General features: G+C 41.2%; 1 protein-coding gene and 2 long non-coding RNA genes across 3 annotated transcripts; all 3 read left to right on the forward strand.

Annotated features, from left to right (window-relative positions):
- Nucleotides 1–23,089: 23,089 nt before the first annotated feature.
- Nucleotides 23,090–31,003, forward strand: dtx3l1 (deltex E3 ubiquitin ligase 3L1). The gene is made up of 5 exons (XM_037756282.1): nt 23,090–23,245; nt 25,025–25,107; nt 25,218–25,369; nt 30,000–30,202; nt 30,685–31,003. The coding sequence occupies exons 2-5, from the start codon at nt 25,026–25,028 to the stop codon at nt 30,752–30,754; spliced, it is 507 nt and encodes a 168-aa protein (XP_037612210.1). The 5' UTR covers nt 23,090–23,245; nt 25,025; the 3' UTR covers nt 30,755–31,003.
- Nucleotides 31,004–32,042: 1,039 nt separating this feature from the next.
- On the forward strand, nt 32,043–33,022 carry LOC119480216. Its single transcript, XR_005204856.1, has 2 exons — nt 32,043–32,345; nt 32,467–33,022. It is a non-coding gene; the product is annotated as an uncharacterized LOC119480216 (long non-coding RNA).
- Nucleotides 33,023–38,211: 5,189 nt separating this feature from the next.
- LOC119480279 lies at nt 38,212–38,719 on the forward strand. Its single transcript, XR_005204866.1, has 2 exons — nt 38,212–38,514; nt 38,636–38,719. It is a non-coding gene; the product is annotated as an uncharacterized LOC119480279 (long non-coding RNA).
- The last annotated feature ends 33,370 nt before the right edge of the window (nt 38,720–72,089 follow it).

The raw sequence follows: 72,089 nt of genomic DNA on the forward strand, positions 1-72,089 counted from the left end.
CCACTGTGGCTAAGCTGTTCAGACTCAGATTCCAACACAAACTACACGGAAGCACCAAAACCGCAAAGTTATATCTGGTGAAGCCCGTCTGTTAAACAGTGTTGGCCGCGGGGAGACCGTAGCGTTGGTCTCCAGGGCCGGAGTCTCTTCTGTACTCTGCTCCTCTGCCTGTTTGCCTTCACTCACACACCGCATTCGTTCTAGCTCTTTCGCTCCACTCTCACGTGCATGCACGCACGATAAACACTGCAGAAGAGTTAGTAGCTCTGAGAATATCTAGTGAGTATAGTGGAAATTGTGCAGAAATAAATGCTGCAGCTCCTCCAGACCAACAGAGGTTTTCCGTGTCTTGCGAAGTTACGGGGCTCCGCAGAGAGAAACGTTATCGTTTCCGACCAAAGCTCAGGTGCTCGTTCATGTCTATGTAGAGCGAGCACAAGCGCGAGCGCGAGCACGAGCACGAGCAACAGGACGCTGACTTTCGTTGACTTAACGGCCACAGGAGTCGCTTTTAACAAGCAATTTCTGATTCTTACAAACAGTCCCTTCAAACTTGTTATTATACCATGTAACCAGGGCACCTACTGTGCGCTTTGCTCGTTGTACTACGTCTGCGGACCATTAACATATTTGTGATACGTCAAAGACAAATGTAATCCGTGAAAAATATATTTTTCCCTCCAAATGTGATTGAGAATGCAGTTTAGAACGTCATTTTTAGGAGACAGAGACCGAATACCACCTGTAGCCTAACTAAAGGTATTCTTGACCTTTGAAATAGTGTTTCATCACACTGACTTTGACGGATTAATTGCGTTCAAATTGTGACCACAACAAGAACATGAATATGTTACGTCCCAGTCTCCTGGTTAAAGGTCATGTTTTTCATTATTTTGAGTTGTGTTAGTACTTCCTGTTTAATTTTGATAAACTCACCTTGTCTCTCGGTTCAGATCCTTCACTTCCTGCCCCTGTGTGTTTCCAGCATTTGTGACTACCTGCTGCGCCCCAGTTAGTTCCACCTGGTCCTGATTACCCCTCCTTCCTTGTGTATTTAATCCCGGTGCTGCCCGTTGTCTGTTACCAGTTCAGCGTTCCATCATTTGTTCCTCGCGTGCCTCTCTTGTGTTTTTGACCCTTGCCTGTCTGTACCACGATTCCGCCCAGCGTTTTTTGATACCACTTGCTCGTCTTGGACTGATTACCTGTGTACCGAACCATTCTGCAAGTAAAGACATTTTATTATACCTACCTGTGTCTGGAGTCCTGCTATTGAGTCCTTGTCTGTTGGCTCAGTGTGAGAGAATAGAGAACAGACTTGTCTTTCCAGAAGACACGCATCACCTAACACTCTTTCTCTCTCTCACTCACAGGCTCACCTCTCTCTCCCTGTTTCGACCCCTCTGTCTGTCTCTGTCACTATCACGTCAGAAAGATCTCTCTCTTTCTTCCTTTCTTTCTCTCTCTCTCCTTTCCTCACTTACCTGCAAGTTTTTCTCCACGTTGCAGTAACAAGCTGCAATATTTACAGAATGCATAAAGTCAAAAATGACTGATTGTACTGAAATTAGAAGTTATAATTAATAAGTTGTGTTTTCAGGGGCAGAGTCACTCAGATCGCCCCCACCACCCCCAGACACCACTCTCTGTGATGAACCACATTTTGGTGCTAATAATAATAATAATGAGTTGTGGTTGTGACTCCTGCCTGCTGTCATTCATCACCCAGAATCCTGTGTTGAAGCCACCTGTTCCAGCTGTACGTCCTTCACACACACACACACTCTCTCTCTATCCATAAGGGGACACAAGTGCATATACACATGTTCCTGAGGACTGTGTGATGCCATTACCACAGTGCACATAGAGTATGCACGGTTGAATAAAGGTTTCAGCTGAGTGGACTGTTTGCCATTATCTGATAGACTGTATGGAGCCAATTACCTTGACTGTGGTCCTCCAGTTATAAAAGACTTGGTTGGTGGTGAAGTCTTTTAACACAAATTTAAATGCAATTAAAAAGTAGAGAAATCATCGGAGATGTTTGACGAACAATCTTATTATTATTACCTCCACCAAGGCCGAAGGCCTAGGAAGGAGGTTATGTTTTCACCGGCGTTGGTTTGTTTGTTTGTTTGTTTGTTTGTTTATTGGTGGGTTGGTTGGTTGGTTGGTTGGTTTGACTATGAAGTACCTTTACTGTAAATACCACTTCAATACAGTAAATCAGCGATTAATAAATTCATAAAATAAATAAAAAAAGAATACAAATGTATAAATATAAAGGGGGGTGGGGGGGGCTCAAAGTAGGACAGAAATGGTTGCCACACCTTATAATACTTCTGGGTAGGGCCTCGTAACCTGACCCTGTCAGATGGTTCCATCAGATGGAGCCGTCATTGGAAACTGTTTGGAAAAGGGCGGTTGATTGGCTGAACCATCTGTCATACAAACTAACTGAAGGTGATATACACTATACTTTACACCTTCAGTGCCGTTCTTTGCTCCTCTTTAAACGTAGAAATCCTCTCCAGTTCTGATAGAACTGACGCTATTGCAGCATACGCTAACCTTTTAGGAGCCGCCATTGTTGTTTAGAACCAACAGTCGCCTCTCCGTGTCGTCTCACACTATGGTCTCACCGGGTCTCACACACAGCTGCAGCTGCAGTAGCTCCTCACAGAACGCTGACTAGTCCGTCATCTGGCGAGCCAGACACAAACACATTACTTGGAGCTTGACGTGATGGATTTTGGTGTGACATTTGATCCCGTTATTCTCGTGACATCGCCGTGCTCGGCAGCTAGGTTAAGAGGCTCGGCAGTGTGTTTAAGCTGTTCAAGATTCAGATGGGACATTACCTCATCCACCCAGCACAAGATGGTGGTATAACTTTCTTCCAACTAAGGGAGTATGAGATGTCTCTTCAATCACTGCCACTTAGAGATTTACAATGCAATGTGATGCTATTCAATTTAATTTAATTTAATTTAATTCATTTTAGTTTTACATAGCGCCAAATCATAACGGAATCTCAAGACAAGTTTCATATAGAGAAGGTCTAGACCAGGGGTCAGCAACCTTTACTATCAAAAGAGTCATTTTAGGCCAAAAAAAGAAAAGAAAATATCTGTCTGGAGCTTCAAAACATTTGATCATTGTGATGAAGGTAGCACAGTTTATAGTCTAAGTATATAGTATAGCCCCTCTCCAGTGGCTCCCTGTGGATTTAAAAATTAATTTGGAAATGAATAACTGTTTTTTTGTTTACATTTTCATTATTATTTATCATTCTTGTAGGTCTGTGGTACGACGGTAGAAGTATATAGTATATAAGTCTAATGCAGTGAGGGCCCAAGTGCAAATGGACGACAGAGTATTAGGGCCACATTGAGGAAAAAAAATAAATCTGAGATTTTGACAATAAAGTCATAATATTATAAAGTAGTAATTTTACGTGTTATTTTCTGTATTTATTTATTTGCTTTATTCTCGTCAAATTACGACTTTTTTCTTGTAGAGTTCTGATTTTATTCTCTTTATATTACGACTTTTTTTTCTCTTAAAGTTATGACTTTATTCTCGTTATATTATGACTTTTTTTCTCGTAGTTATGACTTTATTCTCGTAATAATATGACTTTTTTCTCATAAAGTTATGACTTTATTCTCATAATATTACGACTTTTTTTTCCGTTAAGTTATGACTTTATTCTCGTAATATTACGACTTTTTTTCTCGTTAAGTTATGACTTTATTCTTTAAATCTCCGATTTTTTTCCCTCAATGTGGCTCTAATACTCACGACATTTGCACTTGGTCCCTCACTGTATTAGATTTATATACTATATACTAAGACTATAGGCTGTGTTACCTTCATCACAATGCTTTAATGTTTTGCGGCTCCAGGCCGATTTTTCTTTTTGCCTAAAATGGCTCTTTTGATAGTAAAGGTTGCTGACCCCTGTCCTAGAACCATCAGGATCCATTCCATTCCATTCCTTCCAACTTGTTTAATGAATACACCCTGAGCAGAAGAGTGGTGGTCATGTGAGGAAGTTTTGTGTTTGAAGAAAAGTAAGTGTTGGGAGACCAAATGACAGTGTGTGAAGTGGACAAAGAGCTCAGTATTGACAGCGAACCTGTGACTTGTTCTATTTTAGTGTCTCTGTATATGATGCATGAACTGAATATCTTCAGCAGACTCCACTAGCCTGGATTCCAGCGTCTATGTCCCAGAAAGCAGGCTGCTGGCTCTGGCTTGTCAGATGTATAAATAAGGATAGATGTGTCAAACAAACACAGACTTTCGCCCAGGAGACCGTTATTCCTGTCCCGTGTGAAACAACTTGACTTATTTTACTTTTTAGTTTTGTTACGCCAGTTATGTAACAAACATAATCTTCTCCTAAACCAGGGTTCAGCAACCTTTACTATCAAAAGAGCCATTTTAGGCAAAAAAAACAACAAAATAAATCTGTCTGGAGCCGCAAAACATTTGAGCATTGTGATGAAGGTAACACAGACTATAGTCTAAGTATATAGTATATAAGTCTAATGCAGTGAAGGCCAAAGTGCAAATATCGGAGGAGTATTAGGGCCACATTGAGGGAAAAAACATCTGAGATTTCCAGAATAAAGTCATAACTTAACGAGAAAAAAATTTTAATATTACGAGAATAAAGTCATAACTTAACGAGAAAAAAAAAAATAACGTAAAATTACTACTTTATAATATTATGACTTTATTCTCTTAAACTTATGACTTTATTCTCGAAATCTCAGATCTATTTTTTTGCCTCAATGTGGCCCTAATACTCTGTCGTACCATAGACCTACAACAATGATAAATAAAATTGAAAATGTAAACAAAAAACAGTCATTCATTTCCACTATTTTTTTTACAATTCCACAGGGAGCCACTGGAGAGGGGCTAAAGAGCCGCATGTGGCTCTGGAGCCGCAGGTGGCTGACCCCTGGACTAGTGATATCACGATAGTCATTTTAATCTAACTTTACAAAACTCAAAGTACATTAAATACTAATGTTTTTACAAGTTGGGTCGTACTAATCATGATTAAACTGTCCATGTGTTTAAATCGATGGAGTGCGAAGAGCTGAAACCTACAGGGAATATTTATTTTCTTATAACGTGGGTCTTTGTTCCAAAAAAATCTTCTCTTCACGTTATCATTAATTAAATTAAATTAAATTAAATTAAATGAATTCTTATATAGCATCAAATCATAACAGAGGTTTTCTCAAGATGCTTCTTGTTTAGACCGTACTAGACCCAACAAGAGATCCCCCATGAACATGCACTAAGTGCGACAGTGGCAAGAAAAAGCGTCACTTTATCATGTAGAAACCTTGGGCAGAACCAGAAGAGAGACAGAGAGAGAGGGAAGGAGGGAGAGATGCACAGAAACCACAATAATAGCACAACAACAGCTATAAGTAGTAATACAAATAGGACTTATAACAATAATCAATAACAGTGGATGTAATAGAATGATAATATAATAAAAAAAAAAGACTTAACATGTTGGAGGCTTTGGACCCATTTGGCCTCTATCTTCGAGGCTCTGTTTCTTATTTCACTTCACTTTTGAACTTTATGAAATTGACATATTGATGATAAAAAAAACATGACATAGTTATCAGGAGAAGAGACCCCTAGGTCTCATTACTCAGGAGCAGAAGGATGTAGGGCCATCTAAAATCAAACCCTTTCTTTTCTGTAAGTGCTATTATATTTCTGAGGGGCATCCGTTATGTTGACACTTTGTTTAGTGCACACAGCCCAAGAAGCAACCAGGAGTCCGACAGGAACTCGCGCTCCCAGTGCAGTTACAGAAGAAAGAGATGTGATGCAGTAAAGAGTTGGTCAGGGACCACTAAAGGCTAGGAGGGCAGACAACTTAACAACCTGGCTCTTACTGACTACGGCCGGGTTCAGACTACAAACATATTTGTATGTTGAGATGGTCACTGTGTCGGTTTATAGAGTCGTGATATCTTGCCGTAACTCGGCTGAGAGACGTAACAGACGTTGAACGTTGGTCCCCGACCGATCATAGCTTGCAGTCTTTCACGACCTGTGTGATGTCATCTGGAAGGAGGTTCTAGGGACTGACATTAATAAAGTCATTAGTCACAATTAATAAACTCCTGCTGAAATATGTTTTAATAATAGAGGTACAAACTTAAACTTTACCATACACTCTAAGAAAAATATCTGCAGAAAAACAGACAATGTCCTGGCAGAAAATTACCAGGACATTTTCCGTTAAGTTTATGGACATTTTCGTCAACCCTAAAACCTTAATTTCTGTTGATTTACAGGACGTCCTCTGTACCATTCACGGACACTTCTGTTAGTCCTAAAACGGAAAATTCTGTAAATTTACAGTATATCCTCCGTACCTAGCCAAATAGCAGGCCCAACCTCTAAATTCTGGAGGGAAAACAGACGCTAACGCTAGCATTTGTACGTTAACTATCAATCTCTGCGGACCGCTTTGGGCTAACTCTACCTGACGTCCACTTAAGTCTAAAATATAAGCATTGGTAAAACGTAAATTACAATATCAAACTTGTGTTAGTCTCAAAATGAGTCAAAATATTCCTGGCGTATCTAGTAACGTTAACGGTCGACAACAGCTGAACTAAACAATAAAACAGCTTTCCAATTAAAACGATACTGAGCTAACGTTAAGTCCTGAACATAAATTATTTTGGTTAGACATTAATTGTTGATTTTTTACAACAGAAGTGTGAGAAAGGTTTCTCCAAATCTCCAAATCCGAAATTTGAACTAAACTTTGCACTGGCGGAGGTTCCCACAATGCAATGTGTATTTAAAAAATAGGGGTAAAACTCCTGTGAAAAATCAATACAGAAAATTCCCTAATATTAACACGGTACATTGGCCCGTATTTTTACGTAATTCTTTTAGAGTGTAGGTAAACCGTACGGTTTCATTATCACAGTCAACTTTGATTCTATTGAAATATTTAAGTTGACCAATAAAATATATTTTTCTAGTTCATACAAAGGGCATTTACTGTATACTACTGTATAGTTTATATGGTAGTAGAAAGTAAGCGCTCATGCACAATGAGTTGTTCATATTAAGAAAATGTGAATTGTGTATTGATTCAAATACTACAATGATGCGCAAACAAAAACCAATATGTCAAACTAGTCATGCAGTTTCTTTAAGTACATCAGGCAAACAACACGACCCACACAAAACACACAATGCAACTATTCCTAAAATTGTTAAGGCTGCAAAACAAGTGCTGGCTCACTCTCAGAGGGAGTTAAAAGGTATCCGCTTCTTCATTTGAAATCCTTTGTTGTTGTGACACAAAAGCCCGACTTGTTTTTAGTGACCTCGGAGACTCCGGAGCAGAGAAAGACAATCCTACTTAAGCTGAGAGGGGCTGGGGAGGGTTTAGAAAACAGGCTGGGGACAGGAGGGGTCGCAGATGGGATCTCAGATGGGATAATTACCATGTGTCCCAAATCCTGCCTGACTCCCTGCTCTAATCCAGACAGGAGGAGAAAACACAGAGGAAAGTCCAATTATGTTCTGAACTTCCCTTTCTTTTTAACCTTTCCCTCTCTCTTTCGCTCTCTCCTTATAACTCTCACCATCCCACCTCCCATTCAAGGTTTAGTCAGTCAGAATCAGTCTGAATGGTGATGTACTCACTCACTGTTGTACGTACTGAAGTCTATTTGAATAGCTTTGGACAAGTGAAGGATCATAGTCAGTGACTACTAATGTGATTTCCACCTCTATTAGAGAGGGAAACGTCGCCCTCTCATCTGCATGCGGAATTCTGCCATTGGCAATTGTGCTGCTTGTCTTATTTAATATGATAGATGCCACTGCCCACCACTGAGCCATTACTGCAGGGCGCTTCACTCATTTCTCACATGCACTGAAGTCAGACAATGGCGATCCCACTATGAGGTTGGTATGATTTTGTTTTTCAGAAGGACCATTTCATGTGGCAGAAATATAGCTGATCAAAATACAATACTTTTAAGATTCAGGGCTCATTTATTGTCATCGTACAACACAGTGACTATGTTAACATGTACACTAATATTCCACTATTAGGGATGCACAAAACCAATAGGATAACTACCTGCTTCTCCAATGACCAATATGATAACCGATAAATTCACATTTTTGTATTTTAAAAAGAAGTTCATAACCTGTAGTTTAGTTATGCACACCTGAGGTGGATGATTTAAAGGTCCCAAAAAACCTCATACTGTCAGCCTGAATATGCCTGTATTTACCCTCTGGCTGAAACGCTCTGTTTTAACGCATTTTGACGGAATTGCGATGAAATTGAAACAGGATTGCGTTGCTATGCAACATCTTGGGTCCATGTGTACTTCCTGTCAGTTGATGACATTCACATACACTGCAACCAGGAATAAACTTGGACACATTTAGAAAGTTTATGTTTAAAACTGCGTAAAGGGTCTAAATATTGTATATTTGTGACATCACAAATGGACAGAAATCCTGACAGCTTGTTTCAAATGCAGAGCAGGACCGTTGATGACAGCCTATACAGTACCAGTATTTTGCTGCATATGCATGTGTTTGAAGGGAAGATTAGAGGTGTTTGTCTATGTTCTGACACCGGGGTTGGCAAAATACACCGATTTGCTGATCTCCAGCCTGCTAGCAGCTTCTTATCTTTAGTCGGCGCTGACCATCGATTTCACTGGTTAAAATGACACAATGTCGCAGGTGGCAGATCATATCACCCTTCACAAATTATTGTTGATTCAGTGAGTAATTTGATAACAGACCAACATGAAACGTGACTGCTGACAGGCTCTCTGTAGCAGATGTCTTTTTCTGACCCAATGATTGTTAATAAGGCATCACTCTGTAATGCCACAAAACCGCAGTGGACTGAGTCGCAGTCTCCCAGTTAACCTTCATTCATAACATATCTATAATTTAAATCAACTTTATAGTTTTCAACCACGACCTTCAGTATTTGGATGAAGTAGCTTGTGAAAAATAAGGGGGCAGAATTTAGAAAGCTACTATTTCAATGTGTCGGATACATTTAATCAACATTTAGGTAAATGGAAGTATCGGTCTGGATTTGGTATCGGCAGATCGCCAATATTAAAAGTAGGGATGCACCGATACCGATACTAGTATCAGGTATCGCGTCCGATACTGTGCTCATGTACTCGTACTTGCAAAACGGCTCCAATACAACGGCACCAATACCACTTTACGGCAGTATGACGTTAACCTCTCGTCACCATCTTTTGGGTCCTATCGCATGCGCTCACGCTCCACTTTCCCGACGGTGCGGGCGAGACGGACCGGTGGTGTGCCCGACCCCGCGAGGCCGGGACCCTACCTCAGCCGGCGCGCGCTGGGTCTCACTTTCATTACGCCACGGGGTTTTGCTTGCTACCTCTGACTCACTCCTTGATCCGTGTTTCAAGACGGGTCGGGTGGGTTGCCGACATCGCCGCAGACCCGTGGCGCCTTCTACGTGGGCTGAGCCCCGCCCTGGGGGCACAACGCGGTTGGGGCGCACTAAAGACAGTCCGCCCCGGTGACACTTTGTCCACGGCCCCGGGAAGCACCTTCGCCCGAGCCTTTCCAAGCCGACCTAGAGCCGGTCACGGCGCACCGCCTCGTATTCGGGACTCCCCAGCCTGCCGTGTGTCTCTCACACCCTCCAGCTGGCTGTAAACGAGGGTCTTTTGGCACAGATAAGTACTCGTATCGGTACTCGGTATCGGCGAGTACCCAAATGTAAGTACTTGAACTTGTACTCGGCCTGAAAAAAAGTGGTATCGGTTCATCCATAATTAAAAGACTTAGGTCCAGATAGGGGCCAAAGGAAGCTGACCGGGACATCCCTACTTGGTGCCGTGTTTAGTGCAAGTTTTGTTTTTATGTTTTAAATCAAACTCAAGCAGATCAGATGAGACAGAAAATAGACCAGTGGAAATTTAGGCCTTCCTAAACGTAACCCAAAAGGCATGGCCCGTGTTTTTTCCTCACAGATTACTCACTATTATTATTGGACCAGCTCACCTAAAGGGTGTTTGTGGTGTGGCACAGGCTCACTTAGATGGCGACTATGTAGCATGAGTCTTTTATGGTTGTTGCAGACCAAAAAGTCAACTATTTTTAACCACAGAATAAACAAAACACATAATTCGATAATGAGACAAAAGCCAAATTGTAACGTTGCAGGTATGAAGGTGGAGATGATCCCGTATATACAGAGCGATACACAACAGATGGGCCTTTCTGACCCTCTGAGACACACTTCTAAAATGCAACATAAATCTGGTCTAAGGGTTCCAGGTGGTGGTCCACATAGTGATTTTTTTTTACGTGATGGATGATGTGCTGCTAACAATAGGCCTGCCTCTGTGTGTACCTGGGATTCCATGAGAAAGAAACAAAAAGAAAGCTCCTTAGTGTGGCATCCGGTATTTGCCTGCAAAGGCAGCTCAAGAGTCTGTAATGAGGCCACTGAGCACCTCACTGGGTCACTGTGTACAAAATATGTGTGCATTCACATCTTATCTGAGAGGTAGTAGTTTCTAACTCATATGAAATTAATGTTTTCACATGTGATGTTACACGTGAAGTCCAAAAAAACCCAGCCATATGAGAAATATCATGTGATGACGTAAACGTGATGTATTTAATTTCACATTTAATCTGAAAACCACAATTTCCACATGTGAAAATGTGATAAACATGTGAAATGTGTTTAATAATCAAAGGTTTTAGAACAGTCATGATCATGATCCATTCATCCACCCCGAACTCCTCCGTATGCAGGATTGCCGCTGTATAATAACGACAACTGACTTCCGTCTTTGTTTCCATCAGAATTACTGCGACTGCAGGAATACCTTCTTCTTGGGAGGACACTCATTTATTCTAAAATAACTTTATCTGTGTTCATGAAACCGATGCATTTTCTGAACTGCTCCTTTCAGGAAATAATGAGCACATTTACAATGAGCCTTAACCATTTTAGCAGCAACACTAATTCTGAGGGAATATCTAGTTGAAAATGATAGCATTGAACGATTTGCAGTTGTGTTTTTTTGTAATTCTAAAATAGCTGCACATGCCTGTAGTGTGCAGGAGATAAGGTGGAGCTGAGATGTGTTCAGGCCCTGCAGGAAGCTGACAGAAATGTCACAGTTCATCCCCGTCAAACACACAGAATGAACTTCTGATGCCAATCTTGTATGTTAAGTAAATGGCATCACTTCATTTTAAACTACCGTCAGGCTGTGCTCAACACCAAGCCTAGACCTTCAGCTATCCATCATGGACTCGAAGACTGTCTAGTACTGTGTCTGGTAAGAGCTCTGCTATGAGCTGTTAACCCCCAGAGTCAGAGACAACTTAGAGCCCTCCTCTGGGTGAATATAAATACTGAGCCCCTCTACACTATGTCCATGTAGAAGAATGGAGGCCTAGTTGCAATCAATTAACTTGGTAGAGTTATATAAAATACATTACTAGCTATTTATCAACTGCTTCTTAGGAAATAGAAAACAATTCTACAATTATTTGGATGTAATTTCCAAGAAGTTACTTTATGCTAATTATCATCTAAATAATGTTGGGGTAAATTTTCAGGTAGTAATTTCAAAGAGATTTCAAACGAGTTACTTGCTAATTATCACCTACTTACCATGAAATTTGCGGACCACACACACATATATATATACACACACTGTTCCACTCCCCTCCTTTAGCAGCAGTTTTTCCTCGTAGCCTAGCAGCGGCGCTGATGTGATGAGAAGCGACAGCTACTGTGGACTGTTTGGACTGGATGGGATCCACTCGGCACACTGCTGATCAAATCTCCAACAACACAGACTATTAACTCCAAGCAAATTGTGCCAAGTAGGTTAAAGGGGGCCTTGTCTGTTTTAATATCACTGATATCTCCATTTGTTGTCAGGGTGTAAAAACACTCGCCTTGCTTAGCAGGCGCTTGATCGTGAAAAACACATTTGTCACAGTCTCTCTCACTCCCTCTCTCTCTCTATATATAAATGTATATATATATACACACACACTGTATATATTTCTTCCATCGGGGTAAATCAGCTTTGTGTCTTTCTACATCACATTTTATGGACCAGCAGGTTTGTTCTCTTTCCTTCTGAGGAAGTAACTCATCTCATTCTCTGCTTGAGACAACAGATTTTCACATGAAAATTAAAACAGGTTTCACTGGACCGAACTATAGTATGTACTATGATACAATACATTATTACTCGGATTTGTTGAGTATTTGATTCTGATTGGTAAATTGCGGCATTCTGCGGTCTGTTATTTCTTTATAATGGATGCAGCCCTGATGTCAGCTCGTTTTTAAGTAGCCGTGTAATAAGCGGGATAATGTACAGCTATAGCGGGTCATTGTTGTGAAATAAACCCTGACAGGGTGATGCAGGGTTCATTTCACAACAATTACCAGCTGGACATTAACCCTTTACATAGACTACAATATAATGCATTGTAGGCAGGCGGCAACCTCTCTGAACAGTGAAGCCAACGCTGAAGAGCCTTACAGCCCGGACACACCAGGAACATCAGGAGCGCATGGCGGCTGCGTTACCTGTTGTTTTTTATTTTTGGCGTCCGTGTTAACAGGTCAGAGCAGCCACACTGCCCGCATGCAGGCATCGAAAGTGACAGTTTCGATGTCTAGACATCTGTAGAATACGTCACGGACAGTGAAGGTGATCTATTGACAGTATATTGACATCATACCAGCAAGATTACTACAGTTTTGATGTCTACCTGTAGAATCTGTTACGGAGATGAAATAAAAGTAAAAACTTATTTTTAAATCAACACTTCCTGCTTTCATTTCAAAATAAATGCCCTCAAGCCTTTTTTCTGTGGACAGAATTCCTTCATTTGTTAACACAAGGCTTTTATTCTGAAATATGTGCCAGACAGTGTTCTAGAACATGCAGTGACTTGGAGAGCTTCATGAATGAATATAGTACGGAGTTCTAATTGTGGATTATTACTATTATTATTTACAAATTACCACACGTTTCTTAACCTTTCTCGGTCTAAAATAAATATAAATGATATTTATAATGAAATGAAATGGCCATTAAAAGGCAAACTCTATGTAGAAAGAAAAAGCTGACAGCAGCAGCAGAAACGCAGCAGACACACAGCTGAAATGCAGCTGGTGTGAACGCCCGACGCAGCCGCCACGCGCTCCTGACGTTCCTGGTTTATCCGAGGCTTTAAACCTGCATTCTGTCTAGCAGCCAGCAGGGGGCAACTCCTCTGATTGTATAGAAGTCTATGAGAAAAGTAGCCTACTTCTCACTTGATTTATTACCTCAGTAAACATTGTAAACATGAGTTTATGATCTCAATCGCTAGTTTCAAGTCTTCTTCAATACTACATGATGTTCATTTAGTAAATTATGGTCGCATTTAGAGTCACATAGACTATAAAGCAGGGGATGCTTTAGGGGCGGGGCTTCCTTGTGATTGACCGGTCACTACCACGGTGTTGTCCGGTCTGGGAGTCTTCCGTGTTTTCGTCGTTGAACTTTAACCCTTTCACAGCGTGTTTTCACTTCATCAAAGTTAATTAGAACCTTTTGGTAGCCTAAAAATGTCTCATTGATCATTTCATTAATAATAATTTTATTTATATGAATTATGATCATTAATTATACCTAATAACTAGACCAGCTCCTACCTGAGTCCCCTCATTTGCATAAAGCAGCATATTTGTCCACTCCCACGTTGATAAGAGTATTAAACACTTGACAAATCTCCCTTTAAGGTACATTTTCATAGATAGATAGGGCAGATAAAAAAATGTGCGATTAATTTGTGATTAAGCCCTAGCTTATTTTATTATGTCAAGCATGCCACACTGTGACAATATGTCACGATGTCAGCAGGTAGAACATGCAGGTAGAAAGTTGTGATTTGTTAATCCAGAGTAAATCTGTAAGGGATCGTATAGGAACAAAGTACAAGGATGTGTGTGTGTGTGTGTGTGTGTGTGTGTGTGTGTGTTGGGGAGGAGGACGGGTGGGTTTCTCTAAATTAAATGGCTCCCTACTTCCTTGTAGAGAGAAAAATCAATTGTGACATTCTCCAGACAGTGTACACCACATTTAATTAGCACAGAGACACGTGGGAGAAAGCCAAATTATCCAATAACTGAGAAGTAGACGCAGGTTAGTTAGGCCTGGGAGGGGGAGGGTAATGGGGGGAGGCAAAGGGAGAGCAAATGGGAGATAATAGGGAGGCAGCAGGGAAGTAAAGGGGAGGCAAGTGAGAGGCGAAGGGAAGTATGGGAGAGGAGAAGACGAGGTGAGAGAGGGAGACAACAAGGAAGGAAGAGAAACAGGGAGGAGAGGGGAGGTGAGGGGGGGGGTTCTGTGTGGGAGCACACGGCTGCTGTCCATTTATTTAGTAGTTTAGCCTAATTTGTCACTGCAGATGCCAGTAATACCTGACAGCAGCTCCGCGGCTAATTGTGCCATTCACCATGATAGAGTATCAAGCTTCTGCTATCAGTGAAAGAAGCCCCCACAACACTAATCTTATTTAGTGAAAGTAAACTAATCTTCAAGCCTGAAAGGACATGTTTAAAAAGGTTTTCTTCTTTCGCGTTCCAATGAAGTCACCTTTAACAGATACGGGGGAATTATTGTAACAGAAAGAGTTAGAGCTGGGAGTTTGCTCTCCTGAGAAAACTCACACCAATTTACCCTTTTTCTCCTTTTTTTCTGTCCTTCCCATTTTATTTATTTATTTACCTTTTTCTTATAATCATGCAAAAAGAGCAGTGCACACAGTCAAAGCTGCAGTTGGTAAGTTTGAGCAAATACGATAAAAAAGTTATTTCTATAAAACTGTCACTACTGTATATCCCGTGGCTCGGCCGCCATGTTGAAAAGCTGAAACCAAGCACCGCCCACTTTCTCATTGTACAGCTGAACAGCACACTAATGTACTAAAATATGGTTCTGAAAACAACTGAGGAGAGAAATAGGAATTACATGAACAAAATCTTCACCCATATTTGATCGGCGCTGCCTAGTCTCACTTCATGAAGTGGGATTTTTGTCAGTAAGCAGCCCCGTAAATTGCTGTGTAAAGCCTCAGACACACCAGGAACATCAGGAGCGCGTGGCGGTGTGTCCGGGCTGTAAAGAGTGAAGAAGTCCACTTAGGGAGGAGGAGTCCGCTGTTCGTGTCCAGTTCGAAGTCAACATTGACTTATTTCATCCTCTTTTGGCCGATGGGGGCATGAGACAACAAGACGGTCAATTTGTACATACAAAGCCCCTCCCTCATCCTCCTGAAATGCTCTGCTGGAGAGAGTCGAGCTATGCCCAGCTGTGAAAGGGGCGGAGTGTTCCGGAGGTGGGCTGGGACTTAGGAATGAACCTGAACCTCGCGGGAGGCGGAGCAGGGCGAGGTTAAAGATGGCGGCTGGCTAGCTCTCTTCCTACGGCGCTCCCTGAGGCGATTATCTAGGCTAATGGCGAGAGAGACTAAACCGTCTGAGTCAGCTGACTCATCTCTAACCGGTAGCTCAAAAGGTTTTATTGTAAAAAAAAACAGGAATAATGTAATGTGGTGGAGGAATGAGGAGGCTGGAGCTGAGCAGGGCAGGCAGGCAGGGAGGGAGACAGCAGAGTAGCAGGTAGGCAATGATCCTCGGCACAGGAGTTAACAAAGTTAACAAACGAGAAAATGTCACTTGGAAAAAGGTACTCGGGTAAATATGAAACTGAGCGGCCAAGATGAACACTACCACTGGGGGTTGAGACAACAATCTGGCCAGGAATGACCGGAGAACCGGAGTTATACTGTTGATCAGGTGTGTTGATGTAATCAAGAGGAGAATGTCTGCAGGAAAGGAATGCCTCACACACACACAACACACACACGCCCACACAGAGACAAACGACCCACAAAGAAAAGACCCACGAGGAACGCTGGCAGCACGGTTGGAACCGGGACAGATCTGCCAGTCGTGTCTGTATTTCTGGCTCCGTCAGCTCTCTCTCCGCACCACAGAAATGTGTTCCCCGATCAGAGAGAAAATTTGAAGAAATTCACATTAGGAAGTAAAGAAATTGAACATATAAACATTATACATATTTAGGCTTGAACATGGACAGACACCAAGCACATCATCTCAAAACAAAAAGAAAATTATATCAAATATTGGAACTAGGGATGCACCGATAGCGATACCAGTATCGGGTATCGGGTCCGATACTGTGCTCATGTACTCGTACTCGCAAAACGGCTCCGATACAACGGCACCGATGACACTTTACTGCAGCGCAATGTTAAGCTCTCGTCAGCATCTTTCGGGTCCTCACGCTCACCTCCCTGACGGTGCGGGCGAGACGGCCCTGACTTTCATTGCTACACGGGGTTTTGCCCGCACCCTCTGACTCGCGCGTCTCCTTGGTCCTTGTTTCAAGACAGGTCAGGTGGGTTGCCGACAACGTGCCTTTTACCTGGGCCGCGGCACAACGCGGTTGGGGCGTACTGAGGACAGTCCGCCCCGGTCGACAGTCGCACCGGGAGCACAGAGCCCCGTCACGGTGCGGCGAGGTCCGGGCGGGGAGCGCTGTATAGCTCCGGCCGCGAGCCACCTTTGCCCCGAGCCTTTCCATGCCGACCTAGAGCCGGTAGCGGCACACCGCCTCATATGCGGGACTCCCCCGCCTGCCGTGTGCCGCTCACACCCTCCAGCTGGCTGTTAACGAGGGTGTTTTGGCACAGAGAAGTACTCGTATCGGTACTCAGTATCGGCGAGTACCCTAAGTACTTGTACTCGTACTCGGTCTGAAAAAAAGTGTCTCGGTGCATCCCTAATTGGAACGAAACCACCAAATCAAAAAGTAAATTAGCATTTATATCTGAGCCTAAACAGAGAGTACATGGTAGCAGAGTACCTGACCACCCTGACTGATCGCAAACTAAAGGAAAACGCTGACAATGTCCAGACTGAGTGGACACAGCCTGGACATAGAAACAGGCTGTCACAGGGAGGACAGATTACAGGCACGCCAAGAAGAGTTCACTTTGTCATACAAGAGAGGTGGAGACAGTACTGTGAGAAATATCAGGATGTGACAGATGTTTTCTTTGAAAAAATAAATAACATATATCCTGAGTTTATCCATCATCCTCACAAACTGCCATATTTATGTGGGGTGAAAAATCAATGTGCAACATTAAAACATGTTGAGAGAGGAGAGAGAGCCCAGTCAAGAGCTTCATAGAAAACTAAACTTCATTGAGAGTGAAAATGGAGCTCAACAAGAATCGTCTGACAGCATCGGAGATATGACACCGATGAAGACAACGGGGGCGAGATGGAAAAAGGAAAAAATACACGGAAGCACAGGTAAGAAACACAAAATCTTTCTCCTACTCCTAGGAAACTCTCCGGACGTCTCTTCTGGGTCTGGTTGATCCACGTGTTGAGCTGAACAAATCCCAAGAGAAAAGCCTTTATCCTGCCCAGCTAACCTGGCTTATACTCGTATACTAGAACTCCGCAGCTTTCAGTCTTCTCAGCACTTCCACAGCAACCTACAAACTTTTTTTAAAACAGACAAATTTCCTGAGAGCAATATTTCCACACAGCTGAAAATGTTTCCACTCTCAACCAGACTTAACAGTCTGTCTCCAGGATGTGTTTTAGCCATGTTTATATCTTTATCACGCTGATCTGGCTTTGTAACTTCTTGCACTTCACTTTTTCTTCTTACTTACGCATGCAACAAGAGCACCATTTCCCCCTGGGTCAGATAATCAGCAGATACAATATTAGCTTCTACTGTTACGCCGACGTCACGCAACTTTATGACAACACAGACAAACTCTCTGATATAATGGACTGTCTCTCAGATATAAAATGCTGGATGTCACAAAATGTCCTTCAGCTCAACGACTCTTAATCATCCTTCTATTCAGGGGCGTGTCCAGACATTTTTGATAGGGGTGGGTATTCTCAGCAACAGAGAAACCTGAACTCCCAGGTGTAAACAAAAGTCACATCCCTCCTCACATACCAGCAAATCTTGTTTTAACATTGTAAAGTGAACTGTTAAATAATGCCAAAATAATTTGTAAATTCCCAAAGTAGGTTACATACAAAAGAAAATCCCTATTCTAAAACAGTCACTTTATAAAGTGCCAACAAAATTAAAATAAATAAGACTCTTTGGGCAAAAATATTTACTTGACAAAACTGTGCAAAACTTTACATGTGCAACAATGTAAATGGTTGGAGGTACAGACCGTGTAGAATATTTTATCAACAGAGATAGCTGACCTTACCAGAGCTTATGTGTGCATAAAAAAAGCTTACATCACTTGTAACAAATCTTGTTTCAACACTGATTTGTTACAGTAATAATGCTACAAAATAACCTGTGACTCCAAAAGCCAACATAAGAAAACAATGCACATTAAAAAACAGTCACTCTCCGCCTATAAAGTGCAAACATATTTAAAATACATACACCTCTTTGAACAAATTATTTAACCAAACAAATTATAAACTTTACATGTGCTACAGTGTTGAGGCCTATGAATGTGAGGTCAATCTGTGCAAGCAGACCTCTAGCATCAATGGACCTGTCTCTGTGATTTTCTGAACTTGTATTTTGAAGAACACACAACACAGCTGGTAATCTATCCATCAAATTCCTGCAAGCTACTGCTCTACATGCCCATCTTGTGTCACTTAATTTTTGTAACTCTCTAGGTGTGCCACCATACATCTCTTTCTGGACAGTAAGCCATTTTTGGTGCACATAAGAGCCTGACATGTATACATAGATCTTCTCAAGCAGTGAAAAGAAACAATCTGCCTCTGGAACTGACTTTACAGTGTCAACCAAGACCAGGTTTAGACAGTTCGCATTACAGTGGACATAAAACGCAGTTTTAGCCTCTGTCTTAATTCCGGCTGCCACACCCGAATGTTTACCACTCATTACTGAGGCGCCGTCATAACCTTGTCCAACAAGGTTTGATTTATACTGAAGGCCATAGCTTTCTAAGCACTTGATGATCATGTCACTAAGCCCCTTAGCATCCAGATTTTGTGCATGCTGGAATTCAAGGAAGCTTTCAAGAACAGCCCCATTGTAATAATATCGAAGTACTAATGACAGCTGCTCCTTTTTTTGCAGATCTTTGGTTTCATCAGCGATGATGGAGAATACCTCACTCTCTTTCACTTCTTTCACAATGGAATCCTGCACCATACTGGCTAAGAATTTCATTTTGTATGGTATTGCTTGTGTATTTTGCATTGCCTTTTGCTTTCATTTTTTTGGCTACCACGGGATTGTGTTTAGCAATCATTTCAAGAATTTCGAAGAAATTCCCTTTGTTGAGAATCTGATTTTTCATGCAACTTAAAGCCAGCATCTTTATACATTGCTTTTTTCCAATGTGAAAAGCCGGATTCTGAGGTAAAAACGGATTCTGACGTGCTAGGCAAAGAGAACTGTCTGCATGCATAGCAGTAAGCGGAGTCTTTCATTAGTGAGTACTCAAGCCATGAAAACGTGTTGTACCAAGATGGATTGAACGACCTCCTCTTCTCCCCTTGCATGGTTTTTGGATACATCTTTAACCGGGGTTGAGTGGGTCCTGCTGCTCTTGACTATGAAATATCTGTAAGTGACAAATGTATGGGAATCAGAACCTTTAAGTGTCATTTAAGTCACTGATTTGACTTAAATGAATTGTTACGACATACCAATAGGTCCGGGCCGGCTAAAAGGGGCTGCCACACCACTATCCCCCTGTGGATGGCCTGCAGGAACCTCTGGATTGTCAGCACTGGACACACCTGAAGCAATACAGAGATTTTATTAGTTTAATTATATTTAAAATTGCCACATTTAGCTTTTAAACACCAGTATTATTGATATCCTGATCCAAATAAAAGCAGATACTGTAATGTTTTTTTTTTGTTTTTTTTAAAAGGTAAAGCATACATACCCTGCTGCATATGTGACGGTAAGGGGCCTTCATCACAGGAATCTTCGCCTGACTCTGCAATAACACATAGGTTGTCATTAGAATGATAATGTGCCTAAAATATTAAGTATATTATACTTCATATGAAAAATGAATTGTTAAGACATACCAATAGGTCCGAGCCCGCCAAAAGGGGCTGCCACACCACTATCCCCCCGTGCATGGCCTGCAGGAACCTCTGGATTGTCAGCACTGGACACACCTGAAGCAATACAGAGATTTTATCAGTTTAATTATATTTCAAAATTGTCACATTTAGCTTTTAAACACCAGTGTTATTAATATAATGATCCAAATAAAAGCGGATATTGTAATGTTTAAAAACATTACAACAACAAAAAAAAAAAGGTAAAGCATACATACTGTGCTGTGTATGTGACGGTAAAGGGCCTTCATCACAGGAATCTTCATTTGACTCTGCAATAACACATAGGTTGTCATTAGAATGATAATAAAATGTGCCTAAAATATTAAGCATATTATACTTCATATGAAAAATGAATTGTTAAGACATACCAATAGGTCCGAGCCCGCCATATGGGGCTGCCACACCACTATCCCCCTGTGCATGGCCTGCAGGAACCTCTGGATTGTCAGCACTGGACACACCTGAAGCAATACAGAGATTTTATCAGTTCATTTATATGTCAAATTGTCACATTTAGGCTTTTCACACCAGTAAAATTTGTCTACACGCTTAATGACAGTATATGCCACTGTAGTATAAGTGAAATATCCCAGTTCGAATCAATGCACATAATGTTTTAAAGAAGGTAAATTCATACATACCCTGATGTGTATGTGATGTTGAGGGATTTTCATCTTTACCATCCACATGTGACTATAATAATACATAAGCTGTGATTAGAATGATAATACAATCAGCCTTTCCTAAGTAAACTAAATGAGTAAGTTCAAACATGAGAACAAACTTGAACTATCAGGATTTCACATACCTATGTGTACAGCTGAAGCTGAAGGCTGTTTCAGGACAAGCTGGCTCTCATCCTCTGACTGACTGCTCTGCCCCTGCTCTGCCTCTATTTTGGATTTCTTTCTTTTGAAGAAATCCTTTATATTCTGATTTCTTTTCATACTGTAATAGTCCCATAATGCACGACATTCTTATATGTTGTACAATAGATAATTGTGCATACACACAAATGAAAACGAAATGTAATTGATGTTACACGGGTCTAACATAACAATGTTACGCAGTACAGAATAGCTAAATGTTAGCTTCAGCATCGTTGACAGTCAAAACAGTGTTTGCTAATGAGATGAGATGATGACAGCCTCGTGCCAATTACAATAAAAAGAAATAAAACAAGACCGTTACAGCTTCTAACTACAGGCACAGTAAGTGTAGTAAAATGTAGGCTACTCACATCTTTCACGACGACGCTCCAGAGACGTGTTGCTTCGATAGACTGACTGTAGAAAAAAAGTTTGTTTCACCTGTAGGTTCACCTGCTCAAACTTCTTCTTCTTCGCGCCTTTTTTTTGCAGGCTACATACTACTTTAGCGCATCTCTGCCTCTCAGGTTTGAGAAGGAACTGCAACTCTAAACAAGAGTGCAGTTTACATTCAGTGCCGTGGCCCGCCTCTGACTGGGCATATAGCCAATCATATTTTAAGATATTGCTGTGGCACTTGGGGTGGCCAATCAGATTTCAGGGGTGGCCTGTGCCACCCAAGGCCACTCCCTGAACACGCCAGTGCTTCTATTTGCCCCCCACAAAACCGGACTAATGAGTTAGCAAAGAATCTTGGCAACCTGTCATCTAACATCGCGCAGTCTGCCCGCAACCTGGGTGTGGTCTTTGACTCCGAGCTCTGCTTTGATTCACTTTATTCAGGGCTCAGTCAAAAAGCCATATCCCGTCTCCAACTTGTTCAGAACGCGGCAGCCAGACTATTAACAAACTCTAAGAGACAAGACCATATCACACCCATCCTTGCAACACATCACTGGCTCCCAGTCAGGTATCGTATTGTTTTTAAAATTTTACTGATTACTTTTAAAGCCCTATATGACCTTGCCCCTAACTACATTTTAGAATTACTCGAGCCCTTCGAGCCCAGCCGCTGCCTGCGCTCCTCAGGTAGGACCCTCCTCACTGTTACCACAGCCTGTCTCATTACAAAGGGAGACCAGGAGTTTCCGTTAGAACCCCACAGCTGTGGAACTCCCTGGATTAAAGGTAGGATTGGATCACCAAATCAGGATCAAACATCTTTGGATCTGCATTGAAATACCCAGTTTTCAGATCAGACCAGAATGTAATCCAATCCAAGCGCTATAATCCTGTGATCTGATTTTGAAATACCGGCTCCTGATGATAAGAATCGGTGTGTTTTCGTTAGCCGTTAATATCTACGTAGTGAGCGGGTCTTCTTCACTGAGTCCGCCATGTTGCACCACCATGTTTCTACAGTAGCCCAGAAGAGCTCGGGCCGGAGTCGATGACGTTACTCGCTCCCGTGACTTGCTCCCGTCGCTGCCGCCGCTCGCTCTTTCTTGCTTCACCACTCCGGCATACACACATGACCCATACTACTCTTACAGCTGGCTCTAGAGATGGACATTCACACGTCGGCCACCGTAGCTCTTCTACACACTTGGCATACGAGGGAGGCTTCAGTTGGTTGTAAATCTCCTCACCTCACCTCAGATCCTACACACTGCTCCTTTAACTCAAGTGTTGTCTCATGTGAAGCAGCGGAGAAAAAACAGTAAAGGAGAAACAAACCCAAGGCTGATGCAATGAATGCTAGCAGACACCACAGATCTTCGTTTGGGCTTTAGTGATCTACTAATCAACCACAAAGTCAGGCCATTGTTGTGTTTAGGTGCGTGTGTGTGTAAAAGAGACACACGCACACACACACACATTAGAGTCCCTGTGAAAGTTGCTCCACCAGTTGAACAGATGACTCAGCAGCACACCTCCGCCCAGCTATACTGGACACGCCCATCACTGTCTCTTCCTCATGTCATCATGAGCTGAAGAGACATCTGACCTCGGGACTGCACAGAAGAGAGACAAGAAGAAAAAAGAGAAAAGCTTTACTAAGGTGTGAAGAAGACGAGCATTTCAACAGGTACTGACTATTGATGAAGCTTTACTGTGATGATTAGACTGTAAACCAGTTCTCTGTATCGTGTCAGACAAACCTGTGTGTGTTGACTAGTCACAGCGCTGAGCACAAACCTGTTAAAAACTAAAGGCTTTTATTCAAAGTTACAACAGACCTTTTAGAGCAGGGTGTTGGGCAGCAAGATTTAAATATACTGTATATGATTTCAGAAATTATACTGAGTCACGTTTTTTGATTTTCAGCTTGACCCACAGCCAATTTACTCTGCTATTACTCAACAGAGTGAAAACATTAAGCACGAGAGCACGTCTGACTATTTAACTTATATTTATCGAACATTACTCGACGTTACCGTAAGGGGTGGAAACATGCAAGTCACAAAATAATGGAACCTTAATATTGAATTTGTAATGAAGATAACCTTGTCCACATCACATACTTTAATGTACTTGTGGTCTGTGTGTCGTACTTTAAAGTTCCTATAGGTCAGATAGAATAGCTCTGAATCACACCAGTGAAAGGACATTGATTTATTCTGTGTGCTGCCGTGACTGGGTGACGCTATAGTCTCTTAAGAGTAGAACTGAAATAACCCATCTAAGGTGGAATAAGAACAATTTTGAATAAATAAATAAAAAAGAATATGTATATATATATATATATATATATATATTTATATATATTTTTTGAAATGTGTATATATATATTTATTTATTTTTTAAATTTAGATATATATATCTGCGTCTCCGGAGCCACATGTGGCTCTTTAGCCCCTCTCCAGTGGCTCCATGTGGATTTTTTAAAAAAATTAGTGGAAATGAATAACTGTTTTTTTGTTTACATTTACATTTTTATTCATCATTGTTGTAGGTCTATGGTACCACGGAGTATTAGGGCCACATTGAGGAAAATAAAATAAATCTGAGATTTCGAGAATAAAGTCATAGGTTTATGAGAAAAGAAGTCGTGGCATTATGAGAATAATAATATTATGACGACTTTTTTCTCGTAAAGTTATGACTTTATTCTCGTAACATTACAACCTTTTTCCTTAATATTATTACTTTATTCTCGTAATATTACGACTTTTTTTTCTCGTAAAGTAATGACTTTCTTCTCGTAACATTACGACTTTTGTGGCTCCAGACAGATTTTCTTGTTTTTATTTGCCTAAAATGGCTCTTTTGATATTAAAGGTTGCTGACCCCTGCTTTAGAGCTACTCAGTGATTTGCTATTGCACTTCCATAAAGTTGGGGGATGGTAGAGACAGATTTAAGAAAAGAATGGTCCAAAATCTAAAGAGTAAAGCATAGACATCCTGCTTTGGCCTCTCTTTAGTCCCTACTATGGCTCAGGCTCCCAATGGCAGTACTAAACTTAAACTTTATTACATACGTCATATACATACAGGTTACATACATGAAATTTGACCTTTGTATGTACCCTTTCCTAAGTGTTTATGATGGGTTAAAGCACCCAGGAAGCAACTTGGGGTTCGGTGTCTCTCTCAGGGACGCTGGGACATGCAGACAGTAGGAGCCGGGGATGTAACCGCCAACCTATAGCGGTTAAAGACCATCAATTCTCCCCACTGAGCTACAAATCACCTCCTGTATCCATGACTAGGAAACTGACCTTTATGTGGGAAATCAGTGGAGTTAAATCACAGTAGTCCAATTTAGATGATGTGCTCATTAACAATGTTGTTGGATATTCACAAAATTCAGCCAATGATGTTGATGTGTTTCCCTCTCTGTGTGTTTTGTCTACTGCTGCTCAGTATGGGCTCTAGCCAGAGCAGCGAGAAATTACACTGCAACCGCTACCTGGACGGACAGGGTCCTCCATCACTGGTACAACAAGGTACTTCACACACACATCTAAACCAATTCTCTGTGTCTGTCAAGCTTTCAATGTTGTTCTTCTACTTACTTCTGGATCATTTGACTAAAGCTGGCCTGCTGTCTGTGCAGCTAGTGAAGAGGTGAATGGGGTGAACGGAGTACTGCCCGGCTGCCAGCCAAAGGGCCAGATGACCTGGGTGATCCTCCACAGAGACCTGAGAGGATTCCCTGATGACAACACTCTTCAGATCAACTACAAATTCCCAGATGGAATCCAGTCGGTAAGCTTGGCTAAAAACCTCACTGCGAATCTATTTAAAGTTGAGTTATAGTGGATCCACTCTACACTATCTGCTATCTATCTCGTGATTGTTTGGCTTCTGGTTCGTGTGCATATGCAGATTCCCTGGAATCTGTTGAAATCACAACCCAGATGAGGCTAGGATTATTTCATAGTATGAATCTTAGCATTGGAAAAAAACATTTTTTATGTGCATAACAACTTTTTTTGGATGACAGACAAAACTGGAGATGGTGTGCATAGTACTTAATTCAAAAGAAAAAATAATGATGTGCAGCTAGGCTTGGCTAAAACCTCTCTTTTTAGTGCCTCTTCTTGTGTAGGTGGCCCTCTTTTTCTGTGTGTGTGTGTGTGTGTGTGTGTGTTTAATGTTCTTAAACTGTGTATGTGTTTGGTTTATATTGTTAAAACAACTTGATGTCATAGGAAGGTGTATAAATAGCACAACATTATAAGGACATATGTGTCATGAGAGCGCATTTCAACCTTTTCACGTGTCATTTGTATGCCACACAACAAAAACTACGTCAATGGTCGCAGTTAGGTTTAGGCAACAAAACCACTTAGTTAGGATTAGGATAAATATCGTTGTTGGTCTTAAAATAAGTAAAATACGTACACAATAAACATAAGTACAAAAAACACGTCACAAAGATCGCTAACGTCACTAAAAACGCGTCACAAACGTCACTAATGTCACTAACATCACTAAAAACACGTCACTAACATCACTAAAGTCACTTACTTCACTAAAAACAAGTCACTAAAAACACGTCACTAACGTCACTAAAAACACGTCACTAAAAACACATCACTAACATCACTAAAGTCACTAACGTCACTAAAAACAAGTCACTAAAAACACGGCACTAACGTCACTAAAAACACGTCACTAAAAACACGGCACTAACGTCACTAAAAACACGTCACTAAAAACACGTCACAAACGTCACTAATGTCACTAACGTCACTAAAAATACATCCCAAACATCACTAACGTCACTAAAAACACATCAAAACATCACTAACGTCACAAACGTCACTAATGTCATTAAAAACACGTCACTAACGTCACTAAAAACACATCACTAACGTCACTAAAAACAAATCACTAACTTCACTAAAAACACGTCACAAACGTCACTAGTGTCACTAAAAACACGTCACTGACGTCACTAAAAACACATCACTAACGTCACTAAAAACACATCACTAACATCACTAAAAACACGTCACTTACGTCACTAGTGTCACTAAAAACACGTCACTAACGTCACTAAAAACACATCACAAACATCACTGTCACTAACGTCACTAAAAACACATCACTAATGTCACTAACGTCACTGTTGCTAACGTCACTAAAAACACGTCACTAACGGCACTAAAGTCACTAACGTCACCAAAAACAAGTCACTAAAAACACGTCACTAACGTCACTAAAAACACATCAGAAACGTCACTAATGTCACTATGGTAACTAAAAACACGTCACTAACGTCACTAAAAACACGTCACTAACATCACTAAAACCATGTCACTAACGTCACTAAAAACACATCAGAAACGTCACTAATGTCACTAACGTAACTAAAAACACGTCACAAACGTCACTAAAAACACGTCACTAAGGTCACTAACGTCACTAAAAACACGTCACTAACATCACTAAAACCATGCCACTAACGTCACTAAAAACATGCCACTAACGTCACTAAAAACACGTCACTAAAAACACGTCACTAACGTCACTAAAAACACGTCGCTAACGTCACTAAAAAAACACATCACTAATGTCACTAAAAACCCGTCAATAATGTTACTAAAAACACGTCACTAACGTTACTAAAAACACATCACTAACGTTACTAAAAACACATCACCCATGGGTGAAACCCATGGCAGGTTTGAAGTGTATGCATGTCTGTGAAGCCAAAGACAAATCTCCACACGAGTGGACAATACAGATGTCTATCTTAGTGTACTGAAAGCACTGTACCAAGAACAGAACAAAAGAAAGAGATGACAATCACTTCAACAGAAAGAGAAACAGTAAAGGAGCTCAGAGCAGAGCACCGGTTTCTGTGGGCAGCATTCTCTCTAGGAAAGAAGCTGATGATCCGGTTAGTCCGGTTGGCACAGCAACAGATGGAACTGATAAACAATGAAACCTTCACGCTGCGGCACGAGATTTAATTGGGTTATATGCTAGTGTTGAAACCACTTATATTATTTTATATATAAGGTCAAGATAAATATATTTTTCAAAAAAAAAAAAAATCACAAACAAGAGAACAAATTTGCGGCCAACCAGTGAGGTTGCAGTTTGGATTCATGCCTGTCCAAAATGTCATCACCTAATCATTTTATCCTGTTAGACATTTGTGAAATTGTCATAATTAGCGTATGAATTGTTTTCTGAGGTCACAGTGACCTTGACCTTTGACCACCGAATTCGAATCAGTTCATCCTTGAGTCCAAGTGGATGTTTGTGCCATATTTGAAGAAGAAATCACGTTCATGAGAATGGGACGGACGGACCGAGAGACAATCCTCCGGCCACGGCTGTCGCTGGCGTGAAGCAGTAAAAATGATATAATGCCCGGGACACACCAGGAACATCAGCAGCGCGTGGCGGCTGCGTTACCTGTTGTTTTTTATTTCGGTGTCCGTGTTAACAGGTTAGAGCAGCAACACTGCCCGCGCGTCTCACGCACGTCACCAGCGCGTCTCAGCTTCTAGCGAATAGAGGTCTCGCCTATTTTTGACTAGTGCCGCGCGCGTCTCACAGCAATAACAGACAGTGAAAGTGATCTATTGAAAGTATATTGACATCATATCAGCTACATTACTACAGTTTCGATGTCTATCTGTAGAATATGTTACAGAGATGAAAAAAAGTAAAGACTTATTTTTAGAATAAACACTTCCTGCTTTAATTTCAAAATAAAAGCACTCGAGCGTTTTTTCTGTGGATAGAGTTCCTCCATTTGTTAACACGAGGCTTTTATTCTGAAATATGTGCCGGACAGTGTTCTAGAACATGCAGTGACTTGGAGAGCTCCATGAATGAATATAGTACGGAGTTTTAATTGTGGATTATTACTATTATTTACAAATTACCACACATTTCTTAACCTTTCTCTGTCTAAAATAAATATAAATGTTTTAAAAATATTTATAATGAAATGAAATGGCCATTAAAAGGCCAACTCTATGTAGAAAGAAAGGGCTGACAGCAGCAGCTGCAGCAGCAGAAAGGCAGCAGACACGCAGCTGACACACAGCTGGTGTGAACACCTGACGCGTGAATCACGCAGCCGCCACGCGCTCCTGACGTTCCCTGTGTCAGCATTTTGATTGCTGCCAGGAATTACATTTTTATCAAAACAATAAGATGATGTTTACACTGACGCCAACGTATTCTCTCCAATATCAGCTCCCAGAAAAACTTCAGCTTGATTGAGGACTAAAACTTGCCTGCTGCAACTCACGGTACTTAGCTGTGGTTATACAAGCCTTGATGAGTACAGTGTGGTTAAACTGAAGCAACAAAAACATGAGTTTGAGGAAGATGGTGTGAAACGAAGAGTTAGACTGGACATAAACCATGTGCTTTGCATGCCCAACCATCTGTCCTGACCTCATCCCTGCGACTGTAGAACTACATCACAGCTCTGTAGCGGAGCAAAACATGCAGTGAACTTTATTGGGGGAGCTATTCTGTTTCCTTCAAGTATGAGCCAAAGCAAATGAATTGTACTTAAAGGTCCCATATTGTAACAAGTGAGCTTTCCATGTTTTTTATATTATAAAATAGGTTAAAGTGATATATAAATACAGTGAAAGTATCAAAACACTCAATCCATGGAGAAATACACACAGCCCGTATTCAGAAATTGTGCGTTTGAGACAAGCCGTTAGGATTTCTGTCCATTTGCGATGTCACAAATCTACAATATTTAGACCATTTCACAGTTTCAAACATAAACATACTAAATGTGTCCCAGTTCCTGTTGCAGTGCATGTGAATGACATCAGCTGACAGGATGTAAACATGGACCCAAGCTGTTTCCTAGCAACACAATTCCGCTGACATTTTGTTGAAATGCACTAAAACGGAGCGTTTCAGACAGAGCATGAATACGGGTATATTCAGACAGACAGTATGAGAAAAATAATGTGTTTTTTGAACATTAAAGCATGTAAACATGTTCTAGTAGAAACCCAAAATACAAGCACGGACCTGAAAATGAGCACGATATGAGACCTTTAAATAGAATCCATTGGAGACAGAGCTGTTTACCAGGGCTATTAGTCGACTAATCGGTCGTTTTGGTCTCAGTCCACTAAGATTTCTTTAGTCGATTAGACATTTTTATACTTTTTTCACGCTGAATGACTTATTTCCAAGAAACTTATTAAACACAAGATTTATTGTGTGATTCTTTGTGATGAAACTCAGTTTTACAGTTTTAGATCTGTTAATTAAATCAACTAATCGATAAGTCGACAAAACCATATGAGCGTTAGTCGACAAAGAATGTCTTTGGTGGAGGACAGCCCTTGCTATTTCCTGTGCCTCTGAAACTTAACATGTCTTCCTGCAGGAGAAACACCCTCAGCCTGGCCAGCCTTACGCAGGGCTTCGGCTCTGTGCTTATCTGCCTGACAACCGCGAGGGTCGGAGGATTCTCAAGCTACTGGAGAAGGCCTTCAACCAGCAGCTCCTGTTTACTGTTGCCACCAACGCAAATGGAGAGGACACGGTCGCTACAGCGTCCATTCCCCTAAAAACACAACCGGACGGAGCGTGAGTAAATATTAGAACCACAGTCTTCCAATGCCCAATATTATGTAAATCAAATGTGATATAAAAACTAGAAATTGATGATTGACCAATTGAGATGGTCTGAAAAGGAGTTACCTTCGTGTCAATGGTGGAAATAAGTGCCTCGGGCACTCAAAAAACGGGGAATTAAAAGGGTTTTCTTTATCTGCATCTTTGAAATATGACATTATTGGATTGAAAGGTAAACCATTACTATTGGCTGAATAAGGTCAGGATCAGTTAACTACATCGTTTTAATCGGTTTTATTAATTTAAGAGCAGTCAGTCAGTTTGAGAGTGACAGCAGGTTCTATTCCTGTCTCTTCAGTTTTAATACTGAAGCTGCCCAGTAATATTCTCTGTATATATACAGTATAAAGTTTAATTATTCTACTTCTGCAGTGCACTTGTTTTGCCCTTAATGTAATAAAGTAATTGTCTCTGTGTAATTTGTGTGCTTTCAGTGACGGCTACCCAGATGCTGACTACCTGAAGAATGTGAAGAAGCTACTGAGGGATAGAGGCATTGAATAACACACGACACACACTGCTTGATCGACAGATATGAAGGCAGAGACTTCAAATTAAAGTTTATCTCTGAATGACCAGAGAACCTGTGCTATAGATACACACATATATATAAATGACTAGAAAATGTCTTTTTTAAAAAATAGTATGGATGGTTGTTGTTGTCAGTGTGTGATCTTGAGTGTAATCTGTGTATTAATACATTATTTGAGTTCTAAGTTTTTTTAATTTATTATAACATGTACTCCAACTTTTGATGGTGTCTTGTGTCCCTTGTGTGAAGCAAAGATTTAATTGGATAACTACAGAAATTATAATAATAATAATTATAATAATATGAAGCAAATAATCACTAACCGATGTTTTTGAAAATACATGTTAAATTTGTAATTTGTTAACAGGATATGTTATATGTTAACAACTAAGCCATAAATAAATGACATGGAACTTTCAGTTATGCTGGTTTTGAGCATTACTCTACCTTTTGCACTACCATCATTCCCACTAAACTAAAGTCTCTCTCGGTATCCTGTATATATATACCTATGTATACTGTATGTATATAAGGATTAGTAGAAAACTAACTGTTTATATTGTTTTATTTAATTTTATTCTATTCTAATTTAAATATTTCTATATTATGTTGTGTTGTGTGTGTAGTATGAAGAGACTACAGTACAGTCCAACTAGCATTTCATTGTTGTGTGGTATGGACCCAAATGCAGCACAAACACTGGAAGGTAACGTCGATTATATCGTTTATTCACAGCGTACACGGGAACCAGGTCAAGCAGGTAAGTAAACTCACAATGCTGATTTAGTTGAAGGCTGGAAGCCTTGAGAGTCTTTCGGGGGGTGTACGGGGGCTCGACCCGGGTGGGCCGAACCGGAGTACCGGTGAGTCCGGAGCTAGCGTGAGCCACGTGTGTCCACCAAACGAGTGCGGCAGCACAAACAAAGTCAATAGTCCACAGCGATCCACCGGGTATAACAGGTAGGGAAACTCACACTGCGATACCGTCGTCAGAAAAGCACCAAACAGCCCACAGGAGGAGCAGACAGAAACCAGGAACGCTGAGGCAGAAACTGTAACAGCAATGATGCAGATGGCCAACACAAACCCACAATTCTTTGCTGTCTGAATATTCTATTCAATAATAGTGTAAGTGCCGTTGCATAAATATGTTCATGATATATAATTAGTAATTGATCACATAAGTTCATGCAATAAATAAATAAATAGATAATTCATTTAATGTAAGGTTAAAAATTTAAATATGATGTGAGTAAATTATTTGTTTCATACAGTTCAAAATGTGTAACAGGTAGAAGTGTTTCAGTCAAAAGTACATTAGTCCACTGTGTTTTACGTTCCGCCCCGGAACCAATGTTCCCTGTGTAGTACCACTACGACGGAATTCATTGAGGGACTGAAACAATCCAACGTACGTGAAGGAGCAGATGCCTTTCGCGGGCTCTGTAAAGTGTTTAAAGCTATGATTATCGACGTCTGAAGCTAAAAGCAGACAGTCAAAGAGACTTTCAAAAGGACTTTCATGGACTCAAGAACCTCTTTTCATGACAAGCGGCCAACGAGGTATTGTTGTTCTACCTGTAAATGCACTTCAACTCATGTTCCCGCCAATTTGTATTTTCCTTTGTTCTCATGCTATGTCAAGTGTATTTTACCGATATGCTTGTGCTATGTTGATTCGTAGTTTTCACGGCGTGTGCATGACGTGACTGAGAAGTGAAGCATCAGAGAAAGACGTGTCCAAGCAATAAACGCCCGTATCAAAGAACCGACCTGTGTCTGTGTTGTTGTGAAGAGAGCTACAGTGAAAACTCGCCTGCTCAACACAGGTAGGAGAGACGACACCGCAGCGGGTAACGGCGCGACGGAGATCCAGCAACAGATAAGCAAAGCCCATGGCGCATTGTTGCCATAGCAACCTCAAGCAACGGTGATTAGACTGTGGTGAAAGCGCAGCGTTCCATGCTGAAGCCAAGAAGTGCTCTACCACAATCTTCAAGTGAAAGTGGTGTGAGAAGTGGTTCAACTTGGAAACTGCAACTAAGGACTCATGTCTATTAACCTTTTACAGTGTGCTTAGCCTATGTGTTTGGGGATAAATCTAATGTGCTGGTGTTCGTGGTTGTTACATGTTATAAGGTTTAAAGGGGAACTCCATCCCATAAGTGAGGTTTAACAGTAATATGAATCCATAAGTAAGTGAAAGTCCTTTGTAAAGATTAAAGGAAATAGGACATTAAGATTTGTAAAATTGTGCATTTTACGAAAGTAACCAAGTTTAAAGGGCAATTTAAGTGAAATTTAAAGGGTTACTCTATTGATAGGAAAACCTTTTCTTATGTGAAGGATAAGTGATTTAATGCATTTCTAAGCATATTAGCTCTGAAATTAAGGTATGTTTGCATATTTGTGCCAAAAGTGATTTCAAATCTTATTTTTTTGTTTCGAAATTGAAGTCCACTTGAAGTCGAGATAACTTTAAATGTTGATACAGTTGTCTTGATACAATATTGAAGTCTATATTCAAAAGGGTTAGGCTTCTCATAATAGTCTTCACACAGTTATCAAGGATTTCATACAGTTAACAACCGTCCTTGCTACTCACATTTAGGCTTGCTGTAACTTACATGTACACATAGTCTAATAGAAATCCAATTCAATATTTGCACATACTCTTTAGCCATTCAAGTTATCTCAAAATGTCAGTTTCCAGCACTGAGACCTGCCTTGAAAATGCCAAATTACCCACTCAACCAAAAGCTACAGACACTGAATCTGAAGAAGAAGTGGAAGGGTTTCGAAGAAGTGAAAGAACACGAACCCTGACAGAGAAAGGAAGAGAACTTGAAAGGGCAAGGCTTAAGAGTGTACAACGCAGGTTCAGAATCGTCTATGAGAAGTGGAGGTATCATGCAAGATTAGGCAAGGAAATATTGATTGATGAGGCTTCCAACGATGAATTGAATGAACTAGTTGAGAACATAGAAAGCACCTGTTCTGATATAAAGGTAATTTATGAAGAGTTACGACGAACACAAACTCCTGAAACAGAACTGCGACGCAGAGTTGACACATGCATGTCGCTTTCAGGATTCATCATTCAAAAGGCAAAAAGGCAACTTAAAGGGCCTACAGCAGATGAAGAAGAAGAATCTTGGCCTGATGTTGGTTCGATCCTAGACTCAACAGGTTCTTTATCAAGACCACTGTCTCGTCAATCAAAATGTGGTTCTACGCGGTCTAGTATCTACTCAGTCAAAAGAAATGAAGCTGTGGCTGAAGCTGCCGCGTCTCAGGAAGTTTTAGCAGTGTTGGCTGAACAAGAAAAGGAAGTGACAGAACTTCAAAGGCTCGAGGCTGAAGATAAACAGCAGCTGGCACAATTTGAATCTGAGAACCTAGCCAGGCAACAGGCAATGCAAGACAAGCGTAGAAAGCTTGAGCGCCTACAGGAAGTCAAGAAGTTGAACGCTGCAAGAGCTCGAGTAAAGGTCTACAATCAAGTTGAAGAAAACTTTGAAGCTATTGACTTGCCGCAAGATGTTGAACTACCAGGAGAAAGCCAAGTTCTAAACCTCACGATTCCTACAGTCATTCCTCAATCACTGCCAGTTGTAACACCAACCCTAAATGCCTCAAGTCCCCCATTCGTTCCTCGACCCCTACCAGTTACAGGTCAAGCTCCAACAACTTTAACATCCATGTCTCAAGTGCAGAACAGCTCTGATTTGGTCAGCATGCTAACAGAAGCTATAAGTGCCAATCGTCTTCCAACACCAGAGCCTACATTGTTCACTGCAGATCCTTTGAAATTCAAAGACTGGCGACTATCCTTTGAAACATTAATAGATAGGAAAAACATTCCAAAGACTGAAAAACTTTATTACCTAAGAAAGTACTTGGGTGGCAACGCAAAGAAAGCAGTCGAAGGATTTTTCCTACTGGGCACCGAAGCAGCGTACGACGCAGCCTGGCAGCTGTTGGAAAAACGTTTTGGAGACCCATTCATTATAGGGAAGTCCTTCAGAGATAAGCTGCACGGATGGCCAAAAGTAAGCTCTAAAGATGGTTGTGAGCTAAGAGAACTTGCAGACTTCCTCAGGACCTGCGAGGCAGCAATGTCTCACATAAAGTCATTGGAAGTTCTCAATGACTGCAATGAGAATCAAAAAATTCTGCTGAAATTGCCAGATTGGTTGGCGTCCAGATGGAGCCGCAAAGCGATTGAAGTCAGACAAGCAAATGCTGAGTACCCACCATTCAAAGAGTTTGTAGACTTTGTATCGAAGGAAGCAGATATTGCTTGTGATCCCATAACCTCGATACAAGCGCTCAAGAGTATGGAAAGCGAGAAACCAAAATATTCACGAAGTCAAACCATTCAAGCAAAGACACTGTCCACAAACACAACACAGAGCAGCATTCCGACATGCATCTTCTGCGAAAGAATAGGACATGTCTTCACCAAGTGCAGAAGGTTCATTGAAAAGACAGTTCAAGAGCGTGTCAAGTTTGTGTATGCAGAGAAGCTTTGTTTTGGATGTTTGAAGACTGGTCATCATTCAAGAAATTGTGATAACAAGAGCACATGTGAAAGGTGTCAGAAAAAACACCCGACATGTTTGCATGATGACAAGTTCAAAGATCAAAGGTCGACAGCTCCAAAGGGAGCAGACAACTCAAAGTACAACGTAGACACCAAAGAAATAGCTGCAACCGCAACTACCAACAGAGTCATGCAAGACGGCCAAAGCACACAAACGTCTTCAATCATACCAGTTTGGGTCTCATCCACTAAACTGCCAGATCAAGAAGTTCTTGTCTATGCACTCTTAGACACGCAAAGCGATACAACCTTTATCCTGGACGAAGTGGCCCAGGACCTCAATACAAACAAGGAGAACGTTAGTTTGCGACTGTCTACAATGTCAACAAAGTCGACAGTCATACCCTGCCAGAAACTGTCAAATCTACAAGTAAGAGGATACAACTTGGAAAAGAGGATTCAATTGCCATCACTTTTCACACGAGAGTTCATTCCAGCAGAAAGGTCGCACATTCCGACTTCTGAAACAGCTCTAAAATGGCCTCATCTTGAACAATTGTCAGACAAGATTCCACCACCATTGGATTGCGAGGTAGGCCTTCTGATTGGCTATAACTGTCAACAAGCCCTTCTTCCAAGAGAGATCCTGTCCGGTGAAGAAAATTATCCATACGCACAGCGGACTGATCTTGGCTGGAGCATCGTTGGCTGCTCAAATCCAGCAACTGACTACGGTGATGCTATGGGAACCAGTCACAGAGTCATAGTGCGACAAGTGACACCTGCTGTGCAACCATCAGTTGAGCTAAAGAAAGAAGTGCACTTTGTGTGTAAAACTCAAGTCAAAGAGATAAATCCAACAGACATCATCAAGGCTCTCGAAGCTGACTTCACAGAGCACACTGCAGACGATAACCTAGTCTCTCAGGAAGACCTTCTCTTCTTGTCTAAAGTGAAAGAAGGTATAAGGCAGAAAGAAGATGGCCACTATGAACTCCCACTTCCTTTCAAGACAGACAAACCTAATCTCCCATGTGAAGAGGAAATGATGGGAGAAGTAGAAACGACTGACCCTGAGCTTCGCAAAGCACATGTTCACGCAGTCAAGACGAAAGAAGTGGATTCAATGGCGAACCGCTTCACTAAGTTTTCTGACTGGTCCAGAGCCGTGAGAGCAGTCGCCAGGCTCAAGAGATATGTCAGAGAATTCAAGGCACTTCAGAAAAGAACGAACGAAGCAACCAGTCTTGAAGAAAGAAGAGAAGCAGAAATCTTCATTATCAAGTTGGTGCAAGAAGAAGCCTTTGCTGAAGACATTCAAAAAATCAAACTCCAGAAAGAAAACACCCTGAACAAGCACAACAAGTTACACCAGTTGAATGCTTTCTTGGACAAGAACAATGTCCTCAGGGTGGGAGGACGGCTATCCTGATCAGCCTTACACCATGACGTAAAGCATCCCGCAATACTTCCGAAGAAATCTCATGTGTCAGCCCTGCTCATCAAACATCATCATGAATGTATACATCACCAAGGAAGAGGCATGACTATGAACGAGTTGCGTGCAAACGGAATATGGATCTTAGGATGCAGAAATGTTGTCTCCTCACATATTTACAAGTGTGTAAAATGTAGAAGATACAGAAGAACTACAGAGGTTCAACAAATGGCAGATCTGCCGGAAGAGAGAACTGAGACATCCCCTCCCTTTACCTACTGCGGCATCGATTGTTTCGGCCCTTTCATCGTAAAGGAAGGAAGAAAGGAATTAAAACGATATGGATTGTTGTTTACCTGCTTATGCTCGAGAGCAGTACATATAGAAACACTTGACGACTTGACAACAGACGCCTTCATGAATGCGCTGCGCGCATTTGTAGCCATCAGAGGACCTGTACGTCAATTAAGATGCGACCAGGGAACAAATTTCATGGGCGCCAAGAGAGTGTTTTCTGAGTTGCTCAAGGGAATGGATCAAGAACGTCAAAGAGCTATCGGTTGTGAATTTGTGATGAACGTCCCATCGGCAAGCCATATGGGTGGAGTCTGGGAGCGCCAAATTCGAACAATCCGAAGCATTCTAACTGTCATGCTTGATAAGTCAGCAAGCAGACTCGACACTACAACTCTGAGGACGTTTCTTTACGAAACAATGGCTATAATCAACAGCAGGCCACTAAGTGTCGAACATCTTCACGATCCTACCGGCCCAGAACCTCTCACACCCAACCATATACTGACCATGAAATCATCAGTCATTCTGCCCCCTCCTGGACAATTCTGCAAAGAAGACCTCTATCTGAGTAAAAGGTGGAGAAGAGTGCAGTTCCTAGCCAACGAATTTTGGCAAAGATGGAAGAGGGAATACCTGCTCAACCTTCAACAACGACAGAAATGGCAAAGAACATCCCGGAATTCACAAGTAGATGACATTGTGATTCTACAAGATGACAGCTCACCAAGAAACGAGTGGAAGCTCGCCAGAGTTGTGGAAGCTCACCCCAGTGCAGACGGCATGGTGCGAAAGCTGAAGCTACTAGTCAGTGACACTACACTTGATAAAGGAAAACCACATACTAGATCAGTTTACCTTGAAAGGCCTATTCACAAAGTAGTTACCTTGCTAGAGGCCAACTAAGTCACATACATAAGATCAGTCATTCCGACTTAAAACACTTTGTTGATTATTTTCATAATCTTTGTTTTAAAGAAAATCCCACATTCAGAGTTAATGAGTGATTTGGTGGGAGTGTAAGTGCCGTTGCATAAATGTGTTCATGATATATAATTAGTAATTGATCACATAAGTTCATGCAATAAATAAATAAATAGATAATTCATTTAATGTAAGGTTAAAAATTTAAATATGATGTGAGTAAATTATTTGTTTCATACAGTTCAAAATGTGTAACAGGTAGAAGTGTTTCAGTCAAAAGTACATTAGTCCACTGTGTTTTACGTTCCGCCCCGGAACCAATGTTCCCTGTGTAGTACCACTACGACGGAATTCATTGAGGGACTGAAACAATCCAACGTAAGTGAAGGAGCAGATGCCTTTCGCGGGCTCTGTAAAGTGTTTAAAGCTATGATTATCGACGTCTGAAGCTAAAAGCAGACAGTCAAAGAGACTTTCAAAAGGACTTTCATGGACTCAAGAACCTCTTTTCATGACAAGCGGCCAACGAGGTATTGTTGTTCTACCTGTAAATGCAATTTAACTCATGTTCCTGCCAATTTGTATTTTCCTTTGTTCTCATGCTATGTCAAGTGTATTTTACCGATATGCTTGTGCTATGTTGATTCGTAGTTTTCACGGCGTGTGCATGACGTGACTGAGAAGTGAAGCATCAGAGAAAGACGTGTCCAAGCAATAAACGCCCGTATCAAAGAACCGACCTGTGTCTGTGTTGTTGTGAAGAGAGCTACAAATAGTTTAAAGAGTCATGCTGAACCACCAAAGTGGTATGACTGTCAGTCACATACCAGGTACAGGTCCAGAGATCATGAGGGCCACAAATAATTTGAGGTATTCATACAACATGCATTATAAAGTTCACTTACAAAATACGTGGGTCCAGCTCAAGATCGGCAACGTGGTTGTGCACCTCTGGTTTTCCTGTTGCCCAGGCTCTCCTCCGTCAGCATGGCCTTGATTCTACATGTATCCAACTTCACCTCTAACAGACCAGTGGAAGAGAGACATGACCAACCGGCGATGCAGATTGTCAAAATGGACTGTAGCACTAGTAGTTAATTGCAGCATTCAAAGAATTTAAGAAAACAAACATAGAAGCATTCTAGGTGCAGGTCCAGATCATTTAAAGGTGAACCAGTGGCCTCTTGGTGTGGTGTCTCTATTCCCCCAGGCAAATGGATCATTCAGGTGAGCAGTGAAGAACACAGTGACGTATTGCAGGACTTCTTCTGTCTTGGAAAGTGGTTGGGGCTTCAGCGTTGGTGCGAGGAAAGGAGGTTACATCCCCTGTCCTGTTCCTTTTTACACTGTTTGATGGATAGAGGGCTATCTCATGCCACTGTTAAAGTGTATGCAGCAGCCATTTATTCCTGGCACAAGGGTTTTGGCGACAGACCAGTCTTTGGTCTGTGGTTTCTGCAGGGGGTCAGGAGGCAACGGCCAGTGATGCGCGCCTCCTCCCCGCAGTGGGAACTGCCATTGGTGCTCGAGGCGTTGGTGAAGGACCCCTTTCAGCCTCTAGAGCGTTCTTCTTTGAAGTCGCTGTCATTCAAGACAGCTTTGCTGCTTGCGTTAGCCTCAGAACTAAGAAAGAGGCGGTGTGTCCCAGTTGCTTGTTGTCGTGGTGACCGCAGCAGGGCTACTCTCAGACCGAACCTCTCCTTTGTTCCCTAGAACTTGAGGAGTTCATTGAGGTCAAGGGTCATACATCTGGATGTCCTCCACCACATGACGCAAGATCGCATCTGCTATTCCTGGTTCATGTGTTGGATGTTGAATGCACGGCCCCCCCTCAGGCTCAGTGGGGTGAGTGTCGAGGACGTATGTGCGGCGGCATAATGGTTGACGCCTTGCCCGTTCATACGGTTCTATCTCTTGGACATGTCGGACTTCTTTTCAGGGTCGGTGCTTGCTGGAACAACACAGAACTGGTGAAAAGGGTGGGGTGTGTGTGTCAGTTGGGTTGCACCTGACCCCCCCTCTGGGCATGATACACATATACATGTTCCCTTGCTCTTTGATGACCTGGAGAATGTGGTGTGCAGGGTGTCTACTGTTGTCTTTTTGACCCCTGCAGTGTTAGACCATGTCTTTACCCAGATCAGTTGTGTACTGTCTGGGTTGGTTAGAGCCCCCTATTCTCCGCTGCTGCAGCCTAGATTATAAAGAAGTAGATGGTCTGCAGTGTCTAAACCTTAGCCGGTCTGGATCAGTGTGTTTACGTCAATGTGGTGCCGCGGTTGTAACCATAGTTACCTCTACCAAAGAGGCTTGCCGCTCTTGCGCCGCTCGCTGAAGAGGGCATGGGATAGCTGGCATAGTATAACCCATAGAGTCCAGTAGAAGGCTCCGCTTGTGCTTATAGAACTAGGGTTACACTACCGTAACCTTTGTTTTAGCTGGCCGTGATGTGAATGTTGTCCATGCAGCAAAGAATAGATGAAAATGTTTAGATATGAAAATAAAGCACCGTGAAGCAATAAGGGAACCTTTGTTACCAATACATACTCCCTCGATCTACTCAGTCTGTTCAGAATTTAGTAGAAAGGCCTTCTCCTACTCTGCCCCCTGACCTACAACATGCTACAGTAGGAGTTGAAGCTGTCCAGTATGATTCCCTTAGGAGATTTTAAACTTCTTTTAAGAAATCTGGAGAGAGCGTCTTTGGAGGTTTGCTCTTGTACATAGTTTTAAACTACTACTTTGGTACTTTTACTTTATTTTAGGAATAGGTTTTTCTTAAACCAAAGTCCGGTGTGCTGAGGATCTCATCGCTGCTTTTTGCAGAGGATGTGGTCCAGCATTCACTGGATCGGTTCGCAGCCGAGTGTGAAGCAGTTGGGATGAGGAACAGCACCTCTAAATCTGAGGCCATGGTTCTCAGCAGGAAACCAGTGGATTGCGTACTCCGGGTAGGGAATGAGTCCCTTACCCCAAGTGAAGGAGTTCAAGTACCTCGGGGTCTTGTTTGCGAGTGAGGGGACTATGGAACGTGAGATTGGCCGGAGAATCGGAGCAGCAAGGGGTGGTATTGCATTCGCTTTACCACACTGTTGTGACGAAAAGAGAGCTGAGCCGGAAGGCAAAGCTCTCGGTCTACCGGTCAGTCTTCGTTCCTACTCTCACCTATGGTCATGAGGGCTGGGTCATGACCGAAAGAAGTAGATCACGGGTACAAGCGGCCGAAATGGGTTTTCTCAGGAGGGTGGCTGGCGTCTCCCTTAGAGATAGGGTGAGAAGCTCAGTCATCCGTGAGGGACTCGGAGTAGAGCTGCTGCTCCTTTGCATTGCAAGGAGCCAGCTGAGGTGGTTCGGGCATCTAGTAAGGGCGCCTCCCTAGGGAGGTGTTCCAGCCACGACCAGCTGGGAGGAGGCCACGGGGAAGACTTAGGACTAGGTGAAGAGATTATATCTCCACACTGGCCTGGGAACGCCTCGGGATCCCCCAGTCAGAGCTGGTTGATGTGGCCCGGGAAAGGGAAGTTTGGGGTCCCCTGCTGGAGCTGTTGTCGCGACCCGACCCAGATAAGCGGTTGAAGATGAGTAAACCTAAGTGAGTGGTTTTGTTGCCCTCTGTTGGTAATGCGTGTAATATTCACGCCTCTGTGAGGAAAAACGTGACACTGACACGCTATCCTCTGGTGGAAAGTCTTGTCTGTTACACGCGTTGGCGTGATATTGGGTTGTGCAACGAGAGAGCTGAAAGCTTAGGTAAATTTATTGCGCCCAAAAAAAAATTGTCAAAAACATTGAAACCATTTATTGTGACATATCATATACATGATCTTGTGATATTGCTCATTGCCTAATTACGTGCTACGATACTATGTTATTGTCTTTATTTTCGGAGAAATATCACATTGTGATTTACTCTATGATTGTCACCCTGATGTCACCCTGTGCAGTCACAGTTTTCCACAGGACTTAATATCATAATATTTGTTAATCTCAACGTTGATCTTCCCCACAGATCCCTCCAATGTGCGGTTCAGACACATTAGAGAATAAGAGAAGTTCCACTGAACAACAGTAAAGAGTTGGTGGGAAGAACTCTGCCGTTTATTGGTCTTATTTTTCTCTTCTTCCTTTATGCCCTACCTAAAGCCTTGCCGCTCCCTTATTGGTCCATATTGCCAAGTGTGAACTTTCACAGTTTAATGCAGGCCTGATGTTCTCTTCAAACTGAATTACAGCCAGGTCCTTGCACTCACAATAAAGTATAATCTCATTTGGGAGGCCTCTGTCATCCAGGAGCCTCTTAAACCACTTTCTCCTGGACGCTCACACACATACTCATCTGTCCACCACTGGCAGGTCACACAGTCTGTCAAATCTGTCAACACACACACACACACACACACACACACACACACAACGATGTAGTATTGTTTGTAGCTCCAGGGGCAGCTGTATAACCAATCCCAGTGTATTGAACTGAGGGAAGAGGAGGCTCACCATTCTTTATTTGCTATGTCAAAATTGTTCGGTTGTGCAAAAAAAGTATAATCCTTTCCTTTGCATATTTCCTCCCAGTCAGCTTTGAAAACAAATATCGAGTGAGATTTAAGTTGTGAAGTTCAGCCAAAGAAACACTACATAGATATTTTTATGTATCGGCGTTTCTCCTTCCTCCTCTGTCATCACCGTCCTTTTTGTTAGTGGTGATAAATGGTCCACAGCGGTGTTTCATTAAGCTCTTTAATTTGGCCCTCAATTAGAGTCCATCCCTTTTGGGAGACAAAGCAGATTGTGTGCCTGGTAATTACAAGACTTGAGGATGTCCAAGATGGATGTAATATGTATATATATTATGGCATGCCATTCAGGAAATTATTATATACAGTATATAACGTGAAATTTGAGAATATTGAATGAGATCCGGAATATATGGAATGAAACTCTGAGAATATGGAATGAAATCCTGAATATATGGAATGAAATCCTGAAAACATGAAATGAAATCCTGAATATATGGAATGAAATCCTGAATATATGGAATGGAATCCTGAATATATGGAATGAAACTCTGTTTTAGGTCATTATCCGTACAGATCTTGGTGCTGCTCGACGTATGTGACACCATGAGCGAGTCAGCACGACATCTAGTATAAGCAATCCTAAGTAATGAGGAGATAATTAACACCCTGGTGAATGTGTGTACCACGGGTCAAAATAATACTGGTAAACATATTTAACACCGTTCTATAGATGAAGAGTGTATTCACATTCAATATATTCAGGATTTCATTCCATATTCTTACATTTCATTCCATATATTCAGTATTTCATTCAATATTCTAAAATTTCACATTATATATATATAATAATTTCGTGAACGGAATGCCATATGTATATAATTGGTGAAACCACTCTGTGTTTTTGATATCTAAAAAATCTCTGGAATACGATGAAGGGATTCCAAAGGCCGTAGACCTTTAGAGGGGCAGTCTTTCAAAGAGTCACCATAATGCTTCCTTTACATTCATCCTCTCACCCTTTATCCTTCAATAAGCAGCCCTTTCCAGCGCTGCACACTCACTCATCACAATGCTATCAGAGTCCAGGCCACAGCCGCGGCCAGACACTCACCTTCCCCTGTGCTCTCACTTTATCCCTTCACAAAGACTCAACAATGACCTATGTAGACATATTGTACAGTGAGGTTAGTCCCAGCCATGCTAAGTGGAGTTGTGTGTGTGTGTGTGTGTGTGTGGTGCGCTACCAGATCTTCAGTTATGTGATAGGATCTTCATCCTCTTTCCTTTTCTGCTCAAGAATTCTCACCGCTAAAGATGGAGAAGTGCGATAGCATATATGAGAATGTCCTAATATCTGCCCCTCTCTCCGTCGTCTGCTCAGTATTCAGAGATTAGTGAAGGGGTTTTCAAATGCTGATTCCCTGTGGACACAACCATTCATGGGGTGGGTGAAGGAGATGCATTCGATCCGATTTGGTCTGATGGGAGGGCTTGGGAGGTCTCCAAATGCGGAGGACATTGGAGGACTTGCGTCCCTGTCTGCGAGTGGAGCGAGGTCGCCTGTCTGTGTGTGCGTGGCATCGTCAAAAAACAGTTGTTTTCTGTTCAGGTAATACCTGATTGATGAAAGTTTACTCATAGAACATGAGTAAACTTTCGACGACGTTCCGTGAATGAAGTGAATACAATCATATTCAGGCAGACAGCGTGAGGAAAATAAAGGCTTTTTTTTAACATTACAGCATGAAAACATATAGTACCTTTAAAAAAATGAAGGGAACCGTCATTTTGATGCTTGGGCTACATTATTGGCATTACCTAGTGTCTGCGTCGGAAAATTCTCCCACGTCTGCGAACAGCGAAGGATTGTCAAAAAATACACAGGCTTTGTCCGAAATTGCATCAATGCTCTACATACTCAATAGGTGTACGATAGTACGATAGTAAGTTCAACATACCTTTGTGCGAATAAAAAGTAGTATCTATCTTGTTTCGGACAAACTGAGAAGTAATTTACATTAATTCCCCCTTGCCAGTTGGAGGCACATAACCATGGTAACCGATGCCAACCTCATGTGATCAAAACGAAGGTTTGAAAGATGCAAAGTCTGAATTAATTTAAAATATTTATTAAACTGAGGAAAGTGAAATCTTATATTTACAGTTAAATTGAAGTGTTATTTATGTTATAGCTGTCTGTTATGAATGTTGTCTTCACTACCGCATTGCATTGTGGGATATTTATGCCACCGTAATGTTCAACGTTGCATACTGTAATATCTCACCTGAAATAGTATGCAATTCGCGTACTTTTGTTTTTATACTAAGGTTTCGGACCTACTTAAAGGGACTGTTTGTAACTTTTTTCACGTATAAATCTACCGGGTCGGTTTACCATGCACGCTCGCATATGCGCTCTCGCGTGTGGCTACGCTGTTCAGACTGCCTGCTTGCCTTCACTCACACACCGCGCGTGTTCTCGCTCCACCTCACGTGTGTGCGCGCACACTACACACTGCAGAAGACTTCGTAGCTCTGAGAATATCTAGTGAATGTACCGTTGACGTTTGTGCAGAAATAACTGCTGCAGCTCCTCCAGACCAACAGAAGTTTTCCTTGTCTTTTGAAGTGACGGGGCTCCGCAGAGAGAAACGTTATCGTCTCCGACCGGGTTCCGGTGTCTGCGGGCGCAGTCGGAGACGATAACGTTTCTTTTCCTGCTTCAGCCCCGGAGGCTGAAGCAGGAAAAGCCAACACTAGGATCAGCAGTGATTCATGGAGAGACCTTCGTCTGGTCAGCTATAACATTACTGCCAAGCAGGTGAAATATAGAGTGATATTGTGCTTTTAGCTGACGTGTCTCGCCTCACAGTTTTGAGCAATGCTCGTTCATGTCTATGTAGTTCGAGCAAGCGCGAACCCGACGCTGACTTTTGTTGACTTACCGGCCACAGGTGTCGCTGTTAACAAGCATTTCTGATTCTTATAAACAGTCCCTTTAAATATCTCACATACTGTTTTAGCGTACTAAATAGCATGTTAGTATGGAATTTTTGAGCTTAATGCTTAATGCATTAATGCTTACCCTTCATGTTCATGAATACTACTATGATAATGGTAATTAAAAAAATCTAAATAAAGTAAAATATACTATCTAAAAAAAAAAACACTGAGGCAAATCAATAGCATTAATGCTTATTGCATAAATGCTATTGATTTGCCTTAGGCCGTCTACGGACAGGGAGGCCTTGCGAGGTCAGACATTGGAGGACTTGCGTCCCCATCCGCAGGCGGAGCGAGTTGCCTTGATGTTGCCATTGTCCATTGTCCATTTTGGTGGACATTCGAGGACTTGCGTCCCCGTCTTCTGGCCCTTCTGCGTGCGCGTGGCATTGTCAAAAAACACTTGGTTTTTGATCTGTGATTGATGGGCGTAAAGGGGTTCTATAAGTAAACTTTCAAGGACGTTCCGTGATGTCACTTATGATGTCACAGTTTATGTGACATCGTTTATGACATCACAATGGCAACATTCCATTATGTCACTGATGATGTCACAGTTTATGTGACATCATTTATGACATCACAATGGCAACATTCCATCATGTCACTCATGATGTCACAATTTATGTGGCATTATTTATGACATCACAATGGAAACATTCCATTATGTCACTGATGATGTCACAGGAGAGTTAGTTTAATTTGATTGTCAAGACTTTCTGGCAATTGTAGTGTCCCATGTGTCGACTACTACTCTGTCAATCTCTGTGCGAAAACCTTGACTTCATTGGAGGAACTATGACTACTACTATGTTGATGTTAATTTGAAAAAACTAAATACGGTCAAATTTATTTAACTGTTCTATGCCTTGAAGGTCCCATATTATAAAAAGCGAGATGTTCAGGTATTTTTTTATTATAAAGCAGGTTTAACTGCTATATAAATAATATGAAAGAAGTGGAATACTCAATCCACAGAGTATACACACAGCCCGTATTCACAAACTGTACCTTTAAACGAGCCATCAGGATTACTGTACATTTGTGATGTCACAAATCTACGATATATAGAACTTGTAAACGTAAATGTGTCCCAGTTTATGTCCAGTTGCAGTTTATGTGAATGACATCAGCTGACAGAAAGTGAACATGGAACTAAACTGTTGCCTAGCAACAAAATTCTGTTGCAGTTCCATTGAAATGCACTAAAAGACAGAGGGTGAATACAGGCATATCCAGGCGGACAGCATGAGGAAAATAAAGGCTTTTTTTTAACATAACAGTATGTAAACATATGGGACCTTTAAAAAAATTCAGGGCACTGTCATTTTGATGATTGGACTACATATTTATTGGCATTGCCTAGCGTCTGCATCGGACAATTCTATGGTAAGCTGTTTTAACATTTAATAGCTAAGCTTGACTATCTGGAATTAACATTAGAGATATCCACAATTGCGTTTTGATTACTCGTAATGACATTAGAGCGAAATAGAATGCTTTCATATAGCGGCACAGAATATTACAAGTGCTGATCAAATGCTTTGATATAGAGTGGAATACAATAGCATCATATAGAGCGTAACAGAATGCTGTCATATAGAGCAGAATAGACATTCCTGTGACTTCATCATTAATGATCTCACAAAGGCAACATTCCATGATCTCACCGACGAAGTCAGTCTATGTGACGTCATCATTTATGATGTCACAGAGGCAACATTCTATGATGTCAATGACAATGTTGCAGTTTATGTAGCATTATCATTTATGATGTCACAGAGGCAACATTCCATGATCTCACTGACGATGTTACAGGAATGTTAGTTTAGTCTGAATGACAGAAATCATTGACTTCATCAGAGGAATTAAGACTCCTACTATGTTAGATAGATAGATAGATAGATAGATAGATATACTTTATTGTCATTGTCATTGAAAACAATGAAAAACAGTTTAGCAGGTCTTTGCAGTGAAAAACAAACATTAAAACATTCAGTCACAAGTAGAACAATAAATAAGTGGATCATCATAAAGTGCAAATTATTGTTCAGCAGCTGGTGTCCTCAGCCTTTGGGGGGTGGGGGTGGGGAGGTTCTACACACTTGACAGCCTGTGGGTAAAAGCTGTTTCGTAGTCTGTTTGTGTGTGTTTTAATTGTCCTGTATCTCCTTCCGGAGGGAAGGGGAGCAAACAGTACATTTCCAGGGTGGGTGGGGTCTTTGGAAATACAGCTGGCTTTCTTACAGAGCCGACCAGTGTATAGGTCACTGAGGGGGGGTAATGTGGTCCCAATCACTTTTTCCGCCATCCTCACCACCCGCTGCAGGTCCCTCCTGTTCTCCACTGTGCAGCTAGCAAACCACACAGTGCAACAGTAGGTCAGGAGGCTCTCAATGGTTGCCCTATAGAAGTTGATCAGCAGGTGTTGAGGAAGTTGAGCCTGTTTCAGCTTCCGGAGGAAGTAGAGTCTCTGCTGGGCCTTCCCCACCTGATGAGAGATGTTTTTGGACCAGGTGAGGTCTGACGAAATGTGGACTCCGAGGTACGTGAAGCAGTCCACCCTCTCCACCTCCTCTCCACGTACGCAGAGGGCAGAGTGCTCCACCCGTCTTGCTCTCCTGAAGTCTATTATCATTTCTTTTGTTTTAGTTGTGTTTAAATCCAGGTTGTTATGGGAACACCATTGTGTCAGATGTTGGATCTCCTCCCTGTAGGCTGTCTCCTTGTTGTTGGTTATCAGTCCTACTACAGCAGTGTCGTCTGCAAATGTGACCATGGTGTTGGTGGGGTGAATAGTTGAGCAGTCATATGTGAAGAGGGAGTAGAGAAAAGGACTGAGGACTCACCCCTGTGGTGTTCCAGTGCTCAGGTTCAGAGTGGCCGAGGTGTGGTCCCCCATCCTGACACACTGGGGTCTGTTCCTGAGGAAGTCCAGCACCCATGTGCTCAGTGAACTGTCTAAGCCCAAGTTGCTCAATTTTTGAACCAGTTTGTGTGGAATTATTGTGTTAAAAGCAGAACTGAAATCAACAAACAGCATCCTTACATATGTGTTGTTGTGATCCAGGTGTGTAAGGGCTGCGTGAAGAGCTGTTGTGATTGCATCATCTGTCGATCTGTTTGTCCGATAAGCGAACTGGTGTTGGTCAAGATCGGCAGAGATGACAGTTTTAATGTAGGACAGAACTAGTCTCTCGAAAAATTTTGTGATTATGGGGGTTAGAGCAACTGGCCGGTAGTCATTCAGGCAGTTCACTTTGGTTTTCTTGGGTACAGGGACGATGGTGGTTTCCTTAAGGCATGTGGGAACAACAGACTGTTCAAGCGAGAGGTTGAAGATGGTGGTTAAATACCCCTGTTAGCTGGTCTGCACAGGCCTTAATGATTCGTCCGGAGACCCCATCCGGTCCTGACGCTTTCCTGATGTTGACTCGGCGCAGGACGGATTTGACCTGGTGGTGTTGGAGCTTTATCGGTTGGTCCTTCTCTGGTAGTGCAGGCTGGATGTTGGTTTCCTTGTTTTCCCGGTCGAACCGAGCGAAGAAGTGATTCAAGGTATCAGGAAGAGTGTTGTCTGTGGGACTTGAGGCTGTATAGTTGTTTTTGTAGCCAGTGATGGTTTTTATCCCCTGCCACATGCTCTTGGAGTCGTTGTTCTGAAAGTGCTCCTCTATGCGCTCTTTATATCTGCGTTTGGCCTCCCTGATCCCCCTCCTCAGTCTCTTTTGCGCCTCTTTGTATTCCTGCGAGGTCCCAGATTTAAAGGCAGAGTCCCGTGCTCTGAGCAGGGTCCGCACCTCGCCGTTGAGCCACGGTTTCTGATTCGGAAAGACTTTGATGGTTTTTGTCCCAACCACACCTTCAGCACAAAAGTTTATGTAGGAGAGGACAGCCGTTGTGTGTCCCTCCAGATCTGTCTCCTCAGCAAATATATCCCAGTCTGTGGTATCAAAACAGTCCTGTAGAGCTGAGGTGGCTTCCTCAGTCCACCCCTGAACTGTTTTAATGGATGGTTTGTTGGATGGATGTTGAAGTTAATTTAAAAAAAAGACTAAATAGAGTAAAACTTATGTAAGTGTTGTACGACCTAAAAAAAAAGAAAGGGAAATGCTATTTAATACCTACCCTGCACTTTTATTGGCGTTGCCTTGCGTCTGCGTCCAGCAACCCCCCGTCTGCTGACAGTGGAGGACTTGAAAGTTCTCCGTCTGCGGACAGTGGAGGGCTTGCGAGGTCTCCGCTTGCGGCGGACATTGGAGGACTTGCGTCCCTGTCTGCGAGCATAGCGAGTCGCCTGCCTGCGTGTGCGTGGCATCGTCAAAAAACAGTTGTTTTCTGTTCAGGTAATACCTGATTGATGGGCATCAAGGGGGTTACGCCCGAAAGTTTACTTATAGAACAAAAGTAAGCTTTCGACGTGGTTTTGTGAATGAAATGAATACAGTCATATTCATGCAGACAGCATGAGGTAAATAAAGGCTTTTTTTTTAACATTACAGCATGAAAACATATGGGATCTTTAAAAAAATTAAGGGAACTGTCATTTTGATACTTGGGCTACATGTTTTTTGGCATTGCCTAGCGTCTGAGTCGGAAAATTCTCCCGCGTCTACGGACAGCAAAGGATTGTCAAAATATACACAGGCTTTGTCCGAAATTGCATCAATGCTCTACATACTCAATAGGTGTACGATAGTAGGATAGTAAGTTCAACATACTTTTGTGCAAATAAACAGTAGTACCTGTCTTTTTTCGGACACACTGAAAGGTCATTTAAATCATTAATTCCCCCTTGCTGGTTGGAGACGCATAACCATGGTAACCGATGCCAACCTCAGGCGACCAAAACAACATTTTTTGAGATGCAAAATCTGAATTAATTTAAAATATTTATTAAACCGAGGAAAGTGACATTTTATATTTACAGTTAAATTGAAGTGTTATTGATGTTACAGAGCTGTCTGTCGATGTCTATTATGAACGTTGTCTTCAACAACCACATTGCATTGTGGGATATTTATGCCACCATAATGTTCAGCGTTGCATACTGTAATATTTTACCGGAAGTAGTACGCAATTCGCTTACTATTGGTTTCAGAATCAGAATCAGAATCAGAATGGTGTTTATTGCCAGGTGTAAGAGGTATACACTAGGAATTTTCTTTGGTTTTGTTGGTGCAAATCAAACAGTATAATAACAAAAGAATAGATAAAACGTTAAAATAAAATAAGAATAAAAATATACAAGGTGAGGTTTTGGTCCTGATCGACCTTAACCTCCTGCCAGATGGCAGAGACTGAAAGAGATGGTGTGCAGGATGGGAGGGGTCGGACACAATCTTCCCTGCCCTCCTCAAGGTCCTGGAGGTGTACAGCTCCTGGAGGGAGGGAAGGTTGCAGCCGATCGCCTTCTCTGCAGCACGGATGACCCGCTGCAGCTTGGCCTTGTCCCTGGCGGTGGCGGCGGCGAACCAGACGGTGATGGAGGAGGTGAGGATGGACTCGATGATGGCCGAGTAAAAGTGCACCATCATGGTCTGTGGCAAGTTGAATTTCTTCAACTGCCGCAGGAAGTACATCCTCTGCTGGGCCTTACTGATGAGGGAGCTGATGTTTAGCTCCCACTTGAGGTCCTGGGCGATGGTCGTGCCCAGGAAACGGAACAACTCCACCGTGTTAACTGGGGAGCCACGCAGTATGAGGGGGGGGAGTGGGGCTGAGTTCCTCCTGAAGTCCACTGCCATCTCCACTGTCTTCAGGGTGTTCAGCTCCATGTGGTTCTGGCTGCACCAGGATGCCAGATGGTCAACCTCCCATCTGTAAGCGGACTCATCACCCTCGGAGATGAAGCCGATGAGGGTGGTGTCGTCTGCAAACTTAAGGAGCTTGACAGATTGGTGTCTGGAGGTGCAGCCGTTGGTGTACAGGGAGAAGAGCAGTGGGGAGAGAACGCAGCCTTGGGGGGCACCGGCGCTGATGGTTTTATACCAAGGTTTCGGACCTACTAAAATATCTCACACTGTTTTAGCATACTAAATAGCATGTTAGTATGGAATTTTGGCGCAACCACAAACTGTGATTTCACTGATGAGGTCACAGTTAATGTGACATGATCATTTATGATGTCACAGAGGCATCATTCCATGATGTCACTGATGATGTCACCGGAATGTTTGTTTAGGCTGAATGACAGAGATCATTGACTTCATCAGAGGAACTATGAATACTACTATGTGAATGTTAATTAAAAAAATATAAATACAGTAAAATATACTACCTAAAAAAAAACACTGAGGCAAATGAAGAGCATTAATGCTTACTGTTCATGTTCATGAATACTACTATGTGAATATTAATTAAAAAAATGTAAATAAAGCAAAATATACTACCTAAAAAAAACCACTAACACAAACCAGTAGCATTAATGCTAGATGCATTAATGCTTACGCTTCATGTTTTTTAATGGCGTTGCCTAGCGTCTGCGTCGGGCAACCCTCCGTCTGCGGTACCTCCGTCTGCGGACACCGGTGGTCCTGCGAGGTCTCCGCCTTCGGCTGGAGGACCTGCGTCCCCGTCTTCTGGCCCTTCTGCGTGCGCGTGGCATTGTCAAAAAACACTTGGTTTTTGATCTGTGATTGATGGGCGTAAAGGGGTTCTATAAGTAAACTTTCAAGGACGTTCCGTGATGTCACTTATGATGTCACAGTTTATGTGACATCGTTTATGACATCACAATGGCAACATTCCATTATGTCACTGATGATGTCACAGTTTATGTGACATCATTTATGATATCACAATGGCAACATTCTATCATGTCATTGATGATGTCACAGTTTATGTGACATCGTTTATGACATCACAATGGCAACATTCCATTATGTCACTGATGATGTCACAGTTTAACTGCTGCAGCTCCTCCAGACCAACAGAAGTTTTCCTTGTCTTTTGAAGTGACGGGGCTCCGCAGAGAGAAACGTTATCGTCTCCGACCGGGTGCCGGTGTCTGCGGGCGCAGTCGGAGACGATAACGTTTCTTTTCCTGCTTCAGCCCCGAAGGCTGAAGTAGGAAAAGCCAACACTAGGATCAGCAGTGATTCATGGAGAGACCTTCGTCTGGTCAGCTATAACATTACTGCCAAGCAGGTGAACTATAGAGTGATATTGTGGTTTTAGCTGACGTGTCTCGCCTCACAGTTTTGAGCAATGCTCGTTCATGTCTATGTAGTTCGAGCAAGCGCGAATCCGACGCTGACTTTCGTTGACTTAACGGCCACAGGTGTCGCTGTTAACAAGCATTTCTGATTCTTACAAACAGTCCCTTTAAATATCTCACATACTGTTTTAGCGTACTAAATAGCATGTTAGTATGGAATTTTTGAGCTTAATGCTTAATGCATTAATGCTTACCCTTCATGTTCATGAATACTACTATGATAATGGTAATTAAAAAAATCTAAATAAAGTAAAATATACTATCTAAAAAAAAAACTCTTAGGCAAATCAATAGCATTAATGCTTATTGCATAAATGCTATTGATTTGCCTTAGGCCGTCTGCGGACAGGGAGGCCTTGCGAGGTCAGACATTGGAGGACATGCGTCCCCATCCGCAGGCGGAGCGAGTTGCCTTGATGTTGCCATTGTCCATTGTCCATTTTGGTGGACATTCGAGGACTTGCGTCCCCTGCTGCGAGTGTAGCTAGCGCGTGGCATTGTCAAAAAACACTTGGTTTTTGATCCGTGATTGATGGGCGTAAGGGGGTTCTATAAGTAAACTTTCGATGACGTTCCGAGATGTCACTTATGATGTCACAGTTTATGTGACATCGTTTATGACATCACAATGGCAACATTCCATTATGTCACTGATGATGTCACAGTTTAACTGCTGCAATGAATAGCATTAATGCTTAATGCATTAATGCTTACCGTTCATGTTCATGAATACTACTATGTGAATGTTAATTAAAAAAATCTAAATAAAGCAAAATATACTACCTAAAAAAAACCACTAACACAAACCAGTAGCATTAATGCTAGATGCATTAATGCTTACGCTTCATGTTTTTTAATGGCATTGCCTAGCGTCTGCGTCGGGCAACCCTCCGTCTGCGGTACCTCCGTCTGCGGACACCGGTGGTCCTGCGAGGTCTCCGCCTTCGTCTGGAGGACCTGCGTCCCCGTCTTCTGGCCCTTCTGCGTGCGCGTGGCATTGTCAAAAAACACTTGGTTTTTGAACTGTGATTGATGGGCGTAAAGGGGTTCTATAAGTAAACTTTCAAGGACGTTCCGTGATGTCACTTATGATGTCACAGTTTATGTGACATCGTTTATGACATCACAATGGCAACATTCCATTATGTCACTGATGATGTCACAGTTTATGTGACATCATTTATGACATCACAATGGCAACATTCTATCATGTCACTGATGATGTCACAGTTTATGTGACATCGTTTATGACATCACAATGGCAACATTCCATTATGTCACTGATGATGTCACAGTTTAACTGCTGCAGCTCCTCCAGACCAACAGAAGTTTTCCTTGTCTTTTGAAGTGACGGGGCTCCGCAGAGAGAAACGCTATCGTCTCCGACCAGGTGCCGGTGTCTGCGGGCGCAGTCGGAGACGATAACGTTTCTTTTCCTGCTTCAGCCCCGGAGGCTGAAGTAGGAAAAGCCAACACTAGGATCAGCAGTGATTCATGGAGAGACCTTCGTCTGGTCAGCTATAACATTACTGCCAAGCAGGTGAACTATAGAGTGATATTGTGGTTTTAGCTGACGTGTCTCGCCTCACAGTTTTGAGCAATGCTCGTTCATGTCTATGTAGTTCGAGCAAGCGCGAATCCGACGCTGACTTTCATTGACTTAACGGCCACAGGTGTCGCTGTTAACAAGCATTTCTGATTCTTACAAACAGTCCCTTTAAATATCTCACATACTGTTTTAGCGTACTAAATAGCATGTTAGTATGGAATTTTTGAGCTTAATGCTTAATGCATTAATGCTTACCCTTCATGTTCATGAATACTACTATGATAATGGTAATTAAAAAAATCTAAATAAAGTAAAATATACTATCTAAAAAAAAAACTCTTAGGCAAATCAATAGCATTAATGCTTATTGCATAAATGCTATTGATTTGCCTTAGGCCGTCTACGGACAGGGAGGCCTTGCGAGGTCAGACATTGGAGGACTTGTGTCCCCATCCGCAGGCGGAGCGAGTTGCCTTGATGTTGCCATTGTCCATTGTCCATTTTGGTGGACATTCGAGGACTTGCGTCCCCTGCTGCGAGTGTAGCTAGCGCGTGGCATTGTCAAAAAACACTTGGTTTTTGATCCGTGATTGATGGGCGTAAAGGGGTTCTATAAGTAAACTTTCAAGGACGTTCCGTGATGTCACTTATGATGTCACAGTTTATGTGACATCATTTATGACATCACAATGGCAACATTCTATCATGTCACTGATGATGTCACAGTTTATGTGACATCGTTTATGACATCACAATGGCAACATTCCATCATGTCACTGATGACGTCACAGGAGAGTTAGTTTAATCTGATTGTCAAGACTTTCTGTTACGATAGTAAGTTCAACATACTTTTGTGCGAATAAACAGTAGTATCCATGTTTTTTCGGACAAACTGAGAAGTAATTTACATCATTAATTCCCCCTTGCCGGTTGGAGACGCATAACCATGGTAACCGATGCCAACCTCATGTGACCAAAACAACGTTCTTTGAGATACAAAGTCTGAATTATTTAAAATATTTATTAAACCGAGGAAAGTGACATTTTATATTTACAGTTAAATTGATGTGTTATTGATGTTACAGAGCTGTCTCTCAACGTCTATCATGAACGTTGTCTTCACTACTGCATTGCATTGTGGGATATTTATGCCACCGTAATTTTCAGCGTTGTATACTGTAATAAACTGGGAAAAAAAAGTTGGGAAACTTGTGTTTGGTGGATTATTTCTCTGATGTTACAATGCTAATGGTCATTGTATTTTACATCGTTGGAAAGCCTGTTTATTTACTTTCACAATGATGTCCAACTTGTAAGGATCATGCATTTGTGGGATGAGCAGCACAGCTAATTATGTGGGTAGCGCCCAAGAAAAATTTGCCAAAATGCTCTGCCAATGGTAAACAGTGTATTCTCCTGCTGGTATTGACTCTTGTTTTGAGTTGTTTGGTGGATTGGATGATTGAACTCTCTATCAGTAACAAGGAACAAACAAGACATATTGGCAATTTTATACTTTATTCATTGAATCCACCGTCAGGAGCCTCAGTAGCGGTGGAAGATCCATACGCAGCCACAACAGCCTGGCACCTCCTCATCATGCTGGTCACCAACCTGGTCACACATTGCTGTGGGATGGCGTTCCATTCCTCAACCAGGATTCGTTGCAGGTCAGCCAGCGTGGTTGTGTTGGTCACTCTAACATATACAGCACACCCAAGCTGATCCTACAAGTGTTGAATTGGGTTAAGGTGTGGACTCTTGGCAGGCCGTTCCATTCTCTCTACTCCCACATTGTGGAGGTAGTCTGTGATAACCCTGGCTCTGTGGGGGTGAGCGTTGTTTCTTGGAGGATGAAGTTAGGTCCCAGATTGTGGAGATATGGGATCGCCACTGGCTGCAGTATCTCATCCTGATATCTCACTGCATTGAGATGGCCTTCAACGATGACAAGCCTTGTTTTGCCAGTGAGGGAGATGCCGCCCCACACCATGGCACTGCCCCCACCAAAAGATGTTACTCCATCGGTGCAACAATCAGCATAGCGTTCTCCGCGTCGTCCCCATACTTTGACCCTGCCATCCAACTTTCGCACACAGAACCTGGACTCACCACTGAACATGACATTCCCCCACATGTTCAGGTTCCATTGTCTGTTTTGTCGACACCAGCGCAAACGGGCCTGACGTTGAACGGCAGTCATTGCAGGCTTCCTGGTAGCCTTATGAGAATACACTGTTTACCATTGGCAGAGCATTTTGGCAATTTTTTCTTGGGCGCTACCCACATAATCAGCTGTGCTGCTCATCCCACAAATACATGATCCTTACAAGTTGGACATCATTGTGAAGGTAAATAAACAGGCTTTCCAACCATGTAAAATACAATGCCAATTAGCATTGTAACAATAGAGAAATAATCCACCAAACACAAGTTTCCAAACTTTTTTTTCCCAGTTTATTTTACCGGAAATAGTATGCAATTCGCGTACTATTGGTTTTATACTAAGGTGTCGGACCTACTAAAATATCTCACATACTGTTTTAGCGTACTACATAGCATGTTATTATGGAATTTTGGACGCAACCACAAACTGTGATTTCACTGATGAGGTCACAGTTAATGTGACATGAACATTTATGATGTCACAGAGGCATCATTCCATGATGTCACTGATGATGTCACCGGAATGTTTGTTTAGTCTGAATGACAGTAGTATTCATAGTTCCTCTGATGAAGTCAATTTTCTCTATGTTAATGTTAATTAAAAAAATCTAAATACAGTAAAATATACTACCTAAAAAAGAACACTGAGGCAAATGTATAGCATTAATGCTTAATGCATTAATGCTTACCGTTCATGTTCATGAATACTACTATGTGAATGTTAATTAAAAAAATCTAAATAAAGCAAAATATACTACCTAAAAAAAACCACTAACACAAACCAGTAGCATTAATGCTAGATGCATTAATGCTTACGCTTCATGTTTTTTAATGGCATTGCCTAGCGTCTGCGTCGGGCAACCCTCCGTCTGCGGTACCTCCGTCTGCGGACACCGGTGGTCTTGCGAGGTCTTCGCCTTCGTCTGGAGGACCTGCGTCCCCGTCTTCGAGCCCTTCTGCGTGCGCGTGGCATTGTCAAAAAACACTTGGTTTTTGATCTGTGATTGATGGGCGTAAAGGGGTTCTATAAGTAAACTTTCAAGGACGTTCCGTGATGTCACTTATGATGTCACAGTTTATGTGACATCGTTTATGACATCACAATGGCAACATTCCATTATGTCACTGATGATGTCACAGTTTATGTGACATCATTTATGACATCACAATGGCAACATTCTATCATGTCACTGATGATGTCACAGTTTATGTGATTTAACTGTTCTATGCCTTAAAGGTCCCATATTATACAAAGTGAGATGTTCAGGTATTTTTTAATTTTAAAGCAGGTTTAAGTGCTATATAAATAATATCAAAGAAGTAAAATGCTCAATCCACAGAGAAATACACACAGCCCGTATTCACAAACTGTGCCTTTAAATGAGCCATCAGGAATACTATACATTTGTGATGTCACAAATCTACGATATATAGAACATTTAAACTTAAATGTGTCTCAGTTTATTTCCAGTTGCAGTGTATGTGAATGACATCAGCTGACAGAAAGTAAACATGGAACGGATATATGTAAATATTATGAAGAAAAAGATTTTAAAATGTTATGTCAAAGTTTAACACATTCTGTTTCACCCAAAACATTTTCTATTTTTCATCTCAATGTGATGAGCTTATCTAAGAATTATGATAATTTGACCCAGTATCTCTCATGCCTGGATCATAAGTTTTCAGTTGTAGCTTTATCTGAAACATGGCTTAAGGAATCTGTGGTTTCATTATATGAACTTCCTGATTACAAAGCCATTCATTTGACAAGGGGAAATGAGAACTGGAGAAGGTGTATCTCTTTTCATCCACAATAGTTATCAATTTATCAACAGAGATGATCTTGGGACTTTTGAATCTAATGTGGCAGAATCTGTTTTTATTGAAATCACTTCATGCCTTTCACTTGGGGGAAGAAATGTAATTATTGGAGGTATTTACCGACCACCCAATACAAATATTGATCTTTTTAATGAACAGCTATCGGATGTTCTTGAACTTATATCAAAAGAGGCTCAAGTTTGTTATCTCTCAGGAGATTTTCATATCAATCTTGTCAAGGAAGAGAATCATCCACAAACTGCAACATTTCTTAACAATATGTATTCAAATTATTTTTTACCCCTTAATTCATATGGCAACTAGGATCTCGGACACATCTGCGGCTCTCATTGATAATATTTTTACAAACTTCTTTGATTGGGATTCCAAAAGCGGTATTCTGTATACTGATATCTCTGATTTGCCTATTTTTAGTGTGGCTCATAAAAATCATGAAACAAATAAATTGTCTGTTAATAATAATTACCACAGACTATACACCAAGAAAAATATGGCCAATTTCAAGTCTAAGATAACAAACATCTCATGGAAAATGTTTTTAATGAGAAAGATCCCGAATAAGCCTATTTGAATTGTATTAATTTATTTGGTAGTCTATTTAACCAGTGCTTTCCACTTAAAAAGACAAGAAAAAAGATGAATGATGATTTTCATAAACCTTGATTTACTTCAGGTCTCAAAAATTGTCATTGAAAAAAAATAAGCTATACAAAAAATACATTTTAAATCCAACTCCTCTAAATTTAAAAGAATATAAAACATATAAAAATAAATTTGTGCATAATTTACGTTCAGCAAAAAAAATATATTTCTCAAAGAAATTTAAAGAATCAACAAATAATATAAAATCTACATGGAATGTTATTAATCAACTACTAAATAAAAAAAAGAGAACATCATCAGGCCCTGCTTCTCAGTTTCAAAATGGAGATAAAATAATTAATGATCCATACGAAATTTCATATGGCTTTAATAATTGTTTTGCAAACGTGGGTGCTTCTCTCTCTAAGACAATTGATAAGACTTTGGGTTGTCCTTTAGATTTTGCAGAACAACAATATCCATGTAAATTACAATTTGAGCTGCCACAACTAAATTAAGTAAGGGATATCATTAAAAATCTAAAAAACACCTAGGCTGGCCATGAAGAAATTAGTAGTTCATTAGTAAAAGAGGTATCTAATTACATATTGGAAACTCTCACTCATATTTTAAGTCGATCTATGGAAACTGGTATTGTTCCCAGGGATCTTAAAAAAGCAAAAATGATACCTTTATTTAAAACTGGTGATCCATGTAGCTTTACAAACTACCGCCCTATATCTATCTTACCTTGCTTTTCAAAAACTTTGAAAAAATTAATTTACACCAGAATTCTAAAGCATTTAAATGATAATAAAGTCTTATATGAGCATCAATATGGATTTAGAAAGGGACATTCAACCTATATGGCGCTTTTACAACTCGTAGATAAAATAAAGGCAGCTACAAATGATAACAAATTTGCACTTGGTATTTTTTAGATCTCTCTAAAGCTTTCGACACCATTAATCATGACATTTTGTTAGCCACATTAAAACACTATGGTTTCCAAGGTAATACAATAAAATGGTTAACTAGTTATATGACTGGAAGAGAGCAATATGTAATAATAAACGGTAGTGCTTCAAACTCAGTTCATATAACATGTGGTGTACCACAAGGATCTATTTTAGGACCCTTAATATTTCTAATTTACGTTAATGATTTTTCATTATCTTGTAAATTTTCTTTTCCTATTTTGTTTGCTGATGATACCAACATGATTTTATCACATACTGTCTTACACACTCTAATAAATAACACAAATGAGGAAATGGAGTGAGTGGCAAAATGGTTTCAACTCAATAAGCTCTCATTAAATATTAAAAAGTCCAATTTCCTAATATTTGCGGGAAGGGGCTGGAGGTATTTTAGGGATTATGCGAGTGTCAGTAGATGGAAAAGAAATTGCTCAAGTCTCTCACACTTGTTTTTTAGGCATTTTAGTTGATGAAAAATTAAATTGGAAAAAACATATACATTTTATTTGTAATAAAACTCGGACGTCACTAGGAATCATCAGCAAACTAAGAAGTTTCATAAATGTTTCTTGTTTATTAACCTTATATTATTCCATGATGACTCCATTATGTTTGTCTGATTTATGGTAATATTGTTTAGGCAAATACATACCCCTCGAATCTTCATAAACTTTATTTGTCGCAAAAACGATTTGTAGGACTAGCAACTTTGTCAAACTCTAAGGAGGCTTCTGCTCCGCTGTTCAGGAAACTGAACATTCTTTCAGTTCATGACATAAATATTCATCAGATATGTGTGTTTATATATAAATATATGTTCTTGCCTACTTCTTTACCATCATCGTTTAGCAACTTCTTTAAATCCAATTCTCAAATTCATTCACATAATGCTCGACAGGTTAATCATCTTCACCTGCCTTTTTACAAAACAAAACATGGGCAGTACTGCCTCAGATATCGTGGTGTACAAATATGGAATACCAAAATACATGTTATCAAGAGCTTGTTATCCTTAGAAAATAATTTAAAAGGAAAATATCATCACATTTAATTAATGATGTCTAATTATCTTTTGATATGTTTAGATATATTTTCTTTTCTTCTGTGCTGTTTTTTGTATGTATTTCATTGTTTTTATTGGATTGTTTTCCACTGTTTAGTTAGGTTTTTCTGCACATTTTGTGTACTTCTTGTTGTTGTTTAACTTTTGTTGTATTTTTAAGATTATGTTAGCTTAGATTTTTCTATCTTTTTTGTTATTGTTTTTTCCTTTCTCCTGGGGTTGGGGGAAGGTCCTTTGTATAAGCCCGTGGCTTCTTGACCTCTCCTGACACATTTCTTGTTTTGTTTTCATTGACTGGATTTTGTGAAGTTTTATATTAACCAAATAAAAAGAATAAAAAAAGAAAATACTAAGGTTTCGCACCTACTAAAACATCTCACATACTGTTTTAGCGTACTAAATAGCATATTAATATGAAATTTTGGACGCAACCACAAACTGTGATTTCACTGATGATGTCACCGGAATGTTTGTTTAGTCTGAATGACAGAGATCATTGACTTCATCAGAGGAACTATGAATACTACTATGTGAATGTTAATTAAAAAAATCTAAATACGGTAAAATATACTACCTCAAAAAAAACACTGAGGCAAATGAATAGCATTAAAACTTAATGCATTAATGTGTTGCACCCTTAAAGAGACATGACTCCATCTTCCTTTTGGCAACTTTTACTCTTCCCAGTTCTGTCAAAGTTATCTTTTACACAAAGCAATCAGTACGGCTTGCACACAAAACGTAAACAGCAAGCACGTTTTCTAGTCGCTACTGCGCTGACTGATGACATCATCACACTCTGAACTTTGACCTTTGCCATAATAACATTGCGCTGACTGATGACATCACATTACTCTGAACTTTGACCTCGTGAAAATAACAAATTAGATAATAGTGTAGTGTAGTGTATATTTCTTCTTAGATAACTTAAATCTATTCTAGGTCAATAAAATGTAAATTATATAATATTTCTAGATCGCAACAAATGCTTACCGTTCATGTTCATGAATACTACTATGTGAATGTTAATTAAAAAAATCTAAATAAAGCAAAATATACTACCTAAAAAAAACCACTAACACAAACCAGTAGCATTAATGCTAGATGCATTAATGCTTACGCTTCATGTTTTTTAATGGCATTGCCTAGCGTCTGCGTCGGGCAACCCTCCGTCTGCGGTACCTCCGTCTGCGGACACCGGTGGTCCTGCGAGGTCTCCGCCTTCGTCTGGAGGACCTGCGTCCCCGTCTTCTGGCCCTTCTGCGTGCGCGTGGCATTGTCAAAAAACACTTGGTTTTTGAACTGTGATTGATGGGCGTAAAGGGGTTCTATAAGTAAACTTTCAAGGACGTTCCGTGATGTCACTTATGATGTCACAGTTTATGTGACATCGTTTATGACATCACAATGGCAACATTCCATTATGTCACTGATGATGTCACAGTTTATGTGACATCATTTATGACATCACAATGGCAACATTCTATCATGTCACTGATGATGTCACAGTTTATGTGACATCGTTTATGACATCACAATGGCAACATTCCATTATGTCACTGATGATGTCACAGTTTAACTGCTGCAGCTCCTCCAGATCAACAGAAGTTTTCCTTGTCTTTTGAAGTGACGGGGCTCCGCAGAGAGAAACGTTATCGTCTCCGACCAGGTGCCGGTGTCTGCGGGCGCAGTCGGAGACGATAACGTTTCTTTTCCTGCTTCAGCCCCGGAGGCTGAAGTAGGAAAAGCCAACACTAGGATCAGCAGTGATTCATGGAGAGACCTTCGTCTGGTCAGCTATAACATTACTGCCAAGCAGGTGAACTATAGAGTGATATTGTGGTTTTAGCTGACGTGTCTCGCCTCACAGTTTTGAGCAATGCTCGTTCATGTCTATGTAGTTCGAGCAAGCGCGAATCCGACGCTGACTTTCATTGACTTAACGGCCACAGGTGTCGCTGTTAACAAGCATTTCTGATTCTTACAAACAGTCCCTTTAAATATCTCACATACTGTTTTAGCGTACTAAACATACTAAATAGCATGTTAGTATGGAATTTTTGAGCTTAATGCTTAATGCATTAATGCTTACCCTTCATGTTCATGAATACTACTATGATAATGGTAATTAAAAAAATCTAAATAAAGTAAAATATACTATCTAAAAAAAAAACTCTTAGGCAAATCAATAGCATTAATGCTTATTGCATAAATGCTATTGATTTGCCTTAGGCCGTCTACGGACAGGGAGGCCTTGCGAGGTCAGACATTGAAGGACTTGCGTCCCCATCCGCAGGCGGAGCGAGTTGCCTTGATGTTGCCATTGTCCATTGTCCATTTTGGTGGACATTCGAGGACTTGCGTCCCCTGCTGCGAGTGTAGCTAGCGCGTGGCATTGTCAAAAAACACTTGGTTTTTGATCCGTGATTGATGGGCGTAAAGGGGTTCTATAAGTAAACTTTCAAGGACGTTCCGTGATGTCACTTATGATGTCACAGTTTATGTGACATCGTTTATGACATCACAATGGCAACATTCCATTATGTCACTGATGATGTCACAGTTTATGTGACATCGTTTATGACATCACAATGGCAACATTCCATCATGTCACTCATGATGTCACAATTTATGTGACATTATTTATGACATCACAATGGCAACATTCCATTATGTCACTGATGATGTCACAGTTTATGTGACATCATTTATGACATCACAATGGCAACATTCTATCATGTCACTGATGATGTCACAGTTTATGTGACATCATTTATGACATCACAATGGCAACATTCTATCATGTCACTGATGATGTCACAGTTTATGTGACATCGTTTATGACATCACAATGGCAACATTCCATCATGTCACTGATGACGTCACAGGAGAGTTAGTTTAATCTGATTGTCAAGACTTTCTGTTACGATAGTAAGTTCAACATACTTTTGTGCGAATAAACAGTAGTATCCATGTTTTTTCGGACAAACTGAGAAGTAATTTACATCATTAATTCCCCCTTGCCGGTTGGAGACGCATAACCATGGTAACCGATGCCAACCTCATGTGACCAAAACAACGTTCTTTGAGATGCAAAGTCTGAATTATTTAAAATATTTATTAAACCGAGGAAAGTGACATTTTATATTTACAGTTAAATTGATGTGTTATTGATGTTACAGAGCTGTCTCTCGACGTCTATCATGAACGTTGTCTTCACTACTGCATTGCATTGTGGGATATTTATGCCACCGTAATGTTCAGCGTTGTATACTGTAATAAACTGGGAAAAAAAAGTTGGGAAACTTGTGTTTGGTGGATTATTTCTCTGATGTTACAATGCTAATGGTCATTGTATTTTACATCGTTGGAAAGCCTGTTTATTTACTTTCACAATGATGTCCAACTTGTAAGGATCATGCATTTGTGGGATGAGCAGCACAGCTAATTATGTGGGTAGCGCCCAAGAAAAATTTGCCAAAATGCTCTGCCAATGGTAAACAGTGTATTCTCCTGCTGGTATTGACTCTTGTTTTGAGTTGTTTGGTGGATTGGATGATTGAACTCTCTATCAGTAACAAGGAACAAACAAGACATATTGGCAATTTTATACTTTATTCATTGAATCCACCGTCAGGAGCCTCAGTAGCGGTGGAAGATCCATACGCAGCCACAACAGCCTGGCACCTCCTCATCATGCTGGTCACCAACCTGGTCACACGTTGCTGTGGGATGGCGTTCCATTCCTCAACCAGGATTCGTTGCAGGTCAGCCAGCGTGGTTGTGTTGGTCACTCTAACATATACAGCACACCCAAGCTGATCCTACAAGTGTTGAATTGGGTTAAGGTGTGGACTCTTGGCAGGCCGTTCCATTCTCTCTACTTCCACATTGTGGAGGTAGTCTGTGATAACCCTGGCTCTGTGGGGGTGAGCGTTGTTTCTTGGAGGATGAAGTTAGGTCCCAGATTATGGAGATATGGGATCGCCACTGGCTGCAGTATCTCATCCTGATATCTCACTGCATTGAGATGGCCTTCAACGATGACAAGCCTTGTTTTGCCAGTGAGGGAGATGCCGCCCCACACCATGGCACTGCCCCCACCAAAAGATGTTACTCCATCGGTGCAACAATCAGCATAGCGTTCTCCGCGTCGTCCCCATACTTTGACCCTGCCATCCAACTTTCGCACACAGAACCTGGACTCACCACTGAACATGACATTCCCCCACATGTTCAGGTTCCATTGTCTGTTTTGTCGACACCAGCGCAAACGGGCCTGACGTTGAACGGCAGTCATTGCAGGCTTCCTGGTAGCCTTATGAGAATACACTGTTTACCATTGGCAGAGCATTTTGGCAATTTTTTCTTGGGCGCTACCCACATAATCAGCTGTGCTGCTCATCCCACAAATACATGATCCTTACATGTTGGACATCATTGTGAAGGTAAATAAACAGGCTTTCCAACCATGTAAAATACAATGCCAATTAGCATTGTAACAACAGAGAAATAATCCACCAAACACAAGTTTCCAAACTTTTTTTCCCCAGTTTATTTTACCGGAAATAGTATGCAATTCGCGTACTATTGGTTTTATACTAAGGTGTCGGACCTACTAAAATATCTCACATACTGTTTTAGCGTACTAGATAGCATGTTATTATGGAATTTTGGACGCAACCACAAACTGTGATTTCACTGATGAGGTCACAGTTAATCTGACATGAACATTTATGATGTCACAGAGGCATCATTCCATGATGTCACTGATGATGTCACCGGAATGTTTGTTTAGTCTGAATGACAGTAGTATTCATAGTTCCTCTGATGAAGTCAATTTTCTCTATGTTAATGTTAATTAAAAAAATCTAAATACAGTAAAATATACTACCTAAAAAAGAACACTGAGGCAAATGAATAGCATTAATGCTTAATGCATTAATGCTTACCGTTCATGTTCATGAATACTACTATGTGAATGTTAATTAAAAAAATCGAAATAAAGCAAAATATACTACCTAAAAAAAACCACTAACACAAACCAGTAGCATTAATGCTAGATGCATTAATGCTTACGCTTCATGTTTTTTAATGGCGTTGCCTAGCGTCTGCGTCGGGCAACCCTCCGTCTGCGGTACCTCCGTCTGCGGACACCGGTGGTCCTGCGAGGTCTCCGCCTTCGTCTGGAGGACCTGCGTCCCCGTCTTCTGGCCCTTCTGCGTGCGCGTGGCATTGTCAAAAAACACTTGGTTTTTGAACTGTGATTGATGGGCGTAAAGGGGTTCTATAAGTAAACTTTCAAGGACGTTCCGTGATGTCACCTATGATGTCACAGTTTATGTGACATCGTTTATGACATCACAATGGCAACATTCCATTATGTCACTGATGATGTCACAGTTTATGTGACATCATTTATGACATCACAATGGCAACATTCTATCATGTCACTGATGATGTCACAGTTTATGTGACATCGTTTATGACATCACAATGGCAACATTCCATTATGTCACTGATGATGTCACAGTTTAACTGCTGCAGCTCCTCCAGACCAACAGAAGTTTTCCTTGTCTTTTGAAGTGACGGGGCTCCGCAGAGAGAAACGTTATCGTCTCCGACCGGGTGCCGGTGTTTATGACATCACAATGGCAACATTCAATGATGTCACTGATGATGTCACAGGAGAGTTAGTTTAATCTGATTGTCAAGACTTTCTGGCAATTGTAGTGTCCCATGTGTCTACTACTACTCTGTCAATCTCTGTGAGAAATCCTTGACTTCATTGGAGGAACTATGACTACTACTATGTTGATGTTAATTTGAAAAAAACTAAATACGGTCAAATTTATTTAACTGTTCTATGCCTTAAAGGTCCCATATTATAAAAAGTGAGATGTTCAGGTATTTTTTTTATTATAAAGCAGGTTTAAGTGCTATATAAATAATATGAAAGAAGTGAAATACTCAATCCACAGAGAAATACACACAGCCCGTATTCACAAACTGTGCCTTTAAACGAGCCATCAGGATTACTGTACATTTGTGATGTCACGAATCTACGATATGTAGAACATTTAAACGTAAATATGTCCCAGGTTATGTCCAGTTGCAGTTTATGTGAATGACATCAGCTGACAGAAAATAAACATGGAACTAAACTGTTGCCTAGCAACAAAATTCTGTTGCAGTTCCATTGAAATGCACTAAAACGGAGCGTTTCAGACAGAGGGTGAATACAGGCATATTCAGGCAGACAGCATGAGGAAAATAAAGGTGTTTTTTTTTAACATTACAGCATGTAAACATATGGGACCTTTAGAAAAACTAAGGGCACTGTCATTTTGATGCTTAGGCTACATGTTTATTGGCATTGCCTAGCGTCTGCATCGGACAATTCTTTGGTAAGCTGTTTTAACATTTAAAGCTAAGCTTGACTATCTGGAATTAACATTAGAGATATCCACAATTGCGTTTTGATAGTCGTAATGACATTAGAGTGGAATAGAATGCTGTCATACAGCGGCACAGAATATCAAAAGTGCTGATCAAATGCTTTGATATAGAGCGGAATACAATAGCATCATATAGAGCGTAACAGAATGCTGTCATATAGAGAAGAATAGACATTCCTGTGACATCATCATTAATGATCTCACAAAGGCAACATTCTAGGATCTCACTGACGATGTTACAGGAATGTTAGTTTAGTCTGAATGACAGAAATCATTGTCTTCATCAGAGGAACTATGACTCCTACTATGTTGATGTTAATTGAAAAAAAAAAACTAAATAGAGTAGAACTTATGTAAGTGTTGTACGACCTAAAAAAAATAAGGGAAATGCTATTTAATGCTTACCCTGCATGTTTATTGGCGTTGCCTAGCGTCTGCGTCCGGCAACCCTCCGTCTGCGGACAGTGGAGGACTTGCAAGGTGTCCGCTTGCGGCGGACATTGGAGGACTTGCGGCAGACATTCGAGGTCTGCGAGCTGAGCGAGTCGCCTGCCTGCGTGTGCGTGGCATCGTCAAAAAACAGTTGTTTTCTGTTCAGGTAATACCTGATTGATGGGCGTCACGGGGGTTACGCCCGAAAGTTTACTTATAGAACATAAGTAAACTTTCGACGACGTTCCGTGAATGAAGTGAATACAGTCATATTCAGGCAGACAGCATGAGGAAAATAAAGGCTTTTTTTAACATTACAGCATGTAAACATATGGGATCTTTAGAAAAAATTAAGGGCACCGTCATTTTAATACTTGGGCTACATGTTTTTTGGCATTGCCTAGCGTCTGCTTCGGAAAATTCTCCCACATCTGTAGACATCGAAGGATTGTCAAAATATACACAGGCTTTGTCCGAAATTGCATCAATGCTCTACATACTCAATGGGTGTACGATAGTAGGATAGTAAGTGCAACATAAATTTGTGCGAATAAACAGTAGTATCTATCTTTTTTCGGACACACTGAGAAGTAATTTACATCATTAATTCCCCCTTGCCGGTTGGAGACGTATAACCATGGTAACCGATGCCAACCTCATGTGACCAAAACAACGGTTTGTGAGATGCAAAGTCTGAATTAATTTAAAATATTTATTAAACTGAGGAAAGGGAAATCTTATATTTACAGCTAAATTGAAGTGTTATTGATGTTACAGAGCTGTCTGTCGACGTCTATTATGAACGTTGTCTTCAACAACCGCATTGCATTGTGGGATATTTATGCCACCGTAATGTTCAGCGTTGCATACTGTAATATTTTACCGGAAATAGTATGCAATTTGCGTACTATTGGTTTTATACTAAGGTGTCGGACCTACTAAAATATCTCACATACTGTTTTAGCGTACTAAATAGCATGTTAGAATGGAATTTTGGACACAACCACAAACTGTGATTTCACTGATGAGGTCACAGTTAATGTGACATGATAATTTATGATGTCACAGAAGCATCATTCCATGATGTCACTGATGATGTCACCGTGATGTTTGTTTAGTCTGAATGACAGAGATCATTGACTTCATCAGAGGAACTATGAATACTACTATGTGAATGTTAATTAAAAAAATCTAAATACAGTAAAATATACTACCTAAAAAAAAACGCTAAGGCAAATGAAAAGCATTAATGCTTAATGCATTAATGCTTACCGTTCATGTTCATGAATACTACTATGTGAATGTTAATTAAAAAAATCGAAATAAAGCAAAATATACTACCTAAAAAAACCCACTAACACAAACCAGTAGCATTAATGCTAGATGCATTAATGCTTACGCTTCATGTTTTTTAATGGCGTCTGCGTCGGCCAACCCTCCGTCTGCGGTACCTCCGTCTGCGGACACCGGTGGTCTTGCGAGGTCTTCGCCTACGGCTGGAGGACCTGCGTCCCCGTCTTCTGGCCCTTCTGCGTGCGCGTGGCATTGTCAAAAAACACTTGGTTTTTGAACTGTGATTGATGGGCGTAAAGGGGTTCTATAAGTAAACTTTCAAGGACGTTCCGTGATGTCACTTATGATGTCACAGTTTATGTGACATCGTTTATGACATCACAATGGAAACATTCCATTATGTCACTGATGATGTCACAGTTTATGTGACATCGTTTATGACATCACAATGGCAACATTCCATCATGTCACTGATGATGTTTTAGCATACTAAATAGCATGTTAGAATGGAATTTTGGACGCAACCACAAACTGTGATTTCACTGATGAGGTCACAGTTAATGTGACATGATCATTTATGATGTCACAGAGGCATCATTCCATGATGTCACTGATGATGTCACAGGAATGTTAGTTTAGTCTGAATGACAGAAATCATTGACTTCATCAGAGGAACTATGAATACTACTATGTTAATGTTAATTAAAAAAATCTAAATACAGTAAAATATACTACCTATAAAAAACACTGAAGTAAATCACTAGCATTAATGCTTAATATAGATATAGAGGTCTTTGACTATTTGAATCTGAATGTGGTTAAGAGTGAAGGAATGTTATATTTTATGTAAAAGCTGATATACATAGTGGTCAAGGTTGCTTACTTGCAAACGCATCAAAATAAGAGGCGTTATGCCTTTGACAATGTTGCAAAATCAGTACTTGTTTGAATATATTAAATAAAACAATAGTGGGATTGGCTGCTGATATATTGTCAATTTTTTTTGCTTCTATATATATTTTTTGTGTGTGTGAATGCAATTGCTTTCCTAAAAATGCACTGCAGGTAGAAAACAAGGATCCTTAAGAACCATCAACATACAAAAGGTGAATGAAAACAGAAAAATAATGGAGACCAAGAGAGTGAGTGATAGGTGATGTTGAGAGCAGCCTGTTCGCACAAAAAGGCGTATGATTGCCACGATAATGCGCAAGGCATTTAGCGTGCGATAAGAACGCCTTTCTTGATTTCTGCGTTGTCATTTTTACATCGTGTATCCTGTATTGACTGCAATGTAAACCAATCTGCGTATAAATACTACGGTAAGAGTTAGTATATATACGTAGTATTGAAAAAGGGAGAAAGACCACTTCCGGTGGGCGGGTAGGGAAGTGGATGTGCCAGACTTTCGAGCAGGAGGCTGGTGTTCAAGGTAGTGACGATTGTCACAGTCTTTAGTGACATCCGTGACGTGTTTTCCGTAGCTGTGTTACGTTCATTTCCATACATATTGTACTTAGTTTACGTACTTATTTTAAGCCCAACCATGACATTTGTCCTTAAACTAACAAATTGGTTTCCTTGCCTGAACTTAAGTTAGTTGTTTTGTTGCCTAAACCTAACTGCGGTCATTTGCGTAGCGTACAAATGACACTTGAAAAGGCTAAAATACATACTCATGACACGTGGAATGTCCGTGTAATGTTGTGCTATTTACACACCTTTCCATGAGACTGGGTTGTTGAGAGGTGCCAATATATCATAGCATATTGAATAGCAAGTTAAAATTCATAACTTCAAAAAACTTTTGATTCTTCTAAACTAGGAGGCGAGGCTTAGTGAATTACAAGTGCAGCTTCGCACCACGGAAACTAAATCGTCAGCGACTGTAGTTAGCCAGCCCCTAGCCGGTGCGGGCCAACCAGTGTGTGGCTCCAGCTAGCTGTCCCCGGCACCCCCCCCCGAGCAGCTGGGAGACTGGGTGATTGTCCGAAGCAAGCATAGTCCTAAGCAGAAGTTTCTAAATCAGCACTAAAGCACTAAATTCATCAGCACTAAATTCAATGCCATGTCTCAATATAGCAGAGGACTCCTATGCTAACTTTAGTCCCACCCAAACTGAGCGAATAACACTTGATTTTGTTGCCCCTCTGAAAAAGAAGTTAATAAAACAAAGGAAGTCAGCTCCATGGTATAACTTTTCGACCGCAGCCGATGATTGACATGTAACATGGTAAAATGGTATACAGTGAAGGGGGTTTAATCTTACCAGCTCTGGCTCTGCACAGACTGTGGTGGAGTGGTGGACGTACATCTGCAGGTACATTACTCTCTGTAGGGCTCTACAGCAGAGCGGTTCCCAGTCCAGGTGGTGATGCCACATGTTAGCATACTTTTGTAGTAGAGTAGAAGATCTGTAGGACCACCAGAGAGACTCTGAATTTCCTAAGCCGTCTGAGGTGATGTGTGGACCATGTCAGATCCTCAGTGAACCTCAGGTGCTCACCCTCCCACAGGTGTTCTGTTGATTTTTAAGGGTCTGCAGGAGCTGTTCTTGGCCACACAGTCGAGCGTGTCCTGGAAGTACAGCATGGGCTGAATATGCAACACGGGGGAACCTATTTTGACATTAGGAACAGGTCCCAGGATCAATCCTGGGACCTGTTCTTTTTACACTTTACATGTTGCCTCTAGGACACGTAATCCTTCGTCACAACATCTCCTTCCATAGCTATGCTGATGATACACAGCTCTACCTGTCATTTAAACCCTCTGATACCAATAAATTAGCAACCCTACATAGCTGCCTACAAGACTTAAAGGGACTATTTGTAACTTTGTACGCGCATAAATGTAGCGGGTCGTCACACATGCGCGTTCGCATATGCGCGCTCGCGTGTGGCTGGAGCCTCGTCTCCGCTGCATGCTCTCCTTCACTCAGAATGCGCGCGCGTCCTCGCTGTCTTGCTCCACCTCTAGACGTGAACGCGCGCTCACT

This window comes from Sebastes umbrosus, chromosome 21 (genome assembly GCF_015220745.1).
Source record: "Sebastes umbrosus isolate fSebUmb1 chromosome 21, fSebUmb1.pri, whole genome shotgun sequence".
NCBI lineage: Eukaryota > Metazoa > Chordata > Actinopteri > Perciformes > Sebastidae > Sebastes > Sebastes umbrosus.

Excerpts from the sequence above, each read along its gene's own strand:
- dtx3l1 (XM_037756282.1), top strand. The coding sequence starts at position 25,026 with ATGGGCTCTAGCCAGAGCAGCGAGAAATTACACTGCAACCGCTACCTG. Across the intron at positions 25,108-25,217 it reads TCCATCACTGGTACAACAAG|CTAGTGAAGAGGTGAATGGG; the intron begins GTACTTCACACA and ends CTGTCTGTGCAG. Across the intron at positions 30,203-30,684 it reads AAAACACAACCGGACGGAGC|TGACGGCTACCCAGATGCTG; the intron begins GTGAGTAAATAT and ends GTGTGCTTTCAG.